The following is a 58,914-nucleotide window of genomic DNA, read 5'->3' as shown; positions in this document are numbered from 1 at the left end:
CTTCACAGTACTAAGCCATAGAAAGGTCCCCAATGAAACCCCTGCATTCCTGCATCGCAGATACTCTAATCTCAGCATTTATAAGATTATATTTGTACTACCTGCCAATTTTTATATTAGATGAGACTAAAAATTGAGAAATATCTATATGCACAAGTAGTTTTTCCTGATAAGAAGGATGATATCAAGACTGTCAGCATTTACAAATTGAATTATGACATATCTGAGTAGCCCAGACTGTCCGGAAAACAAAGCCGTACAGCATATGTGGCTGACTAATGTACATGCAGTGTAATAAACTTATAATCAAATGGATAGTAGAACGCTCAATAATGGACAGGAGTCAAAGGGTAAATAAGGTGCATCATGTGGAAGAGAATTTAGGTGGCGTTGGGGTGCATTGTGAGTTTCATCTGGTAGCTAGAAGGGAACAAACAGGGCTTGGGGGGGGGGACTTCTCCGGGGGCTACATCGCTCTACCTTTTTGTAAAATGATTTATATTTTTAAAATCTTTTCTTCTTACACTATAATGGCAGGTTTAGGACTAATACAGTACAGTCATAACCAGTGTCAGGGATTCTATGCATTGCTACACAGAGACAAGTCCAGATATTGAGCCCAAGGCTAAAATTGTGGTTTACTTACAAGTGCACTTTGGTGGGCAGTGGGGGTGTTTGTCCTTCTCTGCGCACATTTTCCCCTCTTTTCCTGTCTTCTCCTCCGCAGCCCTTCCTCCTTCTCTCTGTTGCTCCTATATTCCCTCCCCTCCAGTCATCTATGTTCTCCTTCCTCTGTGGTCTCTCCTCTTCTCCCATTCTTCAGTTATACTGCCTTCTCCGCTCTCCCTGTATCCCTCCTGTCTTCTGGTCCTGTCGTCTCTTCTCCAGTCATCCCCTGCTTCTCAGTCATCTCTGCATCTTTTCTCTCATTTGTTTGCTTATTCTTTGATTGTTTGTGTTATTCGTTAACCCACCACCCCATGCTGGATGAGTCTTGATGTTTTTTGTTCTTTTTAAAGTTAGGCTTCTTCCTTTGTTTTTGTGCCATATCCTCTGCCCTCTTCTGGTTGCGGCAGTGCATGACACGGCTGAAAAAATAGGGTTTATTACAACACACACATCAAAACCAAAAGGATCAGGATGGATCCAAAATAAACAGCAAATGACCAGTAATGAACTAAATGATGGAATAAACACAACTAGAGAACTATATACATACATACATCATACAGCTATAATGAACCATGAAACAACAGAAGCAGAACAGGCACTTAAATACACAGCTAACAAGACACAATGCAGGACAGTGAGAATCATAACCAATAACAAGGACTGAGGACAACCCAGGAACAGGCGTTACAGTTAAACAGCACTGGTGAAATCAAAGTGACCTTTCAGCCACATGGTCAGCTCTGCATCGCCCTCTGCTGTTTGCATTAGAAGCTGCTTGAAATTCCCACTCTCCTTACCAACACCTCGAAAAGCCAGGCCTTGCCGTGCCAAGTGCTTAAGTTCAGAAGATTTTTCCTCACTTGCTGCTGCTCTTTCCAGCTCATCTGAAGGTTGAATATTAACAGGATTGATCTTCTGAATCCATGTCATCAGTGCTAATCTGTGGCACTGTCTGTCTTCATGTGCACTGAATTTCTCCAGTGCCTTTTCCAGTTTCACATGCCAGTCTTCACAAGAGCTGAATGTGTCTTTCATGCCAGTTTAGACATTTGTGTTACAAATTATTTTGCACAGTAGAAACAAAGAACCCCCCTTAAGACGAGGGGGGGCTGTAATGGAGCCCAGTGTGATCTTTAAACTAACATCAGGATCAGGCTGCTGTGACGTCATTATTCACTCTTAACCATCAATATTTGCTCCTTTTCTCACTCCCCTCCATGTCACCTGCATTTTCTGCCGTCAGCAGCCTCTTGCTGTCTCTCCCTCTTCATCTTTACTCTCAGCACAGCAGAATTTGCATGAAAGCAGTTATCAGTAAACAAGTGGTGTTTCTTGGCATGATGCTCAGGAATGGATCTCTCAGGATTTGTTATCTGAATGGGATGATTAATATATGAAGAACCCTTGACTCACATACTGTATACGTCTATCATCTGACTGACACTAATTATCTCACAGTCTCTACTTTCCTGTGGTTGCCCAAAAACTCACGATTGTCACACTTCCTCTTCATGATGACAAGCTACTCACTGTGAATAAAAGCTGACTGTAATAAAACTACCTGCATTTAAATCATACATTAATGACACAAAATACCTTAAAGTATTACTTACTTACTTATTTTGCACAGTAGAAACAAAGAACCCCCTTTGGGGGGGGGGGGGGCAAAGTGAAAGTGATGTGGAAAATCGCCTCTTACCACTGAAAGACATGGGGATGGGTGGTGCTAATAATGGTACTGCAGCCAGCCAGTAGGGGGCGCTTGACATTTAGGGTTTTCACCTTTTATAGATGTTATGGTCTCCTTGTTTTTTGCAGTAAATGCTTTGATCACAGAATAAATATTAAAGAAGTGAGCACTTCTGTCATGCTGTAGTAAGATTAGTAACACACTGCTTCAGATTTCAGTGACCTGATCTCTGCTTGAGAGCATGAGATGGACCTCAAAGGTTTAAATATACATTTGCAGATAAATGAAATGCTATGTGGCCCAGTGGGTGGCGCTGTCTGGGGATTTTTTACCCCCATTACTGCATGTTCGTACCTTGTTTGTGCTGGTTTGCCTGCTGTTTCTGCCGCAGGTGAAAAAGCATACAGGCAGCTGAACCGGTGTCTCTAAACAAGCCATTGTGGGTGCAGGTCATAAGGCGATTTCCTACTGCACGAACTTGGCCCAACTGAAGGTCTTAGGAGGTAGTTCCTGAACCATTTTTTAGTTCCAAAAAGAACATACTTTTTTCTCGACCAAGACTTACTGGGTGGGGCTTATAGTGATAAACTTTTCCTATTGGTTGACCACAAGCCCCAGCGCCAACTTGAAAGTTTCATGGAAATGCAGGAAAAGAGAAGTGGAGCAAAAATTGAGCAGATGGAATTTTTTGTAGCTCAGTTACACTAAAGGCATCAATGAGTAACTTTTTTGCTTCTGTCCCCATAGTTCTGCATCTGAAAATGCGATTGATAATGATTAGTGTAATGAAGAAGTGTATATTATGGACACTGGACTGGAGCATTATCAGATAACCTCTCAGTTATCCTTGTGTGAGAAATATACACAGTCACATATTGAGATTATATTAGATGATGTGGTCTTGATAGTGGGGCGGCATGGTGGTGCAGTGTTGCCTCACACCTCTGGGACCCGGGTTCGAGTCTCCGCCTGGGTCACATGTGTGCAGAGTTTGCATGTTCTCCCCATATCGTCGTGGGGTTTCCTCCGGGTACTCCGGTTTCCCCCCACAGTCCAAAAATATGCTGAGGCTAATTGGACTTGCTAAATTGCCCGTAGGAGTGTGTGTGTGTGTGTGAATGGTGTGTGAGTGTGCCCTGCGATGGGCTGGTCCCACATCCTGGGTTGTTCCCTGCCTCGTGCCCATTGCTTCCGGGATAGGCTCTGGACCCCCCGCGACCCAGTAGGATAAGCGGTTTGGAAAATGGATGGATAATAATAATAATAACAAATAATGATGATAATAATAATTGCACTGTGTCCAATGACTGCCAGTTACTGTAAACAGTAAAGTACACGTAACTGGACATGTCTGTATTATTTTGGTTTATACTTATTAATCCATTAATTCTAACTTTTGTACTTTAAATGGACAGAGTACAGTTATTATTATTAGGAAAAGTATTGTGAGGGAACGCAAAACTATTGAGAGGAAACACAAAACAATTAAAAATATATTTTCTCACCCTGACATCTAAGGGACTCCATATACTGCAGATGATCTATAGAAAAAAATCACAAATACATCACACATCACAAATACATCACATGTACATTTTATATCCCCTACTCCTCCTGGGGGGTGATGCCTGGAGACCTCAATCTATCAAGATATCCAGCACACCCGGCCACATGTAACGTCGCCACCACCAGTGACGTCCCTGCATCCAGCTCGCCGTTCTGATCTTCCATGTATGACCCACTGCCTTACCTCTGGTTGCCTGGCAGTTGGAAGAAGACTTGGCATCGGCATTGGCTTGTCATCTTCCTTGCTCTCCAGTTATTTCCCAAATCTTATGATTGGGACAATGTGACTTGGCCCATCTCTGGCACTTAACCATCTCTCTATTCGACTCTCCCTACCGGCCCCTGGAGGTTGGGCTCCCCCTTTGAGTCTGGTCCCTCCCAAGGTTTCTTCCTTCTAGGGAGTTTTTCCTTGCCACTGTCACCTATGTCTTACTCACTGGGGGCTTTGGGTGGGGAAGCTGTAAAGCGCTTTGAGACAATATAATGTTGTGATAATGCGCTATATAAAAATAAATTTGTTTGTTTGTATCACTATCAACAAATATGTGGTTTTATTTATGATGTATGAAATCAAAATTATTGGGATGCAAAGCATAATGGCTCTTCGCAATTTTCTTTTAAACCGTAATCATAGGCTAATTGATTAAACATAAGTATTGATTTTATTTTGAAAGACCACTTTGTTATGGAAGGCCATTTGGGACTTAACATCTACTTTGACGCCCATGTCAACACGTCAAACAAATTACGTCTTAACACGTATATTATTTACGTGTTAAGCCATTCGGACATCTTAACACGTCTTAAAACTGCATGTTAATGTGGCCAATTTGAACCTCTAAAGACGTTTGTACCTTTAATGCATCTATGCTATTGGTTGGCATAAACGTACACACCCCTTTTGACGTAAGGGCTATACGTATGCAGTACGTGCCCTGTACGTTGTAGTCACGTGGTCTCTACGTTCAGCCATGTGAGTCCTACGTTGTTATTACGTATAGGCAACGTATGTATTACGTGTCAAACGTGACTGTGAGGTATTCAGCACAGTCCATTTCTTGGAGGGGTGAATCACGGGTTTATTTAAACTGGCAGAACAGTTATCTTTAAATCTTTACAAAGTATAACTGGCAGTTTTAACATTTAATGAAACTGGAGCAAAAATGGTAAATCTGGCTAATATTGATTTAATTGCACTGGTGTCTTTGTGGTGAACAGTGCAGATGAGCTAAACTTATCATTTTGATCACTTCCTGTTTTGCATTAACACCAAAAACTATATATTCAGCAAGGAAACGTATGTAGTTATTCATTTATTTGTAATAAGGAGTTTATAGTGAACGGTCATAGCAACAGTATGAATGGCATCAATAATTTAGCTGCCTTATATTTTACCGGATGTACGTCGCATAGCCATTCTAGATATCTGAAATGACAATTGTGGATAGGAAGAATGTCATTGTGGATATCTGAAATGCTCTCTTTGACTAGGAAGAATTGAAGTAGAGATATCTGCAATACATATCCAGTCTAGCGATTAAATGTTAAAACTCCATACTTTTGCATGTATTGTTCCTGTGCTGCAGTATTAAACTATTTTAAAATGCAAAATAATTATTCTGTGACTGCATTGTTAATTGTTTTCCCACGTATTTTAAACAAATCTAATAAAAAACTGTAAAAACATGGAACAGATCAGGCACTGACAGTCAATCAGCCACCAGAGGTCATTATCTAGTGACCGAGGAACATATTTCTCTTCTTGCAATGACTGTCTGCAGGGCTTCCCCTCAAAACCGATAAAGTGGTAGCATCCAATTTTAAACATGTTAAGACGTTCAGATTGGCCGCGTTAACACGTAGTTTTAAGTGTTAAAACGTCCGAACGGCTTGTCACGTAAATAATGTACGTGTCAAGTACATTATTTGCTGACAATTACTTTGACAGCTGGGAGGAAGACACAGAGTAGATGAATTGATCATATTGAGGGGTTGTGCCATTGCCTTTCTCTGTCCATGTCCTTGTGTTCTACACCACACCTTTGTTTCCTGTAAACCTGCGTTAGGCTCTTTCTGTACCTTTCCGACACAGAAACCTTTTCATAACATGGATTTATAATTGTCTTCTCACTCGAGTATGAATGATGCTTAGATATAATCTATATAATATAAATTTGATATATATTATATATGTGCACCCCACAGAAATCTCCACTATTGTAGAGATACATATGGTCTCCATGCTTTTCCTAGAGAGCCCAGGCATAGAGAAGACACAAAATAATCAGTTTTCCACAGCATTTTCCTCCAAGCCTTCTCTAGTTAAACCATAGAGACTATACCATCTCGCGTAGTCACTGGATAGCATGCAAAGAGCCATTTCTGTGGTTTTTGTTCTCTTGCCCCATTCATCACAATCGCGGTGGATTAAAAGAAAAAGTCAAAAACAGAACTGTGTCATGCTATGTGTAATAGGATTGCAGATTAGCTTAATGGACAGTCACCCCCGTTTAATTTTTTTTATAGTTTTTCTGAATGCTTAAACACTAACAATGATTCCTGTAAAACTATTAATAGTTATAGCAAAATTACTCACTGTTTTGCACTCAGTTTGCACTTTTGTAACACACAATTTGCAAATGTGTAAATACAATCCACTGCACAGCACTCTTTTTGCGGAACTGTAAACACAACTCACTGTTTTACACACAATTTCCAAATGACCAACACACTCCTAGTAAAACTATACACATTTGACGGCTATTGTTTACACTATTTTGCCAACTGTCTGGCCACACTGTCACATGTGAAAACGGTTTTAGATAATTAGTTCACTTTGCAATCAGCATGAGCGCTATAAATAAGCCACAGGTACAGTAAGCTTTCAGTGTGGAGAACAATGAAGGTGTCACGATCGGTCGCGGAGGTAAGCGGCGATCGTGCGGGAAAACGGGTAAGCAGGATGCAGGCAGGCGGAATACGGGGATTAACGAGGGTTTAATCAATAAACAGGGAGCAGGAGACATGTAACGCCAACTAACATCAATGACAGACAAGGAAAACTGGGGAGACCAGGACTTAAATGCACAAGACTGATTGAAAGCAAACGGAAACAGCTGGGTACAATTCGGGAAACACACGTGGGTAAGCAGGGGGCGTGGCACACAGGAGGAACGGACGAGCCGGGCGTGACAGAACCCCCCCCCAAAGGCGCGCTGCACCAGGCGCGCCCGGGAGGAGGCGAAGGATGGGACGAGACCAGGGAACCAAAACCTGAAAAACAAGAACCAAAACCATCAACGAGGGACAGGGAACAAGACAGACAGGCAAAACTGACACAAAGGCAGAAGCCAAGACAGGACACGACACAGGACAGGAAAAGCGGACAAACAGACCAGAAAAGGGGACACAGAGGGAACAGGCGGGACAAAAGGACTGGGAGTGAACGGAGGGAACCCAGAGGGAGAAGGAGGCACAGGAGGAGCGAAGGGACGAGGGACAAAGAAAGGGGAAGCAGAGACAGAAGGGACCGAGGCAGGGAAGAAGGGAGAGAAGGCGGGGGAACGAAGGGGAGCCCGAGGGACACCCAGCGGGCGACGGGCGGCAGCCGGAGGGGACGCAGGCGGCCGGGAGGCCGGAGCCGGAGGGGACCCCGGAGGGGCCAAGGAGGCTGGGTGAGGGACCCGCGGAGGGGCCAGGGAGGGAGCAGGAGGGAGCACCAGGGAAGGGGACGAGGGAGCAGGAAGGGGCCAGGGCGAAGGCAAGGCGAGGGGGGGAGCCGCCGCAGGCGGCGACGTCCTCCGACGAGCCGCAGGTGGGGGCCCCGCAGGCGACCGAGGAGCCGCCGTCGGGGAGCCCCCAGGCGACAGACCAGGCATCGGAGGGGGGAGCGAGGCAGGGCGACGAGGCACCGGAGAGGGACCCGCAGGCGACAGCCGACCCGGAGGGCCAGGACCCGCGGGCGCCAACCGAGCCCCAGCGCAGGCGAGGCAGGGCGAGCCAGGGGGCAGGGCGGGTGGGACCCCCGCCTTGCGTCTGTGTCCCCTCCCCTTGCGGGACACAGACAGGCCGACCCTAGGTCGGGGTCGACGTCGCCGGGGCGAGGGACAAGGAGTTACAAGTTTTGTCCCCGAGGGGTCGCATTCCAGCTCCTCCACCTCCGAAGAGGGAGGAGCCAAGATGGAGTCGTCCGGGACCACCTCGGGGACTAGGGTGAAAGGAACGCGGTCAGGGACAGGAACGCGGTCAGGGACAGGCCATGGAGGCGCCACTGGAGCTGGAGCTGCAGGCGGAGGGGGCGCCTCTGGAGCTGCTGCAGGGCGGTCAGGGACAGGAGCGCGGTCAGGGACAGGAGCTGCAGGCTGTGGGGGCGCCTGCCCGGGGGCTGCAGGTGGCTGCAGTGGGGGTGCCTGCCCGGGAGCTGCAGGTGGCTGCAGTGGGGGCGCCTGCCCGGGAGCTGCAGGTGGCTGCAGTGGGGGTGCCTGCCCGGGAGCTGCAGGTGGCTGCAGTGGGGGCGCCTGCCCGGGAGCAGCAGGTGGCTGCAGTGGGGGCGCCTGCCCGGGAGCTGCAGGTGGCTGCAGTGGGGGCGCAGGGACTGCTCTCCGGAGCGAGATCAGCCTCCGGAGATCCTCGGCCAACCGCTCAAGGTCTCTCAGAGGCGAGGTAGGGGAGAACGTGGCGAAATCCTGCCCCAGCTGCGCGGCCAGTTGTTCCCCCTCCGGGGAGCCCCGTGTAGCAGGTTCCTCCATCACCCTCCAGTACAGCCCCTGGAGGGCAAAGAACCGATCGGCGATGGCCAGGGGCTCACTCGGGACCTCCAGCTGGGGCGCAGCGCATGGGAGAGGCAGCGGCGAAGAGGGCGCCTTAGGCTGGGGGGCTGCAGCAGGCAGAGACAAAGGGATCCCCTCCGGGGTCGCTGCTGCAGAGACCGGCGTGGCCCCTTTAAGACGCCGGGGCACACGTGGGATGGCGTCCCTCACCGCTCTTCTCCCTCCCCAATTTGTCAGCCGCTCGGGCCGGTAATCACACCGCTCGAGGGGCGGCAGCTGTTCCGTGAGGAGGGGCTCCAGGTCTGGGAAAACGAAGGACCCGTCCTCTTCCTCCTCATCCGGAGCCCAGAGCCTTACCAAGGAGCAGGGACCCAGACCGTACGGTCCCAGGTCGGGACCCAGGACGAGCTCCTCCTGCTCTTCCTCCTGAGGGAGCCCGGGGCTGGAGAGCGAGCAGGCGCCCAGATAAACCGGCGATGCCTCCGGGATTCGCCTTCCCCTGCGTCTCCTTTTCTTTGTTGGGTCTGTCATTCTGTCACGATCAGTCGCGGAGGTAAGCGGCGATCGTGCGGGAAAACGGGTAAGCAGGATGCAGGCAGGTGGAATACGGGGATTAACGAGGGTTTAATCAATAAACAGGGAGCAGGAGACATGTAACGCCAACTAACATCAATGACAGACAAGGAAAACTGGGGAGACCAGGACTTAAATGCACAAGACTGATTGAAAGCAAACGGAAACAGCTGGGTACGATCCGGGAAACACACGTGGGTAAGCAGGGGGCGTGGCACACAGGAGGAGCGGACGAGCCGGGCGTGACAGAAGGGAGAAGGAAGACTGAGAAGAGTGAGAATTAGAGAAGGGCAAGGAAGAGGATGAAGACTATGAGGTGAATTTAGAGGATGAGGAGATGAAGAGGAAGGAGGAAGGGTAAGAAGAAATATAATAACTGATGTCATCAGAGCTACAACAGTGGATCATGTGATCAACCATGGAATGACCCTGAGGGAAGCTGGCCAACGGGTTCAGCCTGACCTGAGCCGCTACGCTGTAGCAGGCATCATAAGGACGGTTCCAAATGAGAATCGGTTAGTACAGTTACTTCACAGTACATTTTGTAATAGTACTAAACTCTAATGAGAAACACAACAATGCTGTACAGGTAAAAACTGAAAAGGTTACTCTACAGACCTGCTAGACATCCAGAATCTGGGGGCAGAGGAAGAATGTTCACTGAAGAACGAGACACATATAGTTAATATGGTGATCACAAATAAATCCATTAGGCTACGAGAAATACAGCAGCGTATAATAGAGGATGACACCACCTCCCAAAACATGAACAATGTGAGCATCTCTGCATTATCTCGTGTACTGGCATGCAACAGAATCAGGATGAAGCACATTTACAGAGTCCCTTTTGAAAGAAACAGTGAACGCGTTGGCATGGCAGGAACATTACTGGACACGGTGCCATAACCAATGTCCCAGGACAGCGTGGTGGTAACATAACTATGTGTGCAGCTATAAGTCAGAACGGTGCTGTTCACCATCATGCAACCCTGGGCCCATGTAACACTGAACACATTATTACATTCCTGGACAGCCTACATCATATGCTCACTAATGTTCACAGACCAGTTATGTCATCATATGGGACAATATTAGTTTCCATAGGACTGCTTTAGTTCGCAACTGGTTTACAGTCACCCACTCTTCACTGTACTCAACCTCCCGCCTTACTCTCCATTCTTGAATCCGATTGAAGAATTCTTCTCTGCCTGGTGCTGGAAGGTCTATGACCGTCATCCCCATCAACGCATGGCTCTTTTACAGGCAATGGAGGAGGCATGCGAGGATATTGACCAGGCATCATGTCAGGCCAGGATAAGGCACTCCAGGAGAGTTTCCCCGGTGCCTTGGACTAGAAAGCATTGCATGTGATGTTGATGAAATTCTGTGGCCGGACCCAAAGAGACGACAAGAATGATTTTTTTTCTCTCTCTCAGTGAAATTGTATGTTGTCTTATGTTTCTTTTGATGCATGTGAATAAACATTCATACTTGAAATTTGAATCTTGAATTGTGTTTACAGAACTATTTATGAGAAAAGTATGACCTCAAATTGACATACCTTGTGCACAGAGAAAGCAAAAGCCAGATGTGTTTTCCGTTCCTACCATCAGTGTGTAGTTGGTGCATTGTTTGGTTATTAAGATGATGGTTTGTGTTAACTGATTGGTACAAAAATACCATTTTTACAAAGGTTTGAAGAGTTAAGCTGGATATATTAGTTTTTGCAAGAGACCTACAATGTTTTGCTGATTTGGTGGTTTTTTTATTTGTGTGAAGAGTTTTTGCAAAATAGCCAGTAGTTACAAAAATGTGTTTAAGCCATCAGAAAAAAACGTGTGTGCTTTGCTGCACATCCATCCATCCATCCATCCACCCATTTTCCAAACCGCTTATCCTATATTGGGTCGCGGGGGGACCGGAGCCTATCCTGGAAGCAATGGGCACGAGGCAGGGAACAACCCAGGATGGGGGGCCAGCCCATCGCAGGGCACACTCACACACCATTCACTCACACATGCACACCTACGGGCAATTTAGCAACTGCAATTAGCCTCAGCATGTTTTTGGACTGTGAGGGGAAACCGGAGTATCCGGAGGAAACCCCACGACGACATGGGGAGAACATGCAAACTCCACACGCATGTGACCCAGGCAGAGACTCAAACCTGGGTCCCAGAGGTGTGAGGCAACAGTGCTAACCACTGCACCACCATGCCACCCACCAGAAAACCATACATGTTCTTAATCTCAAAATCTGTTCATCATTTTCCCAGAAGGTGGCAGCACTTCATCACTGCAACCTTGGACAAGGATCGCCGCACCTTTTCCTGCATTTGGAGCTGTTTCATTCCCTAATTTTGCGACTTAACAGACTTTAGGCCGCCCTTTCTTTCTGTATGGGACTGCTGCAGAGTGACGGCCTGTATTCTGGTACTCATTGTTTGCACTCTTCATAGATTTCAACACTCAGATTCTTGGTTAGATTGGGGTATTTTCTTTTTGTTTTCCGTTTATTTGTATACCAGTGGCTGCCTCTATTGATCTGGCTGACTAAGATTTGATTGGTCTGGGGTGGTGGTGTTCACACTTTCACCGTGTGCAGTATAGTTGTGTGGGGATCAGTGTGGTGGGGCAGTTGTGTGTGTGTGTGTGTGTGTGTGTGTGTTTAGGGGACTCCATTCCCCTTTTTGATCAACTTCACCGGACACCTGTTTCTTGCTTGGGTTTTGTCAGCCAGTGGCCAAAGGCTGGTTGCTGGTTAATTTTTTAACGTCGTTGATGCTAAAGCGCTTGTCTTGTTTCTTGGTTTTATATTTTCATCAAACTGTTAATAGTACAAACACGTCTCCAGCTCCATTCGGTAAATGAACTTGTCTGCTCTTAATTTAGAGTAATTTTTCCTGTGGTGAAATTCCCCAGGTGGCATAGTCGTGTCCTTGTACTACTGACCGCTCTCTGCCACAAACACTTTACCCTAAACCTAAGCCTAACCCTAACCCTAACCATAGCCCCAAACGTCATGTCCTGCCACCTCCCTGACGTGGCTCTAATAAGCCATGCCTGCTGCTCGTTGGTCTCGCGTCTCGTTCCATCCCTCATGTTAAACACTCCCAGCTACCTCCAGTCTGTTGCCTTGTTATTCCTGTATAAGTGCTTCCTGGCCCTGTGTTCCCCATTGATGTGGTGCCCTCCGTGTTGCTCGTTCCCTAGCCTCCCATCTTGATCCCAGTAAATCCCAGTTTATTGTCTGACAACACCTGCTCCCAGAGTCGTTCATCCTGGCACCCATCAGACTGACGGAACTCGACAAGCCCCAGTAGGTTCCCCAGGTCCCTGCAGCCGATCACTGCTGCTTGTGTCAAGCATACCTAATGTCGCTGGTTCAGGCCGCAGTACATCTTCCCCAGAGAGAATGGCCCATCTCTGACGGAGGGCATAGCCGCCCTCTCCCCGGACTCCCAGGTGGAGGGTGTGACAGCTATAGCGGAGATCCTCAGGGCCCTCTGGAATGGAGTGAGTGTGCTGAACCCCGCAGAGGTGGGGTGCTCTGGAGAAAAGGAGCCCGCCGTCTCCATGTCGTTTGCCGTAGGGCGACCTGCGTCCTCATTGTCACTTGAAGTCTGACAACATGACGCTTCTCTGGGATTTACTGTGATCCCCCTGTTCGCCAAAACATGCTCCCCAAAGCTCTCCAGCACAGAAGAACAGGCTTCACTCCTAGTTCTATGGTTGTCAGAGTGCTGGACCACAGTAGAGGTCGGATATTGCTTCAACAAGGTTTTATTGGAAGTCTGCACACAATACAGATGTTTCCTACCGTCCTTCGTTCCAATTAAATGTGGAAACGTTTTGTCAGCTGGCTGGACAAGACCCTACTGCCTCTTTTAGTAGTACACATAGTAGTGAGCAGTGGTGACTTAATGGTTAGGGAAGCGCACTTGTGATTGAAAGACACTGCATCTACAGTATCTGGCCCAGGAGAGCCAGCCGTTGCAGTCGTTACATCCGCACTTAAGGCTCCCGGCCCAGAGAGGGCCGCTCAGGCCGCACCCACAGTGTCCAACACAGGTGAGGCTTGGTTGCCTCTAGGCTTCTCATAGAATCTGACACGGTTCCCTGGTAACCAGCCGACACCTGCCACACTGCTCCATAATGTCAGGCCAGCGTCCACCTCTCTGTCCCCTGATGCCTGGCCAGCACCCACCTCAATGTCCCCAGACGTCCAGCCGGTGCCCACCTCATCTCCTGACGGCCTGCTGGTGCCCACTTTCTATCCTGACGTCCCATGGGCACATGCCTGCAGGCTGCCACCAGCCCAGAGAAGATGGATCCAGAGGATGTCCTGCTGGACTGCCCTGGGTCCTGGTACGTGGTCCCTCCTTCATCCCAGACTCCGGTTACTCTGGTCCCATTTTCTTGGGTGGTCACCAGTATCAACAGGAGTCCAAGAAAGCGGCAGGCAGAATGTCTGTCTCCCAGAGAGGGTTTGCCAGTCTCTGCTCTTGCCCTGTATGTCCCTTGTCATCTTCCTGTTCCTGTCCTGTTGTCTCCTTGCTGCCCTACTGCTCTGCGGTTCTCTCATCACCTCCCAACCCCTCACGTCCTCCAGCCCTGCTGGCCCCCCCAGACCCTCTGGTCCTGTGATTCGGCAGAGTTCAGCCTCACCTGGAAAGGGGCCTAGGAGGGTCCCCAGCCCCGAGTCTTTGCCTGGCTTCCCTGGATGCCCCATGTTATTCCTTTTTGTGCCTCAGTGTTTGTCTTGTTGCTCTGTCCCGCCTGTATCTCTCCTTGTCTTGTGCATCCTGTGCCCCTGTTCTTGTTGACCCTCCACCTCTCCGTCCTGTTTTGGGGTCTGACAGGACTGCTGTACCTGTGGTTCCTAGCTTTTCCTTTATCCGCTCCATGTCCTTAGTGATGTCCTGCAACTGCTCTTATGTCTGGTGTTGCTGTCTGTCTAGTGTTCTGTCTAGTCTTGTCTGGTCTTGTCCTGTCTACCATCTGTTCTGTCGTCCCCTGTCTAGTCCAGAGTCCAGTCTGGTTCCATCCCTGTTGTCTAACCCTCTTGGACTTCATGGCCAGAGCACATGCTTTTGGTGGGTTGGGGTGGGGGGGTACTGTCACATTAAGCAATGCCATTTTTATCCACTATGCTTGTCCATCTATGGGTCAACGCATGTTCTGACCATCCATGCTCTCTGCCTCCCCACATTTCCAGGTGCTGCCCGGGGGGGGGGCACCATCTCAGCTGGAGTCCAGGTTCTGTCCCATGGAGGGGTGACACTGCGAATTGGACCTGCTAACTGTGTCATCCTGGGTGCAGCCTTGAGTGTCACCCTACACAGGCCAGCGTGGAGAACAGGCTTATTGACAGACTTTAATCACACCTCACACCTGGCCTTTAGCAAGCAGCTCCACTCTTTTCTGTTCTCAGTAATATTGGTCTGCCGGGGGGGTTGGGCAGCCAGTTGTCCATGGACCCCCAGAGGTCTTTTTTTCTCCTTACTTGGGGTTTTTTGGTTCCTCTCCTCCGTTGTCATCTGGCTTTCTTTATTTAATATCTTTCTTTCCTTTTTCCCGTTGTGTATCACTCTCTTTAATGATGTTGTAATGTATGACTACACATCTATGTAAAGTGCCTTGGGACGACTCTGTGAGGCACTATATAAAAATGAAATTAAATGTCCCGCCTCCTCCCTGACGTGGCTCTAACAGGCCATGTTTGCTGCTTGTTGGTCTCACGTCTCGTTCCAGCCCTCGTGTTAAACACTCCCAGCTGTCTCCAGTCTCTTCCATCATTAGTCCTCCATTTAAGTGCTTCCTGGTCCTGTGTTCCCCAGTTCGATCACTGATGTTGTGCCTTATGTGTTGCCGGTTCCATAGCCTCCCATCCTGATCCCAGTAAGTCCCTGTTTGTTGTCTGAGAAACACCTGCTGCACGAGTCTTTCACCCCGGTGACCACGACACCAACCACCAGTGATGTCTGTGGAGCCCAGAAATACCAGCCTAGCTGCACTAGTGCCCAGGCAGCACCTTGACAGCAGCATGTTTGCATTGTTATATTTGCCTCACTTGTTCACCACTTTCAGCAACAGTATCTGCTATGTACTAGAACTGTAATCATATGTGAGTGAGTCTGTCTGCTTTGAAGGAGCAGAGATCCCAGCTCCTTACTGTAGGTACAGGGCACAGAAACGGGTAAATCCTGTAAGGTAACATTCTTACAGTCAGCATAGATCCCAACACAGTTCTGGAATATGAAGTTCATAGTCAGTCATCATTTTGTAGCATTAAAATGTAACTTTTACATAAATCCTAACAGTATGTGTGATTGTGGGGGGTGTGGGGTCTCGGGGTATAACCTCTGTCTCTTGGCTTGTTTCCTGTCCCTCCTGCTGTATGTGTGAAGTCTGCATGTTCTTCCAATGTGGGCTTTCTCCTCCTACTTTGGAGAACATGAAACTGCGATCAGCCGATTGGAATCTCTAAGCTGCCCTTAGTGTGAGTCTGTATGTGTGAGTTTGTGCTCTGCTATAAACTAGTATCCTGTCCATTGTGTCCCCCGCCCTGTGCCACCTGGGACAGGCTCCAGGCTCCCCACCCCCCCGTACAGGATAAGCAGTAATGCAGGACGGCTCCACACTGTTCCAAAGAAATGGCGCTCCAGCTCCCTTCAGGACTTCAGACCAGCTGCTCTCACTTCACACCTCCAGGCTTGTGGGTGTGGTTCCCACTCCTGGTTCTGCATGTACAGCTTTCATATTCTCCCCGTGTTCCTGTGGGTTTCCTCAGGTTTCTTCCTGCTGTCCAAGATCATGCAGTTTGGTGAATTAGTGTCACTAAATTGTCCTCAGCATGTGAGGGAGTGTTTGCCCTGTGATGGACTGGCATCCCATCCAGGGTGTCTCTGCCTTGTGCCCTGTGCTTCCTGTGATGTGTGTGTCCCATAACCCTGTACTGGATAAGCGGTTATTGGAATTTGTTGGTAAAGGTAGCAAACATTTTTGTACTTGCCACTTTTTCAACATTTAGTGCAATTTTCTGACATTTAGCTAGAAGTCAATGGTGTTGTGGATTATCAGGTTTTTTTGCTGTGTAAATTATGTTCAAAATTGTTTATCATATGTAAATATAAATGGTTTGTCTATATATAAATATTAAATGTAAATGTTAAATATAAATATTAAATGTAAATGTTAAATGTAAATGTGAATATAAATGTTAAATATAAATGTAAATGTGAATATAAATGTTAAATATAAATGTAAATGTAAATATAAATGTTAAATATAAAACTTAAATATAAATATAAATGTTAAATGTAAATATAAATATAAATGTTAAATCTAAATGTTGAGAACGTATGCAAATTAGCCACGCCCATTTGTGTAAAATGGGCGGTACCAATGAGAGCGCAGGTTAGGGCTGATGCGGGACAACATGGCGAATTCTGCTCACTTAGAGGCCATAGAACGTGCAGTTTTGGCAGGTGTTCGCGCTGCATTACATGGTATTGCTACACAGCCGGGAGCAACATCATGTACACCTTCCACTGTGACATCGGGAAGCTCTGAATGTACATTGTTGTGTTTCTCACTTTCACAACATACATCCAACAGACACCAAAGTAAAGTTAGCAATGTCTTTACTCGGAATTGTACTGCATCGCATGTCACTTCTCAGTGTAGGACTATATAGTTCTCTAACTCTGCGTATTCCTACGCTAGCCAGTCTGTATGTTAATTATTGTGGTACATACCAGAAAAGTAGTTCCTATATAATTAATGTGAACATAACATTTCCTCCCTTACAGCATTGATGTCTATCTCATATAAAAGGAAAACGAAACAATAATATACCCCACAACTACAGTACTGGCAATTACAACTTTACAATTACAACCAAATACTCCTGAACACTTCGACATTCGTGCTGAACACTTAACACACCTAACACTCATTAAACATGGCAAAAACAACGCAATGCATTTCTATAGGTCCAGTCTTTGGGGAGGATGATGAGCTCTTTCAGGATAGCGTCTCTCGTGAGGGTCAGAGCCCTGAACAGGAACCTCAGGAATACCCACATTAACCAGTGCAGCATTTCCATGATCAGGAGGCGGCGGCTCTGAGGCTGTGCACACGAGCTCATCAGAGCCCTGAACAGGAACCTCAGGAATACCCGCATTAACCAGTGCAGCATTTCCATGATCGGGAGGCGGCGGCTCTGAGGCTGTGCACACGAGCTCATCAGAGTCCTCAGGGTTATGAAGGTCATCCTCTGTGCTCTTATTGGCTGAACGTTGAGCGGTTGCTTCCAGCAATTGATCGACGTGTCGACGCCAGATAACACTTTCCCCAACTCTCACAGTGTATGTTAGAGGGCCTGTCTTGGACAGTATTTCACCATGCTGCCATTTCTGCTTAGACTGACGGTAGTCTCTTGCCAGAACTTGTTGTCCAATCACAAAGTTTTTAACATGACCAGTCTTTGCTTTGATGGATTGTTTTTGCATGACATCTCTACGCAGGTCAGGCTTTAGCAAATCAAGATGTGACCTCAGTCTTCTTCCCATGAACAAAACGGCAGGAGCTTGACCTGTGGTAGTATGGTCAGCATTTCTGTATGCAAGTAAGAAATTTACCATCTTCTCTTGTAGTGACACTTGAGCATTTGACATTGTTTTCATTGACTGTTTAAATGACTGAACAAATCGTTCAGCTAGCCCGTTCGTGGCGGGGTGGTAAGGTACTGCTGTGGTGTGTTTGATGCCATTTCTCTGGAGGAAGGACTGAAATTCCTCGGATGTGAATTGACTGCCGTTGTCACTGACAAGTCGTTCAGGCAATCCTGTTCTTGCAAACAGTGTGCGGAGTAGTTCCACTGTTTTTGTGCTTGTGGCATTTCTCAATATGAAGACCTCTGGCCACTTTGAATATGCATCAATCACCACAAGAAACATACGATCTAGGAAAGGCCCAGCGTAGTCCACGTGGATCCTTTGCCAAGGGGCAGTTGGCCACTCCCAGCTGTGGACAGGGGCGGATGGAGGCTGTTTTTGCGTCTGCTGACATTCAGGTGTTTTTGGCAGGCCACCCCTTCACAGTTAACTCAAAGACCTTTGCCATAGTTGGATCTCTGGATGTTTCCTGTTTGACCTGTGCGCTTGTGATAGGTAGGTTCTCCAGAAGGGTTGTATGGAACATCTCAGCTGGGTCTGCAGTGGCATTGACTTCAGGTTCACATGGTAAACGAGAGATTCCTTCAGCATTACCATGCCGTGTTGTGCCTTTGTACTCAATCACGTATCTGTGCCCTCCTAAAAACAATGCCCATCTTTGCAAACGTGCTGTAGTCATAGCCGGAATAGATTTCCTAGGGTTAAAAATGGCCACTAGGGGTTGGTGATCTGTAATTAATGTGAAACATTTGCCATATAGGTATTGGTTGAATTTCTTGACACCCCAAACAAGGCTAAGCCCTTCTCTGTCAATTTGTGCATAGTTCTTTTCAGCAGCACATAAAGATCTGGATGCAAAGGCAATAGGGCGTTCAGAGCCGTCCGGCATTTTGTGTGAAAGGACAGCACCTGTGCCATATGGCGAGGCATCACAAGCCAAGCGAAGAGGTAAATCTGGGTTACAGTGAGTCAAGACTTTTTCGGATGGGATAAGTTCTTTCGCAGTCTGGAATGCCAGGTCACAACTCTTTGTCCATTTCCAAGTCACTTTTGCTTGTAGGAGGCTGTTCAATGGATGAAGCACAGTTGCAAAATTTGGCAGGAATTTGTGATAGTAATTGACCAGTCCCAAAAATGAGCGAAGCTGGGAAACATTGGTGGGCTTTGGAGCCTTCAGGACGGCATCAAATTTGTCTCGTGATTTGTGGAGACCCTCTCTGTCTATTCTGTGCCCACAGTACTCAATGGAGTCTTTAAAGAACTCACATTTGTCCTTATTGGCTCTAAGTCCACACTCAGCTAGCCTCATTAGGACAGCCTCTAGATTAGCCAAGTGGGAGCTGTCGTCATGACCTGTCACAATAATGTCATCTAAGTAGCACTGGGTGCCTGGAATGCTGTAGCACTTGATCGATAGCACGCTGCCACACCGCAGGCGCGGATGCAGTACCAAACACTAGCCGATTGTACCGAAAGAGGCCTTTGTGGGTATTAATTGTTAGGTACTTTTTTGATTCAGCATCCATTTCCATTTGTAAATATGCTTGAGCCAAATCAATCTTTGAAAAATGTTGCCCTTCAGCTAATGAAGCAAAAATGTCTTCTATACGTGGTAACGGGTATTGATCTGCATGGAGAACTGGGTTGATTGTTACCTTAAAGTCGCCGCATAGCCTTATCGCGCCATTTTTCTTCACAACTGGTACGATTGGTGTTGCCCAGTCTGACCATTCAACTTTGGACAAAATTCCCTGGTCCTCTAGTCACTTTAGTTCTGTCTCTACTCTTGGACGCAACGCATAGGGGACAGGACGAGCTTTCAAAAACTTGGCTGAGGCACGCTCATCCACTGTGAGGTGTGCTTTCATGTGTTTTAAAGTTCCTATGCCCTCCTGGAAGACTGATGCTGTCCGTTGAAGTAAAATTTTCAGCTCTTCCTGTGTGGCTTTACGGCTTTCATTCTCAATGGGCTGCATTACCTTAATAGACTGCCAATTGAGCTTAATCATCTGCAGCCAGTCGCGTCCAAATAATGGTACACTTCCGCATTGCAGCACATACAAATCCAAAGTTTTCATTTTGTCTTCATATTTCACTTTGACTTCAATTTTTCCCACCGGTGCCACCTTTTCTCCTGTATATGTTTTCAGTAACAGTGGTGTACGTTTCAATTTAATATTTGCAAACTTCTCTTTGTAATCTTTCAGCGATATAAGAGAAAGTGCTGATCCAGTGTCTAGTTCTATTTTTACTTTCTTTCCTTCAATCTCTGGGGTCACCCATATCATCCTCTTATCACTGCCTGACACTGAATGGAGTGCTATATGCCTCAACCCTGTGTCAGTATCATCTGAGGTTGAACCACTTGTATCGGTGTCATTCATTTCATTCACCCTTTTATCTCTTTTTTGGAATCTTTGTTTTTCCTCATTTTGCTTCATTTTACACATTCTCTGTATGTGGCCCTTTTTATTACAGTGTTTACAGTTCTTATCACGAAACCAGCAGTCTGCTTGGTCATGAGAACTTTTCCCACATCGGAAGCATACAGCTGCCTTGACTGGCTTGGTTGAGAATTTGTTAACATTATGAGTCTCACTTGTCATTTTCTTTTGTAACTGTGATGCATCCCTTGAGGCAGTTTCCATTGCCACTGCAATTTCTAATGCTTTGGCTAATGTCAAGTCTTTTTTGGTTAGGAGTCGTCTTTGTATGCTTTCGTTATGCATACCGCACACAAGCCTGTCTGAGTGCGTCAGACAAGCCCGCGCCAAACTGACAATGTTCTGCGAGCTTCCTGAGCTCTGCCATGTAGTTGGGAATTGATTCGTTCTTTTGCTGATTTCGGTTATGAAACCTGAATCTCTCTGCAATAACAAGTGGCCTCGGATTAAAGTGCTCCTGCAACAGTTTGGTTATATCTTTGAACGATTTCTGAGCAGGTTTTTGCGGCGCGGTTAAACTCCTCAGTAAGTTGTATGTCTTTGCGCCCATAACACTCAGGTAGACTGCCACTTTTCTCTCATTTTCAATGTTGTTAGCTAAGCAATATTGTTCCAGTCTTTCGATATACGTGTCGCGGGGGTATGTGTGCCTGGGCACCTGCCCGTTCTGTCTGACGGGGGCATAACCAGACCTTTTACAGTGGGGTTGGGGGGGGGGAAAGGGTGCCTGGGCACCTGCCCGTTCTGTCTGACGGGGGCATGACCAGATCTTTTACAGTAGGGTGGGGGCGGCAAGGCTGCCTGGGCACCTGCCTCTTCTGTCTGACGGGGGCACAACCAGTCCTTTTACAATGTGGTGGGGGTGGCAAGGCTGCCTGGGCTGCTGCCCATTGTCTGATGGGGGCATGACCAGATCTTTTACAGTGGGGTGGGGGTGGAAAGGCTGCCTGGGCACCAGCCAATTCTGTCCTACGGGGGAGTAAGCAGACCTATTACAGTGAGGTGGGGGTGACAAGGGTGCCTGGGCACATGCCTTTTTTGTCTGACGGGGAGTACCCAGATATTTTACAGTGTGGTGGGGGGGGGGGTAAGGGATCCTGGGCACCTGCCCGTTGTCTGACGGGGGCATAACCAGACCTTTCACAGTGGGGTGGGGGTGGCAAGGGTGTCTGGGTAGCTGCCCTTTTTGTACGACGGGGGAGAACCAGACCTTTTACAGTGTGTTGGGGAGGCAAGGATGCCTGGGCACCTGCCCCTTCTGTCCGACGGGGGAGAACCAGACCTTGTTCAGTGGGGAGGGGGTGGCAAGGTTGCCTGGGAAACTGCCCGTCTTGTCTGACGGGGCTTTAACCAGACCTTTTACAGTGGGGTGGGGGTGGCAAGGGTGTCTGGGCACCTGCCCCTTCTGTCCGACGGAGGAGCACCAAGAACTTTTACAGTGTGGTGGGGGGGTTGTAAGGCTGCCTGGGCTCCAATCCGTTCTGTCTGACGGGGGCATAACCAGACCTTTCACAGTGGGGTGGGGGTGGCAAGGGTGTCTGGGTAGCTGCCCCTTTTGCACGACGGGGGAGAACCAGACCTTTTTCAGTGGGGAGGGGGTGGCAAGGTTGCCTGGGAAACTGCCCGTCTTGTCTGACGGGGCTTTAACCAGACCTTTTACAGTGGGGTGGGGGTGACAAGCGTGCCTCGGCACGTGTCCATTCTGTCTGATAGGGGCATAACCAGTTATTTTACAGTGGGGTTGGGGGGGGTTAGGGTGTCTGGGCACCTGCCCGTTCTGTCTGATGGGGGCATAACCAGACCTTTTACAGTGGGGTGGGGGCGGCAAGGCTGCCTGGGCACTTGCCCGTTGTCTGAAGGTTGCATAACCAGAGCTTTTACAGTGGGGTGGGGGTGGCAATGGTGTCTGGGCACCTGCCCGTTTTGTCTGACGGGGGCATAACCAGATCTTTTACAGTGGGGTGGGGGCGGCAAGGCTGCCTGGGCACCTGCCCGTTCTGTCTGACGGGGGAATAACCAGATCTTTTACAGTAGGGTGGGGGCGGCAAGGCTGCCTGGGCACCTGCCTCTTCTGTCTGACGGGGGCACAACCAGTCCTTTTACAATGTGGTGGGGGTGGCAAGGCTGCCTGGGCTGCTGCCCATTGTCTGATGGGGGCATAACCAGATCTTTTACAGTGAGGTGGGGGTGGCAATGGTGATTGGGCACCTGCCCGTTCTGTCTGACGGGTGCATAACCAGACCTTTTACAATGGGATGGGGGTGGCTAGTGTGTCTGAGCACCTGCCCCTTCTTTCCGATGGGGGGGAACCCAGAACTTTTACAGTGTGGTGGGGGTTGCAAGGGTGCCTTGGCACATGCCTTTTTTCTGACGGGGGCATAACCAGACCTTTTAGAGTGGATTGGGGGGGGGGGTATGGGTGCCCGGGCACCTGCCCGTCCTGTCTGACTGGGGCATAACCAGACCTTTTACAGTGGGGTGGGGGTGGCAAGGCTGCCTGGGCACCTGCCCGTTCTGTCTGACGGGTGCATAACCAGACCTTTTACAATGGGATGGGGGTGGCTAGTGTGTCTGAGCACCTGCCCCTTCTTTCCTATGGGGGGGAACCCAGAACTTTTACAGTGTGGTGGGGGTTGCAAGGGTGCCTTGGCACATGCCTTTTTTCTGACGGGGGCATAACCAGACCTTTTAGAGTGGATTGGGGGGGGGGGTATGGGTGCCCGGGCACCTGCCCGTCCTGTCTGACTGGGGCATAACAAGAACTTTTACAGTGGGGTGGGGGTGGTAAGGCAGCCTGGGCACATGCCTTTTTTGTCTGAGGTGGGCATAACCAGACCTTTTACAGTGGGGTCGGGGTGGCTAGGGTGCCTGGGCTGCTGCCCATTGTCTGATGGGGGCATAACCAGATCTTTTACAGTGAGGTGGGGGTGGCAATGGTGATTGGGCACCTGCCCGTTCTGTCTGACGGGTGCATAACCAGACCTTTTAAAATGGGATGGGGGTGGCTAGTGTGTCTGAGCACCTGCCCATTGTCTGATGGGGGCATAACCAGATCTTTTACAGTGAGGTGGGGGTGGCAATGGTGATTGGGCACCTGCCCATCCTGTCTGACTGGGGCATAACAAGAACTTTTACAGTGGGGTGGGGGTGGCAAGGCTGCCTGGGCACTTGTCCGTTCTGTCCGACGGGGGCATAACAAGAACTTTTACAGTGGGGTGGGGGTGGTAAGATATCCTGGGCACCTGCCTGTTCTGTCTGACGGGGGCATAACCATACCTTTTACAGTGGGGTGGGGGCGGCAAGGCTGCCTGGGCACTTGCCCGTTGTCTGATGGTTGCATAACCAGAGCTTTTACAGTGGGGTGGCGGTGGCAATGGTGTCTGGGCACCTGCCCGTTCTGTCCGACGGGGGCATCACCAGACCTTTTACAGTGGGTGGGGGGTGGCAAGGTTGTCTGGGCACCTGCCTATTCTGTATGACGGGGGAGCAACCAGACCTTTTACAGTGTGGTGGGGCTGGCAAGGGTCTCTGGGTACCTGCCCCTTCTGTCCGATGGGGGAGTAACCAGACCTTTTACAGTGTGGTGGGGGGAGGGGCGGGGGGGGTGGGTAAGAGACCCTGGGCACCTGCCCGTTCTGTTTGACGGGGGGCATAACCAGACCTTTTAGAGTGGGGTGGGGCTGGCAAGGGTCTCTGGGCACCTGCCCCTTCTATCCTACGGGGGAGTAGCCAGATCTTTTACAGTGGGGGGGGGGGGGGGGTAAGGGTGCCTGGGCACCTGCCCGTTCTGTCTGACGGGGGCATAAGCAGACCTTTTATAGTGGGGTGGGGGTGGCAAGGCTGCCTGGGCACCCGCCTGTTCTGTCCAACGGGGGAGCAACCAGACCTATTACTGGGGGGTGGGGGGTGGCAAGGGTGCTAATTTTTTAACAAATCAAATTTCTTTATTTATTTAAATATATTACTAATAATTTTATTTACTTTAATCTACTGAACCAGGACAATTATATTTTCCAGTTTTTTTCAGTCTGTTATGTCTCTAGTTAAATGATTTATACACTGATTGACAGTCATTATGTCAGTTATGTTCAGCTGCAGTAATACAGTGAATTTAACTTAATCCAGCAGACTGTGGTTTCATTATGTTACTCAGTTATGCTTTGGGTGACGCTGAAGCAGGACATTAATAGGACAGAACAGAAAGCCTTTATTGTCACTGTACAGGGAGGGAATACAGTAAATGGACATAAATATATAAAATGTACATATACAGGAGAAGGGGATACCCCCCCCAATCAGGATTACATTTAATTACATTTTAGTCAGAGAGAAAACGTATAAAAAACAATATTCTTCATGTTTATTCAGCTCACTGAACACAATCATTTATTTTTTGTAAAACACACAGTACTGTGCAAAAGTCTTAGTCAGCCCAAAGAAATGTTTACAGCTGTTTATCTGGGTAGCAAGTGTACTTTGGCTTAGAACAAAAAACACAATTTAATATTAGAACGTCTGCAAATTAAAAGTAACACAATAAAAACTAGTAATAATTTCTTCTGCTTTCTAAAAAGTTACTGATATCTAGTTGGATGGCTAGATGAACACCGCTTCAGTTCCCAATCTTCTCCTCAGGGGCACCTCAGCCGTTCTGATTTTGTTAAATTTCACCAACAGCTCAATTAAATAATTAAATATATCGGTTTAAAAAGTTAGTGAGAGATTGACTAGCTGTATGAGGTGTGTTAGTGGCCAAGTCAAAAAATACATGGCTGCACTGGACGGTCGCTGCAAATACTGGGATGATTTTAGCAGAGGTTCTGAAATGGCGAAGCTGACACACTTTGACAGGCATCATATCATAGTTTTACACCAACAGGAGGATAATCTAAACATCATTTTCTTTGCCTGCCTCAGACTTTTGCACAGTTCTGTCAAAAAATTTCAGAGTAAAAATGATTATAAAGGTTAAAAAGCAGAGATTTGACCTTTTTGCAGGAGAACCAGCAACACGTCACAGTGACACTGAGGAGTTAAAAACCCCAAACCCTGGATAGAGGGACTCAGTGAATGAGGAGGTGAGTCTGTGCAGGGGGGTCAGTCCATCAGAGGAGACTCTGTAGAAGGACAGAGCACCAGCCCCCCAGTCCAGATACACTCCTACTCTGCGGGAGCCTGAGGGCTGTATGGGTATGAGAGTCTCTTTATTATTGTGCCGGACAGAGTAACTGTCAGTATTACAGTACAGACTCCATGACTTGTCATTGTATCCAAGCCCACAGTCACTCCCTCCTTTCCTCCTGATCCCTTTATAAGTCACTCCTATCAGGCCTAAATCTCCATCCCACTCAGCCTCCCAGTAACAGCGGCCAGTCAGACTCTCTCTGCACAGAACTTGGAGGCAGATGTCAAATCTCTCTGGATGATCAGGATATGGCTCCTCAGCCCCCCACTCATGTGTCACCTTCCTGTTCCCCTCTGACAGAGACAGGCGTCTGTTTGCTGTGTTGGGGTCCAGCGTCAGCTGGCAGGAGTCTGTAGGCAGGAGGAAGAATTATTAATCCCATCAGGCCGCCTGTACTTTATGTTTCTGTACGATATAAAAACAGCACAGCTTCCCCTAACGAAGCGGGAACTGAAGTTTATGAAACATAAAGTGGGCGCGCGACGGCGGCGGGAAGAGCCGCCAAAATGGGCACGAGCTAAACTAACAGCTTAATTAATTTAATTAAAAAATGACAAAGCAGCGACATTCATCAGACATATTCATCACAAGCATATTTACCACAAAACGGCACCAGAGATCAATACTAAAGTCAGTGTCTCTCCTTCAAACCGCTAATTCTGGCGCATGCGGCTCGAAAATGGCCATCAATAACAGAATATTTAAGTAATATTATTATACGTTTAAAGTGATATTTAATAAACATTTGGACCTGGATTCTGATATAAACGATTATTCCGGCACAGATCGTGCATCATAAGAAACAGGAAGGTTTTCATTAATTCAGAAAAATATTGCTCTGAAAAACGGGATTATTATCTCATTAATTCGGAAAAACAGAATTAATTTCCCCCAGATGAATGCAATACGCTTCCATAGAGAACCGCTTACCGCGCGCGTGACTGTAGATGCTGCGCCGTAACCGCGCGGCGTGAGCCCCGCATCTCGCGCACGCACGCGGCCGCTCTAATCTGTTAACATGGGCGCCGAAATGAAATTTGATATTTTCCGCCGCACATCCAGTGTGTCCCGGGCGCTAATTTCTTTTAGCACCGTGGATCAGCAGAACTTTTTAATATCCATGAGTGAAGCCCTACACGATTGGCTAGCTGATTAATATTTATGAGAGGGGCACTACCTCATTGGCCAGTTAACATCGACTTGTGCTGCCTGTTTCTTCTACCTAAAGCAGGGGTGTCCAAATCCAGTCCTGGGGGGCCGGTGCCCTGTGTAGCAAAGTGCTTTCCCTGTTCCACCATAAATAATTCAGCTCAAGAGCTGTGTGGTTATTAGCACAAGGAGATGAATCAGGTGTGTTAAATGAGGGGAAACCCAAAAATGTGCAGGACTCTGGCCCTCCAGGACTGGATTTGGGCTCCCCTGGTTTAAGGGATTCAGTGACCAATCAGTAATATTCTCTCATGAATATTAAGGATGTTCCAGAACCACCCTGTAAAAATGCAAATTCACATTTTGCACTTGAGGAGAGAGTCCGGTCTCACTGCCTACAGGTGCCTCCTTAGGACAATACTAACGAATCTCACACAGAAAACACATACACTCACGGCATCCGCAAAAAGAACAAATGCAAAGGATTCTTTTTTTGTGAAATTAAAGATGTATAACTAATTCATAATATATTTAACCATCCTACACTCCCACACAAACACAAAGATAATACAAGCAGCTATAAAGCATTTGTAAAAAATATTTTTAAAAACAATTAAATGAATTGATAGTGTCTTTGGTGATGATTTTGATATTTTGTTTCTCGTTTGGATGTTGTCTAAAATGACATGAAACTCACCTAAACACAAACATGGAAATCCATCTACACACAGTGCAAAAAGCCACACTCATCACAACAACTGTGTGAATACAACCATAACATACAGTAGTATTCATGGTATTATTAATAAAAACATGCAAAGACACTTACATTTCTGTAAGCCTGGTCTGGTCCTGCACTCTCCACCGTATTCCACACTACAGGAGAAGCAGAATGATATAGTACTGCTGTATCCATTTATTTATTGGTGCCTCTTCTTCACATACATGCATAAGTATCTGTAGCGTGTCAGACAAACACTCTGTACTCACTGCAGCTTCTCCAGTTTACAGCTGGGATCCTCCAGTACAGCAGAGAGCAGCTTCACTCCTGAGTCTCCTGGGTGATTGTAGCTCAGGTCCAGCTCTCTCAGGTGTGAGGGGTTTGATCTCAGAGCTGAAGCCAGGGAAGAACAGCCTTCTTCTGTGACTCTACAGCCTGACAGTCTGCAGAAACATGGAAAAAAAATCCACAATAAATAAGATCACCTGACCATTACAAGCATTACTTTTAAGCAAAAGTGATTCCTCTAATAAATATTTCAATAATCACACAAAATTAACATCTTTTGAACATTTTATAAGAACCTATACTTCTCAGAACCAGATCCAGTTGATATAGAATCATTTAAAAATAATCTAGACTTACCCATATTAACCAATGAAACAGCAGATGCCCTTGATGCCAGAGGTGGAGATTTCAGGTCCAGAGAGTACAAATCCAGACCAAGATTTTGTTTCAACCAACCAGATGAATATAAAGAGTCACAATCACAGAGACTCAACTGGTTTGTTGAAACAAAATCTTGGTCTGGATTTGTACTCCCTGGACCTGAAATCTCCACCTCTGCTTGATGCACCATCAGAAGAACTCCATAAGGTCCTCAACCAAATGCCTAACAACCAATCGCCAGACCGGATGGTTACCCTGCAGAAATCTATAGGCCATTACAGTGTTATTGAAACCTGATAAAGACCAAACACAGCCCTCCAGTTACCGGCCATTACAGTGTTATTGAGACCTGATAAAGACCCAACACAACCCTCCTGTTACCCGCCACTCTCATTAATGAATAACTTGAAAATCATTACAAAAGCTCTCGCCACTCAGTTACAGACAGTCATTCCTACTATAATCCATCCTGATCAGACAGATTTCATCAAGACCAGACATGCCTCGGACAACATCCATAGATTATTTAATTTAGTCTAGACTGCTCAGCATACCCATACTAAAACCATGATTACATCATTAGATGCAGAAACGGCATCTGACAGTCAGGTGGACATTCCTCTTTAATACATTGCATAGATTTGGCTTCGGAGAATCGTTCACCCACTGGCTTAAAATACTGTACACCTCACCCAAAGCTACAGTGTCACAGATGGGATGACATCACCTGCATTCACACTCCGACGGGGAAGACGGCCTGCATGCCCACTCTCTCCTTCACTGTTTGCCATCTTCATAGAAACAATTGTGGCAGCAATATGACAGAACAGTGAAATAAATGGAATTCATACTAATAACAACACAAAATTAATCTCTATGCAGATGATATCTTGCTGTTTTTATGAAACCCTCAAAATATGAAATTTTAATTTTATTAATACCTTTTCAAATCTATCAAACTACACAATAAACTGGAAAAAAACCCATAATATTCTCACTGTCTGAAGATGCCTGGGATTCAGCCGATCAGGATGGTCCATTTCACACTGGAAATATCCGGTACTTGGGTATCTACATCTCCCACAGGCTGTCTGACTTGGTTACTCTCAACTACACCCCCTTATTCAAAACAATAGATGAGTCTCCCACTTCAATCAATAAAAATAAAATTACTCATCCAGAATAAATTCAGAAAAATTCTTTCAAACTCATTAATGTCACATTTTTGCTGGAAAAACAAAAACTCAAAATCAAACATTCCACATTACAGAAAAGTAAATCTCAAGTTGGATTACAAGCTCATTTTTCTTAATTATTACTTAGCAAATCAACTGCAAGACTTAACTAAATGGTCACACTACAGCAGTAACAGCAGCTCATGGTTACAGCAGGAGCAGCTGTACTGTAAAAATCTCAGACATGCAGACTTACTCAAAATTTCATTAAAGAAACAAAACTGCTTTAACAACACAGTGCTGCCATTTCCACAGCACTGACAGCACAGAGGAAAGCCATTAAAATCACTAACTGTACTCTCAGACCCTGTAAATACACGCCAATCTGGAATGATCTGGACTTCCTACTTCACAATATCACTATTCACTATCACTCACGGGGACAGAAAGGGATTACACATCTCCACCTCCTTTTCAGTAACAGTCATTTCATGACATTCGAAGACTTAATCCATAAATACGAGTTGAGAATAAGCAATTTTTCTAATATTTACTAACTGAATCCAGCATCAAAACCAAAATGAACCACAGACATAATACACTGAATCCTCCTCAGATGAGACAACATTCTGCAACTTAAAAATAAAAAGAAACCTCTAGAATATATAATCCTCCATCTGCGACAGACACATTGATATTTGTACCAAAAATTAATTGGAATAAGGACCTTATCTTTTCCCCCAGCTCTGATTTCTGGATGGACGTCTGCAACAACATATTCACAGTGACAAATACTGGCCTTCAGTTCAGTACAAAGTAATTCACATAAAACATGTGACTCAATATCAAAAGTAGTCAGTACTGATACCTGCTCACAGTGTACAAGGGGTGTCACAGATAATTATCTGCATACTCTGTGGGCCTGTATACCTGCTCACAGTGTACAATGGGTGTCACAGGTAATTATCTGCATGCTCTGTTGGCCTGTATACCTGCTCACAGTGCACCATGGGTGTCACAGATAATTATCTGCATGCTCTGTGGGCCTGTATACCTGCTCACAGTGCACCTTGGGTGTCACAGATAATTATCTGCATGCTCTGTGGGCCTGTATACCTGCTCACAGTGCACCTTGGGTGTCACAGATAATTATCTGCATGCTCTGTGGGCCTGTATACCTGCTCACAGTGCACCTTGGGTGTCACAGATAATTATCTGCATGCTCTGTTGGCCTGTATACCTGCTCACAGTGTACAATGGGTGTCACAGGTAATTATCTGCATGCTCTGTTGGCCTGTATACCTGCTCACAGTGCACCATGGGTGTCACAGATAATTATCTGCATGCTCTGTTGGCCTGTATACCTGCTCACAGTGCACCTTGGGTGTCACAGATAATTATCTGCATGCTCTGTTGGCCTGTATACCTGCTCACAGTGCACCATGGGTGTCACAGATAATTATCTGCATGCTCTGTGGGCCTGTATACCTGCTCACAGTGTACAATGGGTGTCACAGATAATTATCTGCAGGCTCTGTTGGCCTGTATACCTGCTCACAGTGCACCATGGGTGTCACAGGTAATTACTGTATGTTCTCTATAGGTGAAAGATCTGGACTGCAGACAGGCCAATTCAGCACCCGGACTCTTCTCCGACGAAGCCATGTGCTTGTAATAGCTGCAGTATGTGGTTTTGCATTGTCCTGCTGAAATACACAAGGCCTTCCCTGAAACAGACGTCCTCTGGAGGGGAGCATGTGTTGCTCTAAAACCTTTATATACCTTTCAGCATTCATAGTTCCTTCCAAAACATGCAAGCTGCCCATACCGTATGCACTCATGCACCCTCATACCATCAGAGATGCTGGCTTTTGAACTGAACGCTGATAACACGCTGGAAGGTCTCCCTCCTCTTTAGCCCAGAGGACACGGCGCCCTTCATTATCAACAAGAATGTCACATTTGGACTCGTCTGACCATAGAACACTTTCCCACTCTGAAACAGTCCATTTCACATGAGTCTTGGCCCACAGGACACGACGGCGCTTCTGGACCAGGTTCAGTTATGGCTTCCTTTTTGCATGATAGAGCTTTAGCTGGCATCTGCAGATGGCACGGCGGATTGTGTTTACCGACTGTGCTTTCTGGAAGTATTCCTGGGCCCATTTAGTAATGTCACTGACACAATCATGCCGATGAGTGATGCAGAGTCGTCTGAGGGCCCGAAGACCACGGGCATCCAATACAGGTCTTCGGCCTTTGGACATTTGTAATATTATCTATGTTCTGTTGTGAATAAAATATAGGCTCATGTGACTTGAAAGTGTTTTATTTGTTATTTCATTCAAATATAAAGTACTTTTCTAGAATTCTGGTTGTTTGTATGTTTGCTGGGGGGCGGCATGGTGGTGCAGTGGTTAGCACTGTTGCCTCACACCTCTGGGACCCGGGTTCAAATCTCCACCTGGGTCACAAGTGTGTGGAGTTTGCATGTTCTCTCCATGTCGTCGTGGGGTTTCCTCCGGGTACTCCGGTTTCCCCCCACAGTCCAAAAACATGCTGAGGCTAATTGGAGTTACTAAATTGCCCGTAAGCGTGCATGTGTGAGTGACTGGTGTGTGAGTGTGCCCTGCGATGGGCTGGCCCCCCATCCTGGGTTGTTCCCTGCCTCGTGCCCATTGCTTCTGGGATAGGCTCCGGACCCCCCGCGACCCAGTAGGATAAGCGGTTTGGAAAATGGATGGATGGATGTATGTTTGCTGGGGGCGGCATGGTGGTGCAGTGGTTAGGACTATTGCCTAACACCTCTGGGACCCGGGTTCAAGTCTCCACCTGGGTCACATGTGTGTGGAGTTTGCATGTTCTCCCCATGTCGTCGTGGGGTTTCCTCCGGGTACTCCGGTTTCCCCCACAGTCCAAAAACATGCTGAGGCTAATTGGAGTTGCTAAATTGCCCAACTGGTATGTGAATGTGCCCTGCGATGGGCTGGCCCCCCTCCTGGGTTGTTCCCTACCTTTTGCCTATTGCTTCCGGGATAGGACCCCCTGCGACCCAGTAGGATAAGCGGTTTGGAAAATGGATGGATGGATGTATGTTTGCAGCAAACTATTTTGTGAATAAAAGCTACCTCAACGCCCACCGCCCCCTTACTTTTTTGCAGTTATTTTTATTAATTATTATTATTACTGTTTAATTCATGTATTGTATGTTTCAATCATTACAGATATGTATGAAAGTGTGTCTGTGTATGTATGGACATTCATATCTATGTACACTGCTCAAAAAAATTGAAGGAACACTTTTTAAACTTCTGGGATATTGATCAGGTCAGTTAAGTAGCGGAGGGGGTTGTTAATCAGTTTCAGCCGCTTTAGTGTTAATGAAATTATCAACAGGTGAACTAGAGGGGCAACAATGAGACGACCCCCAAACCAGGAATGGTTTAACAGGTGGGGGCCACTGGCATTTTTCCCTCCTCATCTTTTCTGACCGTTTTTTCACTAGTTTTGCATTTAGCGACGGTCAGTGTCACTACTGGTAGCATGAGGCGATACCTGGACCCTACAGAGGTTGCACAGGTAGTCCAACTCCTCCAGGATGGCGCATCAATACGTGCCATTGCCAGAAGGTTTGCTGTGTCTCCCAGCACAATCTCAAGGGCATGGAGGAGATTCCAGGAGACAGGCAGTTATTCAAGGAGAGCTGAACAGGGCCATAGAAGGTCCTTAACCCATCAGCAGGACCGGTATCTGCTCCTTTGTGCAAGGAGGAACAGGATGAACACTGCTGGAGCCCTACAAAATGACCTCCATCAGGCCACTGGTGTGAATGTTTCTGATTGTTTGGTCAGAGACAGACTTCATGAGGGTGGCTTGAGGGCCCAACGTCCTCTAGTGGGCCCTGTGCTCACTGCCCAGCACCATGGAGCTCGATTGGCATTTGCCATAGATTACCAGAATTTGCAGGTCTGCTACTGGTGCCCTGTGCTTTTCACAGATGAGAGCAGGTTCACCCTCAGCACATGTGACAGACGTGAAAGGGTCTGGAGAAGCCATGGAGAACGTTATGCTGCCTGCAGCATTGTTCAGCATGACCGGTTTGGTGGTGGGTCAGTGATGGTCTGGGGAGGCATATCCATGGAGGGACGCACAGTCCTCTACAGGCTAGACAACGGCACCTTGACTGCCATTAGGTATCAGGATAAAATCCTTAAACCCATTGTCAGACCCTATGCTGGTGCAGTGGGTCCTGGGTTCCTCCTGGTGCACGACAATGTGGCAAGAGCATATAGGCAGTTCCTGGAGGATGAAGGAATTGATACCATTGACTGCCCCCCACGGACATTATGTTTCGTCCATTCGATGCCACCAGGTTGCACCTCAGACTGTCCAGAAGCTCAGTGATACCCTGGTCCAGATCTGAGAGGAGATCCCCCAGGACATCATCCATGGTCTCATTAGGACCATGCCCCGACATTGTCAGGCATGCATACAACCACGTGGGGACCATACAAACTACTGAGTATGATTCTGAGTTACTGTAATGAAATTTCAACAAAATGGACTAGCCTGCCGCATCATTTTTCACTTTGATTTTCGGGGTGTCTTTGAATTCAGCCCTCTGTAGGTTGATAATTTCATTTACATCAAACGATGCGGCATCCTTTCGTTCCTAACACATTACCCAGTCTACATCAGTATAGATATCCAGCATGATTTTTTCCCCCATTGATATCTGATGTGTTTTCAAAGTGTTCCTTTAATTTTTTTGAGGAGTGTATATGTGTGATAATTTTTTATTTACTAATTTCTTTTTGACAATTACGGCTCCAATCATCCACAATCATCATATATAAATAGAATCCTTAGTTTTTTACTTTTTTGCATTTATCTCCTTTTCTTTTCCTCTCCCCTCTACGACTCCTCACATTAAATACTGACTTCATTCGCCCCCCCATTCCTGCCACTTCAACTAGCCTCTACTTTGGGCTAGTGGTTCTTTTCTCCTGTGCCTCTGGGTGGGGCAGGTCACCTAGTGCACTGGGGGTGGGGTGACGCAGACACTCTCACAGACAGATACCCAGTCACAGACACTCTCACAGACACGTACCCTGCCGCAGACACTCTCACACACACGTACCCTGCCGCAGACACTCTCACAGACACATACACTGTCACAGACACTGTCACACACACGTACCCTGCCACAGACACTCTCACACACATGTACCCTGTCACAGACACTCTCACACACACGTATCCTATCGCAGACACTCACACACGCGTACCCTGCCTCAGACACTCTCACACACACGTACCCTGCCACAGACACTCTCACACACACGTACCCTGCCACAGACACTCTCACACACACGTATCCTGCCGCAGACACTCTCACACACACGTACCCTGCCACAGACACTCTCACACACACGTATCCTGCCGCAGACACTCTCACACACACGTACCCTGCCACAGACACTCTCGCACACACATATCCTGCCGCAGACACTCTCATAGACGCGTATCCTGCCGCAGACACTCTCACACACACGTATCCTGCCGCAGACACTCTCGCACACACGTACACTGTCACAGACACTCTCACACACGCGTACACTGTCACAGACACTCTCACACACGCGTACACTGTCACAGACACTCTCACACACACTTACCGTCACAGACACTCACACACATATCCTGCCGCAGACACTCTCACACACACGTATCCTATCGCAGACACTCACACACGCGTACCCTGCCACAGACACTCTCACACACATGTACCCTGCCACAGACACTCTCACACACACGTATCCTGCCGCAGACACTCTCACACACACGTACCCTGCCACAGACACTCTCGCACACACGTATCCTGCCGCAGACACTCTCGCACACACGTACACTGTCACAGACACTCACACACATATCCTGCCGCAGACACTCTCATAGACGCGTATCCTGCCGCAGACACTCTCACACACACGTATCCTGCCGCAGACACTCTCGCACACACGTACACTGTCACAGACACTCTCACACACGCGTACACTGTCACAGACACTCTCACACACGCGTACACTGTCACAGACACTCTCACACACACTTACCGTCACAGACACTCACACACATATCCTGCCGCAGACACTCTCACACACGCGTACACTGTCACAGACACGCTCACACACACGTACCCTGCCACAGACACTCTCACACACGCGTACCCTGTCACAGACACTCTAACACACACATACCCTGTCACAGACACTCTCACACACATGTACCCTGCCACAGACACTCTCATACACACGTACCCTGTCACAGACACTCTCATACACACGTACCCTGCCACAGACACTCTCGCACACACGTATCCTGCCGCAGACACTCTCGCACACACGTACACTGTCACAGACACTCACACACATATCCTGCCGCAGACACTCGCATAGACGCGTATCCTGCCGCAGACACTCTCACACACACGTATCCTGCCGCAGACACTCTCGCACACACGTACACTGTCACAGACACTCACACACATATCCTGCCGCATACACTCTCATAGACGCGTATCCTGCCACAGACACTCTCACACACACGTATCCTGTCAAAGACACTCTCGCACACACGTACACTGTCACAGACACTCACACACATATCCTGCCGCAGACACTCTCATAGACGCGTATCCTGCCGCAGACACTCTCATACACGTGTACCCTGCCACAGACACTCTCACACACACGTATCCTGCCGCAGACACTCTCACACACGCGTACACTGTCACAGACACTCTCACACACACTTACCGTCACAGACACTCACACACATATCCTGCCGCAGACACTCTCACACACGCGTACCCTGCCACAGACACTCTCACACACGCGTACCCTGTCACAGACACTCTAACACACACATACCCTGTCACAGACACTCTCACACACACGTACCCTGTCACAGACACTCTCACACATACGTACCCTGTCACAGACACTCTCACACACATGTACCCTGCCACAGACACTCTCACACACGCGTACCCTGCCACAGACACTCTCACACACACTGCATTATATGCGAGTCCGCTATATCCGATGCTTTTTCTGCATGTAATTAAAGGTGCACAACCGGCAGTCCTGGTCTGTTATAGACGATATTCCGTTACAAGCGAGTCCATTATAACAGGATTATACTGCACCTTCGACTCCACCTAGCAGACATACTTATGAGGGGATTGAGGTATGGACGTTTTGAAAGGTATGACAGAAAGAAGCTTTTTCTGTCAGTTACTTAAAATGTTAGTGCCAGGAGTTTTCAAAACATTATACAACATTGACTGGAATCAAATTCAACTACCTGATTAAACAAAAATGCTTTTGTGGCAATAAACATTAAAGGTGGATTTAGCGTAAAAAGAAGGATGGTTATAATGAAATGAACCTTATCCCAACTGTAAGATATGGTGGAGGTTCCTGATTTTCCTCCAAAAACCCTGGAAACCTTGTTAGGGTACATGGCACTATGGGGTCCATGAGATACCAGGACATTTTATATCAAAATTTGGCTGCTGCTGCCAGGAAACAAAAACTGGGCCTTCATTGGATCTTCCAGCAGGACGGTGATCCTAAGCACATGTCCAAATAAACAATAAAATGGTCAGCTGACCGCAGAATCAAGCTTCTGCCATGGCCATCTCAGTCCCCTGACCTGAACCCCACTGAAAACCTGTGGGCTGAGCTGAAGAGGAGATGCACAAGAGAGGGCCGAGGACCCTGGGTGATCTGGAGAGATTCTGTAAAGAGGAATGGTCTCAGATGCCCTGCTCTGTATTCTCCAACCTTATAAAATGTCATAGGAGACTCAGTGCTGTTATACTGGCAAAGGGAGGCTGTACAGAGTATTAAAAGCAGGGCTGCCAATAATCGTGGCACATGTGTTTTTCTTGAAAATTATTATTTCTTGATGAAGGATTTGTTTTTCTTTGAATAAATTTATTTCAATGAAAGGTTGAATTTTTCTCATTTTTTCAGTGTGAGATGAAGCTGCTTCGCCAAAAGGTGGATTTTTTTCTAACCCTTTTTACAAATCTTTACAAGGGGCCAATAATTGTGGAGGGACTGTATATTGTTTATATACGACACTGTATTTGTACTAAATGGTGGTAAGTTAAGCATGTCCTCTACTGTCAACACCCGTGTAAAATAATCATTAAACTCATTTACTATATAAATTTTAATTTTCAATTATAAGGCTCTTACTATCCTGCAGATGAGTGATTTCAGCTTTTAGAGTTCTTTTGGAGTTAAAATATTGGAAGAAACTTTTAATGTCATCCTTAACCTCCAATGCAATCTTCCTTTCGACATTCCACTTACTGTAGTGAGTCTAATGTTATTTTTTAAGTCAACCTATAGACTTTGATACTCCTGCTTTATTTTGAAATCACTAGCTATGTTCCACCTTATTATCTCCAGCGTACAGTGTGAAATACCCAGTAATACTCACCTCACTACCCACAATTTACAGTATGGAATACCCAGTAAGACTGACCTCAGTAACTCTAGTTTACAGTGTGGAATACCCAGTCAGACTGACCTCAGTATCTCCAGTTTACAGTGTAAGTCCCCCAGTCCAGCAGAAAGCAGCTTCACTCCTGAGTCCTGCAGGTCATTGTCACTCAGGTCCAGCTCTCTCAGGGGTGAGGAGTTTGATCTGAGAGCTGAAGCCAGTGCCTCACAGCATTTCTCTGTGAGTTCACACAAGCCCACCCTTAAAAAAATGAAACACTTTTAAATCCACTTTTTACACTGCAGCACTGTATTCAAATGAGGAGAATAGGGACCATGACATAATGGATTTTCAGAAAACAATTAAATTATTAAAAATAATTTTAACAATCATTCCGATTCTGTTTGGTGTCCATTATTTTTTTCTCCATAACACGTTAAAGTCAACATGTTTATCTGTAACAGTGCCGTTAACTTTGCTAACCAACACAAATGTTTTGCATGGATTATATGGTTGAATGGATATTTCCTGCTTCACTGCTTAATTATTTCTAGCATGGATCGAGGGCTGATAAGATTGTGGGATATAAGGAAGTAGGATAAGAAAACAGAAGCTGTTTGTGTTTGTTTATTATGTAACTGCTGAAAGGCATTGTGGGTTTTCTTACTGTCCAGTTACGTTTGTGTAAAATGCATATTCTGTACTCACTGCAGCTTCTCCAGTTTACAGCTGAGATCCTCCAGTACAGCAGAGAGCAGCTTCACTCCTGAGTGTCCTGGGTGATTGTAGCTCAGATCCAGTTCTCTCAGGTGTGAGGGGTTTAACTTCAGAGCTGAAGCCAGGGAAGAACAGCCTTCTTCTGTGACTCTACAGCCTGACAACCTGCAGAGAGAGAGACAGAAACTCCCCAATAAATAATATCACCTCACCATTATAATTATTAAATAAATACAGCCCTCAGTATCTCCTGCGTAATGTGTGAAATACTGAGTAATACCTCAGTATCCCCAATTTGCAGTGTGAAATACCCAGTAATACTGACCTCAGTACCCCCAGTTTACAGTGTGAATTACTCAGTAATACTGACCTCAGTACCTGCAGTTTACAGTGTGGAATACCCAGTAATACTGGCCTCAGTACCCCCAGTTTACAGTGTGGAATACCCAGTAATACTGGCCTCAGTATCCCCAGTTTACAGTGTGGAATACCCAGTAATACTGACCTCAATATCTTCAGTTTACAGTGTAAATCCCCCAGTGCAGCAGAGAGCAGCTTCACTCCTGAATCCTTCAGGTTATTGTCACTCAGGTCCAGCTCTCTCAGGGGGGAAGAGTTTGATCTTAGAGCTGAAGACAGCACTTCAAAGTGTTTATCTATGAGATCGCAGCTGTTCAGCCTGAAACAGAAAACACTTTAAGACACAGACATACACACATCCTACACATTAGTAAAATACAAAGCATTACAATAAGCATTTGTTTTCAGTATAATTAGCAGCATAGCTTACACCTCAAAATGAATTATAGTCTGCAGAATGTTCTGTGCGTCTGACAATCTGCTGCAGTTATATGATCACTAATTGTGAGTCAGTGCATCTTTGCTCAAAACTAGAGGTAAAAACATTAAGTAGAAGCTACAGCCAAAAATCACAGAATATACAGGAATATATAGGAACACAACAGCAAGATGGATGTGAACCTCCCATAACAGTCAGACCAGTGCTTCCAGTGCAGTCCTTAGCCATCTTTCTGCCAGGTGTCCCTACACTCGACACGTATCACTGAAAGGAGGAGATGTGAACATTCCCAGCAGCTAATGCAGCAGCAACTGGCACTTGGATTCCTGATCCCATGAGTAAAATCCTTTTTCTCCCTGTATTGTTATACCTGAGAACATGTCAAATCACCAATCACGTCTGGGTGATATGACGATATTATCGGTAATGAGTGTAATCAGACAAGTATTCCGGTGTCGATATCTGACAGTGACTAACCGGCAATTATCGTCTTTGCTGAGGAAACGCGCTTAGGCTACATACAAAGCAAGATAACAGAAGGATCCATGATTTGCTTTCAGTTCAGCTTTCTAGCCAAAGATTCTGAAGCAGTTAAAAAGAAACATTGCACAGAATTTCACAAGCATTGTCCCTTGCAGTAACCATGCGTTCGCCATTCTTGTAAGTTCAGTATTGTCACATCAGCAACTTCTATCTCTGAGTCAGCAGCCAGAATGTCAGTCATTCAAGTGCAGCTTTCTGGTGGGAATTTTGAGCTTCCCGACTCAGTTTTTCGTGTCTGAGTCTTAGGCACGGCTTTAAGTGTGTCCCTGACCCGCCGTCTCGGTGGAGGACTGTCTGCTCGCGGCCGGTGGTTTTGGGCATGTGTAGCAGGCCTGCCCACGAGGAGAGCTCCCCCCGGGGGAGCGCGAGGAGGGGCGCGAGGCCCCGGCGCTGGTGCGGGACACCGAGCACTGCGGGGGCGCCGATACTGTAGTAACGGACTTGGACTCAAACCGTGGGGACCGGGAGGACGAGCCCCCCCTGCCCGTAGTCACTGCCCCCACCCCCGCTCCCGAGCCACGCCGGGATGGCGGGCTGACAGAGGAGCCCGGTCCGGACACAGCAGGGCCTGCTGGCAGCAGCGCGGTGAGTGACTCCGCTCCCGCTGAGACAGCGGTCTGGCAGAGGAGCCCGGCCCGGACGCAGCAGGGCCTGCTGGTGGCAGCGCGGTGAGTGACTCCGCTCCCACTGAGACAGCGGGCTGACAGAGGAGCCCGGCCCGGACGCAGCAGGGCCTGCTGGCGGCGGCGCGGTGAGTGACTCCGCTCCCGCTGAGACGGCGGGCTGACAGAGGAGCCCGGCCCGGACGCAGCAGGGCCTGCTGGTGGCAGCGCGGTGAGTGACTCCGCTCCCACTGAGACAGCGGGCTGACAGAGGAGCCCGGCCCGGACACAGCAGGGCCTGCTGGCGGCGGCGCGGTGAGTGACTCCGCTCCCACTGAGACAGCGGGCTGACAGAGGAGCCCGGCCCGGACGCAGCAGGGCCTGCTGGTGGCAGCGCGGTGAGTGACTCCGCTCCCACTGAGACAGCGGGCTGACAGAGGAGCCCGGCCCGGACACAGCAGGGCCTGCTGGCGGCGGCGCGGTGAGTGACTCCGCTCCCGCTGAGACAGTGGGCTGGCAGAGGAGCCCGGCCCGGACACAGCAGGGCCTGCTGGGGGCGGCGCGGTGAGTGACTCCGCACCTGCTGAGCCAGGCACTGACCCACCTGTAGACACACCGCAGCGGAACATCCCGAGCCTGAGCTGGACCTGCACTTACTGGATTCTGATAAAGATCATGAGGATGTAGAGAGTTTGGCTGATGACTTGGAGGACTCACAGGCCTCCATGGACTCCAGCACCCCTGTAGGTAGGACCAAGGTTTACTCTCTTGAGCAAATCTGTTTCTTTCTGGACAGCACTAAAGGCCAGAGAAAACCTAAGATAGAGTGCTATGCCCCTGATTGGAAACTGTTTTACCTTCATGTACGATGGCGATGAGGAAATTTACTTTGGACGAGCTTGATAAACAGAAGTGGTGCAGATTAAAGAAGCTTCACACCCCCTTGTGGAATTGGAGTGCTGACATTCAGGGACTCCCCATGCCTGCGTTCCCACCTGCCTCTCCCTCCTACTTATGCTGCCATAGCCATATCTGCCGGAGCTTACATACTGCACTCACCTAACTGTTTGCACTGCCTCTAGTCTCCCCTACTTTGGCTAACTGCACATTTTATTTCCCCTAATCCCCTTGGGCTGTGCTGCCTGGAGACCCCACATTTTCAAGATATCCTGCCTACCCTGCTGTCTACGACGTCTCCACTACCTGTGAGTCCTTCCGGCCTGCTCACCCTTCTGCCTGTGACATCTTCCCTGTTTACCCTGCTGCCGTACTACTGTTCGCCCCCCCATCTGAAGCAGCTCCAGCACTTGCTGTCATCACCTCCCTGCCCCCCACTTTGTGACTGAAATGTTAAGATTGGGATAATGTGAATTAGGACTTTGCCATCTTGATCATTTGACTTCCTCTGCTGCCCCCTGGAGGATGGGCTCCCCCTTTCAGTCTGGTTAGGGTTAGGGCTTCCTCTGCTGCCCCCTGGAGGATGGGCTCCCCCTTTGAGTCTGGTTCCTCCCACCGATTCTTCTTTCTAGGGAGCTTTTCCTTGCCACTGTCCCCTCTGACTTGCTCACTGGGGGCTTTGGGCAGGGATGCTGTAAAGTGCTTTGAGATGATGTAATGTTGTGAAAACACACTATACAAATAAAACTGTACTGAACTGAAACTGCATTCAGTGTTTGGTGGGGGGGGGGGACTCAAAATGAGATCTGAACCAGCAACCTTCCGCTCATGGACACAGAGTCCGAACCCAAAGAGTCACGCACCACACCCAGTATTTACAGAAATGCTTCCTACAGCATCCAGAACTGAAACGAATATGAGTGGTTTTCCCACTATTAATGAAAACTGGACCATTCTGTATGATGCTGTATCTTTGGTTATTTGTTACACAAAGGATGGTCGTGGAAATCTTGTCTTTTTTGTTTTTACTACATCACTACCTTCAGTTAATATAAACCAGATTAAAAAGGAACCTTGTTGTTAAAAGAGGGGAAATAAATTTTATATATATATATATATATATATATATATATATATATATATATATATATATATATATTAATTTAATATTTTAAACAATGTTTATCTATCTCTGCCGGACTAGATGTGCCATCACATCCTCAGCCAGGTGCAGCTGAGGCCAGCAGAGGGCGCCAGTGAGCAGCCAGAGACAGCAGTCATACGGAAGCTCCCAGCTCTGGGCTCCATCACATGAACACGCCTGCTGACAATAACACTCACATACCACTTATACACCCTGTGGATAAAGAGCCCTCACTGTTTCTATAGCAGGTTAGGATGCTGTGCTGTGATCAGGAGGCAAACTGGATGGGAATGGAAACGTAGTAACAAACAAAAAGTGACATCACTACCTTCAGTCATTATAAAGTCTGTGGTCAAGATTAGCTACTGCTGTACAAACAGCTATAGCTGTGATTATCAAAATAAAACCCAGTTAATCCATGAGGAGAAATATATAATATATATTACACATTTCAAACAATATTCATGTATCACTGCCAGACCAGACATGATTTCTCATCCCCACGTCACTTACAGAGCCGTCCTGGAGTTCTTGACCACAGGCAGCAGCCTGCAGTGCTGTTTATCTGATCTGATGTATTTCTTCAGATCAAACACATCCAGCTGCTCATCTGACATCAGCATCACAAAGGCCAGAGCTGAGTACTGTGCAGGTGAGAGGTCATCTACTGAAATGTTTCCTGAATTCAGGTATCTTTGTACTTCCTCTACTAGAGAATTGTCACCCAGCTCAGTCAGACAGTGGAACAGGTTGATGGTCCTTTCTGGAGATAAATTCTCCTGTATTTTCTCCTTGATGTATTGGACTGTTTCCATAATGGTATGTGAGCTGATTCTTGTCGGCCCCAGTAGCCTTTGTAACAGAGTCTTACTGGAGTCTGTTGAGAGGCCCAGGAGGAAGCGGAGGTAGAGGTCCAAGTGTCCATTCTTGCTCTCTAATGCCTGATCCACTGCAGTCTTCAGCAGGTCAGCTGATGTGTTTGACAGAAACACATATAAAGCAGCGAGATACTCCTGGATGCTCAGATGCACAAAGCAGTACACCTTCTCCTGGTACAACCCATACTCCTCTTTAAAGACTTCTGTGCACACTCCAGAGTAAACTGAAGTTTCAGTGACATCAATGCCATTCCCTGTCAGATCTTGCTCATAAAATATGAGATTGCCTTTCTCAAGGTTGTCAAAAGCAAGTTTACCAAGTTTTAAAAGGAATTCCTTGCTGTATTCTTTAAGCTTAGTTTCTTGTTTTTTCATATACTTGTCATTTGTTAAACTTGTCTGAAAGATCAGGAAGTGTGTGTACATTTCAGTCAGAGTCCTTGGAATTTCTCCCCTGTCAGTCTCACTAAAAAACCTCTTAAGCACAGTGGCTGAAATCCAGCAGAACACAGGTATGTGGCACATGATGAAGAGGCTCCTTGATGATTTCACATGTGTGATAATCCTGCTGGCCACGCTCTGATCCCTAAATCTCCTCCTGAAATACTCCTCCTTCTGGGCATCACTGAACCCTCGTATCTCTGTCACCTGGTGGACACACTCAGGAGGTATCTGATTGGCTGCTGCTGGCCGGGAGGTTATCCAGAGGAGAGCGGATGGGAGCAGATTCCCCTTAATGAGGTTAGTCAACAGCACATCCAGTGACGTTTTCTTTGTTACATCAAACCAGCTCTCATTGTTCTGAAAATCGAGAGGAAGGCGACACTCATCCAGACCATCAAAGATGAACAAGATTTTGTACATAAACAGCTCAGTGGATTCAAGAGATTTCAGTCCTGGGACAAAGTGGCAAAGCAGTTCAATGAGACTGTATTCACCCTTAATCAAATTCAGGTCCCGGAAAGGAAGAGCAAATATGAAGTGAACATCCTGGTTTGCTTTTCCTTCTGCCCAGTCGAGAATAAATTTCTGCACAGAGACTGTTTTCCCGATACCTGCCACCCCTTTAGTGAGTACAGTTCTGATTGGTGTCTCATGCCCACATAAGGGTTTAAATATATCATTGCACTTGACTGTAGTATCTTCTGTTCGCCTTTTCTTGGATGCTGTTTCAATCTGTCTCACTTCATGTTCATCATTGACTGCTCCAGTCCCACCTTCAGTTATGTAGAGTTCTGTGTAAATCTCACTGAGAAGTGTTGGCTGTCCTTCCTTAGCTTTCCCTTCAAATACACACTCAAATTGCTTCTTAAGTTTACATTTCATTTCCTGTTGATGTTGCAGCATGAGCTGTCCTGAAAAGAAATGAGAGAAAAATGCACTAATTCTCACCGTGATCCCGACCAATATGAGAGGAAGAATATTTTCCAAAAACACACTTTTTTGCACATACATATCCTGATATTTCCCTGTGACTGTGAATGTGAAACTGAAAGTTTTATCATGCGTATTTTACTGGAACACTGCATACAGGACCGTGAATAAGCCTTAGGCAGCCAAAGGAAATGTTTAAAGCCATTTATCTGGGTAGTAAGTGTATATCTGCTCAGAACCAAAAAAAACCCAAAACCCCTTTTCATTTCCCAAACCTCTCCTCAGGGGCACCACAGCCAGTCCATGTATTTGTTAAATTTCACCACCAGCTCACTTCATTCATTAATTAAATAAGTTTAAAACTCAATGAGATATTGATCAGCCACATGAGGTGTGTTAGTGGTCAAGTAAAAAAATACAGGGATATACTGCACAATATCAGCAAATATTAAGGTGATGTTGGGAGAGGTTCTGAAATGGCAAACACACTTTGACATACATATTATAGTAGTTCTACACCAACATAAAGACCATTTAAACTTCCTTTTCTTTGACTGCCTAAGACGTTTACACAATATTGTACATGTAGATAATATTATAAAGTTCTTACTCTTGTCCAGCAGGTCAGCAAGATCATTATGTTTCATGATCCTCAGGATGTACACTGTGATCTTCAGAGCTACCTCTCTAACACTGGTCTTCTGCATCTGACCATCACAGTCCAGGTCATTGTCCTCCTCCAGCTGAGGCTCAGAGCATTCTGGGTAATTCTGATCTAGGTGCCTCACAAACGTCTTCAGTTCCTCCTTTAGGAACTTCATGGCTTTTACCTCTAGCGACTAAAATAAACAGTCAGAGTTAATTATTGATACTTACACCAAACCTTTTCAGAGTTTCACTTGTGAATCATAGTTTAAAACATATTTTCTTTAAGATGATGAATTTATTATTATGCAGCTGTATAAAATATAAGCTAATTCACATAACAGCCAAGAAAATATATATCAGCAATAAATACAAACCTTCAATATGGATGATAAACCCGATTTATCATGTAGATCTGAACTGCAATCTTCCATTTGGTCTCTGTGAATTAGGCAGAAACATAAAGACCTCAATTCATCTACACAAATGTAACAGAAAGGCTGAAAAGTTCCCCATTAAAATTGCTGTTACTGCAGATAAAGAATAACATTGTGGTATATTACAACACCAATTCCAAAAAGTTGGACATTGTGCAAATTGTAAATAAAAACAGAATGTAATGATATGGAAATCTCATAAACCTGTATTATATTCATAACAAAGTATAGAAAACATATCAGATGTTTAAAGTGAGACATTTTGCTATTTCATGAAAAATATTGGCTGATTTTGAATTTCATGACAGCAACACGTCTCAAAAAAGTTGGGACAGGGGCAATAGGAGGCTGGAAAAGTTAGTGGTACAAAAACCCAATGTTAAGATCGCCGGTGAACGGGGAAGGTGCACGGACAGGCAGGCAGGCAAGGATCAGGCAGGCAGGTAGAATAAGGGGGAAACGGGGTTTAATCACAGGACTAAGGGCAGGAAACATCAGACGCCAACTAACATAAATGACAGACCGGGAACCAGGGCAAGACATGGACTCAAATAGACAGGACTGATTGAAAATAATCAGACTCAGATGGGTACGATCCGGGAAGCACACGTGGATAATCAGGGGGGCGTGGCACACACGAGGATCGTACGAGCCGGGTATGACAGACCCCCCCCCCCTCAGAGGAGGCGACGGACGAGACGAGGGAAACGGGACCTGGAAAAGAAGAACAAAACCATTCAAGGGACACCGGAAACATGACCGAGACACAGAACAGGCACAGAGACAAGAAGTAGGACAAAACCTGATAAAGGACAGGGAGGGCAGACAGACTAGGAAAGGAGACACAGCAGGAACAGGCTGGACAAAAGGACCAGGAGTGAACGGAGGAGGAACAAAGGGACGAGGAAGGGAGACAGGAGAGACAAAGCCGGGAGGAGGAGCAAACGAAGGAGGGAGACAGGCAGGGGAGTAGGGAGAGAAGGAGGGGGAACCAAGGGGAGTCCGAGGGAGCCCCAGCGGGCAACGGGTGGCCGTCAGAGGGGCCGCAGGCGGCCGGGAGGCCGGAACAGGAGGGGACCTCAGAGCAGCAGAGGAGGCAGGGCGAGGCACTGATGGAGGGGCCGAGGAGGGAGGTGGAGGGAGACCCAGGGAAGCGGACGAGGGAGCTGGAGGGGACCTAGGCGAGGGCAAGGAGAGGGGGGGAGCCGCAGCAGGCGGCGACTTCCTCCGACGTGCCGGAGTGGAGGGAACCGCAGGCAACTGAGGAGCTGCAGCAGGGGAGTCCGCAGGCGACTGACCGGGCACCAGAGTGGGGAGCAAGACAGGGCGACGAGGCTGCGGAGGGGGACACGCAGGCAACAGCCAACCAGGAGGGCGAGGACCCGCAGGCGCCGACCAAGCCCCAGCGCAGGCAAGGGAGGGACTCGTATCACCTTGTTGCCCGCATCCCTGCCCCCCCGCTTCTGTACCAGCTGGTCCCCGGGTCCCCACTAGCTGGGGCGATACTGTTGCCTAAATATGACGAAACATTAAACATGTCATCATCCTGCACCTGTTCTCCATCCCAGTAGACATAATGTGCATGATGTCATCAGCGTGCGCCACTCCCTCTGGAATGTCCTACTTTATTACAGAATACTAACCGCTTCAGGGATCACAGCAGTGAAGGAAGTTGCGCATGCAGTCTCCGCCTGGGTCACGTGTGTGGAGTTTGCATGTTCTCCCCATGTCGTCGTGGGGTTTCCTCCGGGTACTCCGGTTTCCCCCACAGTCCAAAAACATGCTGAGGCTAATTGGACTTGCTAAATTGCCTGTAGGTGTGCGTGTGAGAGTCAATGGTGTGTGAGCGTGCCCTGCGATGGGGTGGCCCCCCATCCTGGGTTGTTCCCTGCCTCGTGCCCATTGTTTCCGGGACAGGCTCCGGACCCCCCACCACCCAGTAGGATAAGCGGTTTGGAAAATGGATGGATGGATGGATGGATGGCCAGACCTTTAAGTTTGACTACAAAGCACCTATGACAGACATCAGCCTTCACATGATGTCACAACACCATCCCTCACTGATGTGTCTTACCTGGCTCAAGCTATTCAGAACAGCAAAGCCGTTAACAGGCTCCCAATGCCAGAGCCTGCGATGTTTAACGGGGATCCAATTCATTTTATTGAATGGAAGGCATCCTTTATGTACTCATTCAGAGAACAGGTATCTCTTCAGCAGATAAGCTGTATTACCTTAAGAAATATATCAGTGGTCCTGCTCATAAATGTCTTGAGGGCACGTTCTACCAAAGTGATGATGAGGCATGCAAAGATGCTTGGAATAAGCTTGGTCAGCGATACGGTCAGCGATACGGTCAGTGATACGGTCAGCGATATGGTCAGTAATACGGTCAGTGATATGGTCAGTGATACGGTCAGTGATACGGTCAGCCATACGGTCAGTGATATGGTCAGCGATACGGTCAGCCATACAGTCAGTGATACGGTCAGCGATACGGTCAGCCATATGGTCAGCGATATGGTCAGTGATACGGTCAGTGATACGGTCAGCCATACGGTCAGTGATATGGTCAGCGATACGGTCAGGAATACGGTCAGCCATACGGTCAGTGATATGGTCAGCGATACGGTCAGCCATACGGTCAGCGATACGGTCAGCCATATGGTCAGCGATATGGTCAGTGATACGGTCAGTGATACGGTCAGCCATATGGTCAGCCATATGGTCAGCGATACGGTCAGTGATACGGTCAGCCATACGGTCAGTGATATGGTCAGCCATACGGTCAGCGATACGGTCAGCCATACGGTCAGCCATATGGTCAGCGATACGGTCAGTGATACGGTCAGTGATACGGTCAGCCATACGGTCAGCGATACGGTCAGCCATACGGTCAGCGATATGGTCAGTGATACGGTCAGCGATACGGTCATCCATACGGTCAGTGATACGGTCAGCCATACGGTCAGCCATACGGTCAGCAATACGGTCAGTGATATGGTCAGCGATACGGTCAGCCATACGGTCATCCATACGGTCAGTGATACGGTCAGCCATACGGTCAGCAATACGGTCAGTGATATGGTCAGCGATTCGGTCAGCCATACGGTCATCCATACGGTCAGTGATACGGTCAGCCATATGGTCATCCATACGGTCAGTGATACGGTCAGCCATACGGTCAGTAATACGGTCAGTGATATGGTCAGCGATATGGTCAGCCATACGGTAAGTGATACGGTCAGCGATACGCTCAGCCATACGGTCAGCCATACAGTCAGCCATACGGTCAGCCCTACGGTCAGTGATACGGTCAGCGATACGGTCAGCCATACGGTCAGCCATGCGGTCAGTGATACGGTCAGCCATACGGTCAGTGATACGGTCAGCGTTACGGTCAGCCATACGGTCAGCCATACGGTCAGCCATTCATCATCCAAAGGGCATTTCCGGAGAGGCTCTCAAAATGGCCACAAATACGGTCCAAAGATGCCGAAGGGTTACAGACATTTTCTTATTTTTAAATGCCTGTTTGCAAACTATGCCTCATGCAAGAGATAAAGAGACATCAACTAACGACAGAGTATGGACTCCACAGATGTCCTGATCTTATGAAAACATGTCTCAACGGAAAAGAATCTAGAGGGAAAAGGAGTTGTTTTCCTCATGAGTTGTTTAAATGAGTTGTTTTCCTCAAATTGGTTTAGTGGTTCTGTGTTCCTCTGGAAACGGATCGGTGACTGCAGTGGGTGCGTGTATACACAGTGATATTCCAGCAGACCAGGGGAGGGCAGATGTACTTAAACAAAGTACATCTACACAGTACAGTACAAAAACCACGACCTCCATCACAACTATCACCCCCCCCCCCCCCCCCGGTAAAGGCACAAGCTCTTACGTTAGCTACGTTTTTTTTGGTAATTAATTTATTTTAAATAAATCGTGAACCATCAGTCAAGTCTTTCGGCCATCAATCCGAGGGGAATGCTACAGAGGAGTATGATGAATTCAAAGGTTTAGTATCTACTAAAGGAAACACATCAAAAGCGACCCAAACCAGAAAAGAAGGCTGCAAAAAGTGTCCGACAAATTAAATGTCATTTTTAGTTATTGTATTTATCACTTGAATGTAGTATTACGTTCCCAGTGTTTCATCATTATTTTATTGTCATAATTACAGATCAAATAGAAGCACAATCATGCAGGATATGGGAACAAGTTAAAGTGAAGTACAAACACAACATTTCATTCATATATATATATATATATATATATATATATATATCCATCCATTTTCCATACCGCTTATCCTATTGGGTCGCGGGGGGTCCGGAGCCTATCCCGGAAGCAATGGGCACGAGGCTGGGAACAACCCAGGATGGGGGGCCAGCCCATCACAAGGCACACTCACACACCATGCACTCACACATACACACCTATGGACAATTTAGCGACTCCAATTAGCCTCAGCATGTTTTTTGGACTGTGGGGGGAAACCGGAGTACCCGGAGGAAACCTCACGACGACATGGGGAGAACATGCAAACTCCACACACATGTGACCCAGGCGGAGACTCGAACCCGGGTCCCAGAGGTGTGAGGCGACAGTGCTAACCACTGCACCACCATGCCGCCCCATATATATATATATATATATGTTTGTATGTATGAGTTTGTGTGTGTATGTATGTGTTTGTTGATTTTACGTATATGAATGGCGAGGCCATGACTGAACCCATTTCCACGCACGGACACTATTAAGTCTGTGAGCTAATCCTAGTTTACGCAGAACAAACCTGCTCCGAGCAGGTTTGAGGATTTGGATGTGCTGCTATGACAACACATCCAGCAAGACTTTCGAAAAACCTGCCAACTACCCCAGGCGGCTGGCGTGTGCCAAGTGCCCCAGGCGGCTGGCGTGTACCAAGTGCCCCAGGCGGCTGGCGTGTACCAAGTGCCCTATGGCCTGACTATAGACCCAGAGAGACATGCATGCTAGTGGGCTGTAACACTGTTACCTCTCAGGGCTCTTTCTCTTACACCCCACAGGGGGGAGCATTTCATGGCTTGAACTATAAATGTTGCGACTCACAGCTTCTAATGTCCTGAGGCCCCAGGGCACTGGCCCCATTGGCCCGGTGCATAACCCAGCCAAGGCTCCAGGGGGCGCTATCTTGGGGCACCTTCAGCCACCGGCTCATTCCCCCACCGTGAGCTAAGAAGCGCTACTGGGGATCTTTCCTGCCTGCTGCCGTTAGACACCACAATGCCTGCTGTCGATGTGCAGCCCCCACAGCCAGCCTTAACGTCCCATTTTTAATGTGGTAAAAGCTGCTCTCTGTTTTTAATCATATAAATAACATAACACTTTGCTGCTGAACACAAGAGAATTTCCCCTCTTGGATCAACAAATCATCTTATTTTATACTCAGGGGATGAGAACCACTACAGTGTCACATTAATTATGATCTGAATCAGCAAGTATAAACGTCACCTTTGGCAAAGAAACCAATAGTCTTTCACTTTTTTTTGTCTGATGATAGTAGTTTATTGTTTAAGCCACACAGTTTGACTAAACATGTTAAACTGAAGCCTTCGTCTGAATATGATCTAATGAATTCATGAGAGTGAAATTATTTGTTATCATAACAGAAACATCCATCTCACGAGACGACAATCTATTGTCGAGTCATTCTTTAATGGACATGCAGGGGGGTAACAGGTAAACCAGTTTTTTCCAGCTCTGTGCTGAGGACTGAAATTTAAAATCCACTTTGCGATTAAATAACTTCCAATTCCGGCTCGCAGAAAGTCAGGTTTTACAGTAATCCTCATCCATTTACTTCAGATGGTATTTATATAGAATACAGACAAAACTTTTGTTTAAATTCTCAAGGTGATGGAATCTGTTAAAGGTAAAAATTGGTGCATTCATTATAAATATGTTATTTCCTCATAGCTTGTATGTGTCTCTGTGCCATTTGAATGAGAGTCTGAATGTCATTAACAGTGTTTGTTTAAATGTACATTTACCTTTGATCTGTAGGAAAAGGTCCCTCTCTGAAGTTGAGTGGTTTTCCCATTGACCAGTCACTCTTCATGGAAACACAGCTGGGTACAGGGGAGTCTGTTCTCTTCATCGGGACACTGTGGGCAGCGAGAGGAAACAAACCCTCATGGTATAAATAAAATTCATACAATGGGGACAACATCACACTGCTGTTTATCCTTCTGCTCTGCCTTCATGTACTTTGATATGCTGTGAAGCTCTTGATGTAAACAGACTTATTTACAGTCAGCTGTTAAGGAAATTGTATAATCTAAAATTTAGATATTATATGAAACTTTTAGTATGACCGTTAAAAACCTCCAATAACTAGACTTGACTGATGTTCCTTTTTACCTGTTTATATATGTTTTTGTTTGTTTGTTTAGTTTTGTTATGTGGCCATTTTGTATAGGAGGGATGGTCTGTTACTCGCCTCTAGTATAAAAGAACTGGCTGATTGTGGAAGAAGACGGTGAAGACAGAAGATGGCGAGGTCTTTTTATTAAGCTACACATATTAAAGTGCTGCCCACTGACCAGCCCCAGCTAGGAGCCCAGTTTACTTTTATGTTATGGCCTGACTATAGACCCAGAGAGACATGCATGCTAGTGGGCTGTAACACTGTTACCTCTCAGCGCTCTTTCTGTTACACCCCACAGGGGGGCGCATTTCAGAAGCAGATCCGTCCATTTTGATGCTGATCCAGACCAGATGATTCCTGCTGGGGCCTCTGTGAACATGAAGGGTAAGTAGATACATAGATAAATACACAATATCGAGGACTCAGCATTTTTACATCAAACTGATGAATTGTGTCTCCATTCTGTTATGTTCGATGTGTAGAATTACACATAGTAAAGAGGTTTAGTGCAAAATTTCAATGCCACATTTTTTTATAAATATATGTATAAACATCCTCTCCTGGAGCCGACACCTTATGGTGGTGGAGGGGTTTGCGTGTTCCAGTGATCCCAGGAGCTAAGCTGCCCAGGGCTTTATGCCCCTGGTAGGGTCACCCAAGACAAATAGGTCCTGGGTGAGGAACCAGACGAACTGCGGCTCATTAGACCCCTTATGATGAGTAAAAACATGGATTCACGTTCTCCTTCCCCTGGACGCGGGTCACTAGATTTTTATGGATGGAATTTCTAGGCACAACCAGTGCGTTGAGGGTGTCCGGTTTGGTGACCTCAGGATTGGGTCTCTGCTTTTTGCAGATGATGTGGTTCTGTTGGGCTCATCAGACCGTGACCTTCGGCTCTCACTGGAGCAGTTCGCAGCCGAGTGTGAAGCGGCTGGGATGAGAATCAGCACCTCCAAATCCGAGACCATGGTCCTCAGCCGGAAAAGGGTGGAGTGCTGTCTTCGGGTCGGGGGTCTTTCCCCAAGTGGAGGAGTTTAAGTATCTCAAGGTCTTGTTCACGAGTGAAGGAAGGATGGAGCTGGTGATCGACAGGCGGATCGGTGACTGCAGTGGGTGCGTGTATACAGCAGTGATATTACAGCAGACCAGGGGAGGGCAGATGTACTTAAACAAAGTACATCTACACAGTACAGTACAAAAACCACGACCTCCATCACAACTATCACCCCCCTACCCTCCCCCCTGGAACTCAGAATACACGAAGCGGATGTGAGCCGGCTGTTCCAGAAACAGAAATCCAAGAAGCCCCCAGACCAGACGGTGTCTCCCCCTCCTGCCTCAGAACCTGTGCTGATCAGCTGGCTCCCATCTTCACCCACATCTTCAATAGATCCCTGGAGCTGTGTGAAGTTCCCTCCTGCTTCAAACGCTCCACCATTATCCTGGTCCCCAAGAAACCCACCATCACAGGACTGAATGACTACAGACTTGTCGCCTTGACATTTGTGGTCATAAAATCCTTTGAACACCTGGTTTTAGCCCATCTGAAGGACATTACAGGACACCAGCTGGACCCCCTGCAGTTTGCCTACCGGGCAAACAGGTCGCTGGATGATGCAGTGAATATGGGGCTGCATTTTATCCTGCAACATCTCGACCGTCCAGGAACTTATGCCAGGATCCTGTTTGTGGACTTTAGTTTGGCTTTCGACACCATTGTGCCTAATCTCTTCTCCTCCAAACTCTCCCAGCTCAATGTGTCACCAGCTACCTGCCAGTGGATCACCAGCTTCCTGACAGACAGGAAGCAGCAAGTAAGGCTGGGGGGGGTTACTTCTGAAACACAGTCCCTCAGTATCGGTGCCCCTGAAGGATGTGTCCTCTCCCCACTGCGCTTTTCCCTCTACACCAATGACTGCACCTCCAGGAACTCAGCTGTAAAACTCCTGAAGTTTGCAGATGACACCATCATTGGACTCATTCAGGATGGTGATGAGTCTGCATACCGGAAGGAAGTGGAGCAGCTGGTACTCTGGTGCAGTCAGCACAACCTGGAGCTGAACACGCACAAGACTGTGGACTTCAGGAGACGTCCGTCATCATTGCTCCCCCTCACCATATCAGACAGCCCGGTGTCTACTGTGGAGTTCTTCAAGTTCCTGGGTACCACCATCTCCCAGAACCTGAAGTGGGAGACCAACATCTCCTCCATCCTCAAAAAGGCCCAGCAGAGGATATACTTCCTGAGACAACTGAGGAAGTACAGTCTTCCACAGGAGCTGCTGATCCAGTTCTACACTGCAGTCACTGAGTCTGTCCTCTGCTCCTCCATCACAGTCTGGTATGGAGCAGCCACCAAACAGGACAGGAAGAGACTGCAGCGGACCGTAGGGACAGCAGAAAGATCATCGGTGCCCCCCTGCCCTCCATCACAGTCTGGTATGGAGCAGCCACCAAACAGGACAGGAAGAGACTGCAGCGGACCGTACAGACAGCAGAAAGATCATCGGTGCCCCCCTGCCCTCCATCACAGTCTGGTATGGAGCATCCACCAAACAGGACAGGAAGAGACTGCAGCGGACCGTACAGACAGCAGAAAAGATCATAGGCGCCCCCTGCCCTCCATCCAGGACCTGTCTCTCTTAAGATCCAGGGAAATGGCAGTAAAATCATCACAGATCCCACACAGCCTGGACACAGACTTTCTGAGCTGCTGCCCTCTGGCAGACGATATAGAAGCCTGCAGACCAGGACACCCGACACAGGAACAGCTTCTCTCCCCTCGCCATCTCCCTCCTAAACAGCTGATCTGTCACACTGCTAAACACCTACAGCACTGCAACTGCACTGTATGTACAGTCTGTGGGATATATTTCTGTAATCTTTTCTGTATATAAGATTTACGTTGCTTACTATATCGTATTGTTCATTTACACACTTTGTGTATATGTGTGTGTGTATGTATATATGTATGTATATATGTACACATGTACTGTATATACTGTATATATATACAGTATCCATAAATATATTTACATTTATAAATAGTATAAACATATATCTACAAATAACACTTTTATACATTTTTTAACATTTACCTTTATATTTATAAATATAAATCCATAATACATATTCATATTGTAGATTGTTGTTGTTTTTACACTGTTGTGCTTGAGACCATCGACCGGAATCTAATTCCTTGTATGTGTTCGCTCACATACTTGGCCAATAAACCCGATTCTGATTCTGAGACTGATTTCCAAGGGACCTAAAAGTATGACAAGTCCAAATCGCTATTACAACAGTTCCGAATATACTTTAACCATGTCGAAGTCACAAAGATTTTCCCATTTTTTCCTCAACTCGTTCTCACACTGACAAGAAAAAAAAATTAATCAGCTCGACAAGTATCCGCTGGTCAGGCAGACGACGACTCCCATTCTATCGCGGGCGGCGCCGATTCTGTGCTGGACCGGATTTTGGCTCGTATCGATGGTATTGAAAAATCTCTAAACGCCTTGGACGATATAAAATCATCAATTTCCTCCATTGAGAGATCTCTTTCTAGCTTATTACTGTTAATGATTTGTTGTGATTGGTCGGCTCCACTACTCACGGTTTGGCGGAGTAAGTGGCACCACCTTCTGTCATTCAGCTGCGCCGTGGGTTGCGTTTGACTTATTCTTTACCGATTATTTATATCAGACTTGCGTACTGTTTGCATTAAACAGTTTAAATACGACTGCAAAGTATGACTACAATTAAGATCAGCACATTTCAGATTGGAGAACACAGAACAGATCCGTAGTAAAAGCTTTGATTTAATAAAATGTTAAGCATTGAGTTTAACCCGGATATTTCGGCACACTGGCATTAATCCCCAACACTTAATAAAAGAAAAACTTAATATAGCTTCAAAATATTACAGCCTACGTCCCGGTCCATAATTACGCAGCACAGTATATTACAACTCATGGCTGAGCGTAAGTAATTAAATATTATTGATGTTAATTTGAAAACTCTTCTGATACACGTACAGTAACCTACTGTGCTGTACGGACGTATATTTAATATTTAATTGTATTGAAAATTTTAAATTCCGCTGTATATTTAGGCTGTGTTAAACATATAAATTTTATTATTATTAATTTAATCTTACCTTGAAACATAGAATATCTTTACATTATTCCAGAATCTTGATAAAATGGCGACTCTGCCTTTAAAATCCCGACACTTAATTTCACTTTCGTTTACAGGCAGGAAATGATCAGCTCCGTCTCATGCAAAAAATGGACACGGACTCAGCGGCACTTCGTAGGGTTTTGGGGGGATATTATCTATGTGTCTATGTTGCACACTTGGACAAGGTGAATAAATTCCAGGCATGCATAGGGTTCTTTTTCAATAATGTGATGATTTTTACTTCACCGGAAAAGCACTGAAACACAAGCACAAAAACCCGCTTGTTAAACAGGACTGTATGCAGCGATCCTTGTCGAGTGCTCTGCATGACGCATGCGCTCTTTGCACTCCACTCAGTGGAACCCCCCGCGAGCTGGCCAAAGTGCCTGTGTGTGCTCCGCTCCTGTTACCCTGCCTGCCTGAATCGCACCACAGTTGTTCCTGCCCTAAACCCATCAGCCACGCAGTACATTACACTATCACAAGAGATGAACAATGCAAATAACAGTGCAAAATAATAACATTGAACACAATATTTAGCATATGGGAAACTAACAAGGGGTCCACATCTATTAGTAACAATAACCGTAATTTGGTTAGGCCACTTAAAAAAAAATTGGTTCTCGTTCCCTCCCGACCCGCCGAAATGCCTCTGACCCGATTTTTTTTTTATTTCGTAAAAATCGCATGGAAAATGCCCAAGAATAACGAAATTTGAATTTCCCGTGCATTCCACATCGACGATTGATCCACATTGTGTAATCCTAGTCTTGGAATGGTTTCATGAACCTAAATTTGTCCCTACTTGAGATGGGCTGGTGCAAAGATTTAAATCTGGGGAAGTGATGTGGTACATGTTCTTAAGTACTTGTTTGTAGAGTTGCATTTCCTTGTTCAACCATTCAGGTTCCTGTATTTTGTAAATTCCTCGTGTTTTAACATGTTCTAATACACTTTCTTTCTAGATATATATTTTAAAATCTTGGTTGTTCATTTAGAATGGGAATGACAAACAGAATATTGGTTTCAAATAGTATCATTTTTAGATTCACGAATGAAACATCAGCATAAAGTATCCAAATCAATAGTTGGGAAGGCATTTATGAGATACACATGGATCAAGGAATTTACATTCTTGTATTTTCTTACATTTAATATATTTGAAACGCAACAAACTGGAAGAACTGAGGAGGTGTACTAAGTAGGTCTGCTCTCTTCCGTATGTATTTTCAAATATGTATTTTCTTACATATTTGAAAGTCCAAACAGTCAATCAAAATTTGTAAAAAAAATAAAATAATAACAATAATAATAAAAAATCCCTCCCCCGACCCACCCCCTCCAAAAAAAAGGACGAGAACCAATTTTTTTTAAGTGGCCTTATAACACAGATTCAGGATGATCGTGCATGTAAAAAGCGGCACTGCAGTAACTTAAATCATTAACAGTGGCGATTTGAGAAATTTAGAAATGGGGGAATCCAAGCTATTTGGGGGGGTCAAAGACAAAACTGTGTAATTTTATAATTTCATCAAAATATATTAACTGGTGTAGCGAAATAAAGGTCAAACTAAACACTTGAATCACACTTTTAAAAAAATTCCCAATACTCAACAAGTACAGGTAATATATTTTACAGACAGAATATTAAACAAAACAAAAACAAAAAATGTTATTCAGACAGAGTTATTACAAAGTAAAACATACCATCTCAATACCAAATATGACAGAACATTTTAGCACTATGTCTATACATCAGGTAAAAAAGCATCAAATCATGATACATTCTGATTGTTTTTTATTTTTAGACTTTCTGATTAGATTAATATAATTCATTAGGTCTAATTTGTGAACAAGGAAAAATAGGTTAGATTTATTGTATTTACATTTATGAATATAAAATTAGTAGTATTAAATTTATCTGTATTGTCACGCTCGGCTCGTACTATCCTCCTGTGTGCCACGCCCCCTCATTAACTTCATATGGAACCCCGACGTTATCAGATGTTTCTTGTTTCATTCAGTCCTGTGTATTTAAGTTCACGTCGGAGTACGTATCCCCAGTTCCGTCATAGACGTCGTGCTCCGGGTTTCGCCTCGTATGTTTGTTCTACCTAATAAGCCGGAGCTCCTGATTCTCCGCTCCCTGCTCGCTCGACGGCGATCGTGACATGTATTCTTCCAGACACAAAAAACCCGCAAAAAACATCTTTACAAGAAAACTGAAAATTATGACATACATTTGTTTGTATCATGTTAAGCATATCAGAGTAGAATTTTTCAGAAAAAGGGCAAGACCAAAATAAACGAACATTAGTTTTGCAGTCACATTCACAGAAAGAACAGCTGGTGTCAATCTCTCTCATCCTTTTAGATTGAAAATATTCGGACGGATAAACTTTATGTGACAATTTAAAGGTGACCTCTTCTACATTATTTGTTAATAAAAACTTACATGGTAAAGTCCAC

At 46.6% G+C, this 58,914-nt stretch overlaps 1 protein-coding gene across 3 annotated transcripts; it reads right to left on the bottom strand.

Moving 5' to 3' along the window:
- Window positions 1-24,498: 24,498 nt before the first annotated feature.
- Window positions 24,499-56,783, bottom strand: LOC125722756 (NACHT, LRR and PYD domains-containing protein 12-like). Of its 3 annotated transcripts, XM_048998945.1 has the most exons (12): window positions 56,423-56,783; window positions 52,528-52,629; window positions 51,884-51,997; window positions 45,791-45,854; window positions 45,379-45,607; window positions 43,030-44,749; window positions 39,037-39,210; window positions 38,523-38,696; window positions 37,902-38,075; window positions 27,720-27,893; window positions 27,559-27,605; window positions 24,499-25,930 (listed from the first exon to the last, which is right to left on the bottom strand). In XM_048998945.1, exons 2-12 carry the CDS (start codon window positions 52,587-52,589, stop codon window positions 25,410-25,412), a joined length of 3,453 nt encoding a protein of 1,150 aa, XP_048854902.1. In that variant the 5' UTR covers window positions 52,590-52,629; window positions 56,423-56,783; the 3' UTR covers window positions 24,499-25,409. The 3 variants fall into 3 exon arrangements, with proteins under 3 accessions (XP_048854902.1, XP_048854905.1, XP_048854903.1); XM_048998948.1 differs by lacking the exon at window positions 37,902-38,075 and having other exon boundaries at window positions 27,720-27,820; window positions 38,624-38,696; XM_048998946.1 differs by lacking the exons at window positions 27,720-27,893; window positions 37,902-38,075.
- Between the last annotated feature and the right edge of the window lie 2,131 nt (window positions 56,784-58,914).

This window comes from Brienomyrus brachyistius, unplaced genomic scaffold (genome assembly GCF_023856365.1).
Source record: "Brienomyrus brachyistius isolate T26 unplaced genomic scaffold, BBRACH_0.4 scaffold42, whole genome shotgun sequence".
Lineage (NCBI taxonomy): Eukaryota > Metazoa > Chordata > Actinopteri > Osteoglossiformes > Mormyridae > Brienomyrus > Brienomyrus brachyistius.
This window is presented reverse-complemented; position numbering and strand designations above follow the sequence as displayed.

Bases quoted from the DNA above. Each gene is read 5' to 3' on its own strand.
- LOC125722756 (XM_048998945.1), bottom strand. From the start codon at position 52,589: ATGGACGGATCTGCTTCTGAAATGCGCCCCCCTGTGGGGTGTAACAGA. The intron at 44,750-45,378 runs GTAAGAACTTTA...ATTTCTTTTCAG, and splicing joins TGCTGACCTGCTGGACAAGA to GACAGCTCATGCTGCAACAT. The intron at 25,931-27,558 runs GTAAGTGTCTTT...TCCTGCCTACAG, and splicing joins CAGACCAGGCTTACAGAAAT to ACTCCTGCCAGCTGACGCTG.